At 42.3% G+C, this 72,089-nt stretch overlaps 1 protein-coding gene across 1 annotated transcript; it reads left to right on the forward strand.

Annotated features, from left to right (window-relative positions):
* Positions 1-4,431: 4,431 nt before the first annotated feature.
* Positions 4,432-20,409, forward strand: LOC141145297 (myelin P2 protein-like). The gene is made up of 4 exons (XM_073631868.1): positions 4,432-4,689; positions 12,496-12,668; positions 16,050-16,151; positions 20,249-20,409. The coding sequence occupies exons 1-4, from the start codon at positions 4,617-4,619 to the stop codon at positions 20,297-20,299; spliced, it is 399 nt and encodes a 132-aa protein (XP_073487969.1). The 5' UTR covers positions 4,432-4,616; the 3' UTR covers positions 20,300-20,409.
* The last annotated feature ends 51,680 nt before the right edge of the window (positions 20,410-72,089 follow it).

The raw sequence follows: 72,089 nt of genomic DNA on the forward strand, positions 1-72,089 counted from the left end.
TGTATAAATGTAGCACCCTGATGTTTAGGCAGGGTTGCTCCTAAATTTACCTGCCAGGTGTAGTTACCTTGGCTCATTGTTAGGGATCAATTGAGTTCACCCTAAGTCTGAAATTGCTGCACTTCTCTATTCTGCTAATGGGTGGCCGGGTACCTGGTGACATTAGATAAGAGAAAGGCAAAGCAAGGACAGATTGGGAGTATATGGGGTATCTCAGCCAATGGGCAGGGGTTTTCTTAAATCCCTCGGCCTGCTGAGAGAACCTATATTTGGGTGCAGTCAAGTGATTGGGCTTCTGTGCCACCTGGATGGCTGTCTGGGTGGATGTGTGTTGTACTGCTTGGGCTGCTAGGCCGGAGTTTGGGCCTATCCCGGGCACATCTGGCTGCTAGGCTGTCTGAGGGCCTATACAGAAGCAAGAGAGCAGCATAGGGTTGGGATTGTAGTCCAACCAGAAGTGACGGTTCTGCCGTCCGGAGAACCTGTCATGGTCGGAGGTAGAGGGGAAGCTGTCGCCACTAAGGGACCAAACACCTTATTACCAGGGACCACAGTGAGTAGCTGAAGCAAGCACCAGAGCGGTATTCTCACCAACCGGGGATGGTGAAGAATCAGGAAACTTCAGCAGATGTCAATCCAGGGACCCAGCCAGCGGAGGTGACACTTGCAGAGCAGCCTTGTGTGTCAAGCCAGGGACCGAGCAGGCCAGTGGGGTGAAGCTTGAGAAGTATCTGGAGTGCCAAGCTAGGGACCCAGCAGAGAGACTGGGAGCTCAGTGGGTTGAGAACCTACAAGAAGTGACTGTAGTAAAAGTAAAGGAGTTCATTACAATTTGTGTTAGGAACTGTTCTAAGACTGTTGCCATAGGAGACAGCATTCCTACACATGCAGATGTGGTGTCTTGCTGGATGCCTTTCCCTGCATGGCTGTCTACCTGTAGAAGTCTAGGAGTCTGCTAATTAACCTCCCTGGCGGTATTCCCGAGTGTGGCTCGGGGTTAAAATTCAGTACCATTAGCGGTAACCCCGAGCCACACTCGGGATCGCATTGCAGGATCCTGGGGCAGCGTTACTTACCTTGTCCCCGGGATCCTGCGATGTCCCCCGCAGTGTCCGAGGGCTTCGTCCTCCTCCGAAGCCTCTCTGTGCCAGGCTCCGTTCCCTGCGAGCGGCGCGACGCACGGGGGCGGAGCCTGGCGGCAAATTCAAAAAAAAGTAAAAAATCATAACACATACAGTACTGTAATCTTACAGATTACAGTACTGTATGAAATGATTTCACCTCCCTTTTGTCCCCAGTGCTCTGGCCCATGCCCTGCATGCAGTTTTACATGATATACACTGTTCTTTCTGCCTGGAAACTGGAGATTGTCCATAGCAACCAAAAAGTGTCCCTTTACGTCAAAAGTGGCTTTAGACCAGCTAGAAAACAGCGATAGTAAATTAGAACACTTGCAGAATTGAGCGATAGTGAATTGTGGGGAAATTTATTTTATTACTATTTTTTTTAATTTTTTTTAATTATTTATTTTTATTTATTATATTATAATTTATGTTTTTGTGTTTCAAACTTTATCATACCCGGGATATCTACTAGACTCTGGTTTGGACAGATTTAAGTGTGTTATTGTTAAGATTTACAGACCTACAATATAAAACGCCAAATTTCCATGCAAAATAATTGTACCGCTTTCAGCACCTAAAATCCGAAAGAATCATACCGCCAGGGAGGTTAACATTGCAACTACCTAAGGGTGTCCTGGCCCTAACCATCTTTTCCAAAGTTCTGTTCAAGAGAAATAAAATCTCTTTGCATTTAAGAAGTGTCTGGCGCCCATGAATCTATATTGCATTACAGCCACTATGCCTTTCAACCCACTCTATACTGAAGGAAGTCAGCAGCTCTTGGCTCTGGAGGTTCTCATTAGACTAAAAGAGGCCTGGGATCTTGCTATATATGTAAAACCTGCAACTCCCACTGTGCCACATCCTTGTCGATAGTTAAAAACATAGAACAACAGGAAAATACTTGTTCAAAAAAGGGTGGACTTTACTGGCACAACATGAGAAAATACAGCAATAATTTTAAAAAATCCATATAGTTTATTGCATCAATTAAAATCACATTAAAAAAGAAGACAAACACCAATTAGGGGAAATATAGACATTCTACCCAAGCTGGATTGGAAATCAATTTAAAAAAAATCTATTGTAAAGTGATGCCTAAAGCATAATACATTGCAGGTGTGCTTTTCCAAATCGCACCGTCAACACATTTTGCAGTAGACTCGGGTTAGTTGGATATGTCAATCTACTAAATACAGCAGAAAAGATTGTAAATATTAGTCAAACATTTGTAGCAGTCACATAAAATTACCCAATAGGGTGTGTTCATGCTCATATCAGTATGGCAGTGCGGCAAAAAGCTGTGCATATATGAGTCTTTTGGGTGGACATAGGGGCCCAGAGGAACCACTACCCCCAAGAGGATATGGAACTCTGCAAATAATGGGCTAGTACCTTAAAATAAATATGAGTCAAACACTCCATATTGCAAGTAAGAAGTACATATACACCTCTAATATAGTGCCTAACCTATACTTACAGATAAAGATTTTATTCCATAAACCACAGAATAAAGTATGCTAGAACAGGATATTAATAAAGTCACTTGGCAATAAATGTGGTTGATCATAGGTTATATCATTATGGGGAAAACTACCCATAAAATTCATGCCTGTCCAGATAAGGACATACAGGGAGAGATTTACTAAAACTGGAGCACTCTGTGAATCTGGTGCAACTGTGCAAGGTAGCCAATCAGCTTCTTACTTCAGCTTATTCAATTAAGCTTTGACAATAAAACCTGGAAGCTGATTGGTTTCTATGCAGAGCTACACCAGATTTTGCATGCTCCAGTTTCAGTAAATCCCCCCTATAGTTGGAGCTTAGGGTAAATTTTATAATCTACCCTACAACAAATTTTGCATGAATCAACATACAATATAATGATGTCTTAGTAGATTATGACCTACCAAATAAACAAAGAGGAAAATCATTCATATGTATACATCGCTGGATGAGTGGTGATCACCATGTGCTGGCAGATCTCCCCATAGTATCTCACCTAAAATAATTATAGGATACTAGGTTTAATGAAAGCCACTAGCCACTCCAAATATAATAGAGTCCTAGCATGTCCTCTCACCTGTCTTTTCCACTTGCCACACACTCACCACCAATACTGCAGGGAGCCGACTCTTTAAATACCCCAATTGCACCATGATGTCCCACCCAAAAGCATGAACATACCCTATTGGGGAATTTTATGTGACTGGTATAAATAATTTTTTGACTAATATTTACAATCTTTTCTGCTGTATTTAGTGCATTGATACACCTAACTGTTCTGTGGAAGCAGTCTACTATGAAACACGTTGACGGTAGGATATGGAAAAGCACACCTGCAATTTATTACGCTTTCTGCATCATTACTATACAATAGATTTTATGAGGTGTTGATTTCCAAACCAACTTGGGTATTTACCCTAAGCTCCGGTTCACACAGGGGCGGCACGACTTGCAGGTCGCCTCACCGAGGCGACCTGCACACGACTTCCACGGCGACTTGCAAAACGGCTTCTGTATAGAAGTCTATGCAAGTCGCCTCAAGTCGCCCCCAAAGTAGTCGCTCCTATTAGAACGGTTCCGTAGTACAGAACGGGAGGCGACTTGTCAGGCGGCTAGGTCGCCTGACAAGTCGCCCCTGTGTGAACCGGCAGTGATTGGGGTTTATCTTCTTTTTTAATGTGATTTTAATTGATGCAATAAACTATATGGATTTTTTATTCTTGCTGTAATGTCTCATGTTGTGCTGGTATTGTCTCATTGTACTTCCTCTCTTTGTTTTTTTTCCTAGTATGTGCAGCCCTAGTAAAGCTCAGTGTATAGTTCAAACCTATATACAGAAAGAAAGACCATTGATGTTGAATGTACTTTTACCTTCAAAAAAGCCAGAAAAACATTCTTTGTATATGCCAAGCTGGATTAAACGGCAATAGATTATCTTTCCATGTAACTTTTTTTTAGAAGAGTAAAGTCAGTGATTCAAAAGCCCCAAAACCACTGGATCAGGGTGAGAGCCTTGGAATGATTATATTTAGAAGGTGCGGTGGGTAATGGCAACCTCCATATTTCTTCAATACAAGTTTCATTTAAAATTATATTAGATCACTCATCTAATAAATAAAGGATGAGCCATTGATAGACCAGGGCTTTGTGGTTTGTAAATACTAGTAATAAAACTGGTTTCCTCAGTGAAAGTGAAACATTTAATTGATAAGTGTGGGTGTGGAGCCATGATGGGAAACAGGTGAAAACAAGTCATTTCTTGTTTTAATCTTTTAATTAAAATACATATATTGTTGTACATTGCAGCACAAGCGCTGGATAAGATCTGGAGAAAAGGGAGGTTTATTCCTTGTCACAAATAATTTGGGGTGACATCACTGGAGCCTTGCTGTATCTCTTAAAAGGGGAACTCCTTTAATCTTTCCCTCATTATCTGCTGTTCTCTGTACCTTCTGCATCACCAATACCCAGAAAAACACTGCCACCATGTGCGAGGAAATGCTGGGCTGCTGGAAACTGATTTCTTCTGAGGGCTTTGATGTCTATATGAAGGCTCTTGGTAAGCCATTTAACTAATATATTCTGTATTTTTTCTAGGCTACTTAGTCTTGCAAAACTGCAAACTAACATTTAATTTTTGATAAACTTTTTGGGGTTTTAATATACATTTGATCTTTAGATTAGCCTGGAAATTTCCAAGATCGTCCAGCTTAAAGTTTGTACACAAATTGTTTTCCTGCAGTAAGCTAAATTCAACATTTTGAAAAATTAGCTTACCGAAGAGTTATTGACAAATCTTTTTCAAAGAAACCTGTGCAAAAAAAAAAAAGAAAAGTTTCCACTGCCTTTCTTCATTTGAAAATATAGTTGATTGGTTGTTATGATCAATTGGGTTTAATATTTTATCAGTCTTAGTAAATGCATGCATGCCCTATGGCACTCTTATCAAAACATGTTGTTGCCAGAGATGAAAAGAACTATGGTAATGCCCTGATGCAAACTCTGAGACCCACTCATACTTATGCAAGCCTTTTTTCTCTCAGCATTCTTTGGGAAACCCAATAGATCAATCAGTATACTGCCTGTCAGTTGGACAGGGAAAAACAGAAGGCTCGGTATTTCCAAGAGGGTAAACCCCTCGACAGAGCCACAGTTTAGCTGTCATAAGGAGATAGGATGTCTCTTCAAAGCTTCTTTTGCTAGTACAAGTCTGATGTTTGAAGATTTATGTTTCTGAATAATCAAACATCAGATTCCCAGATCTTGGAGACTCATTATCACAGTCAACAGCAAGCTCGGTGCCATGCTTTTGTCACTAACCCTAAGGGATTCACTACAGCCTCTGCTACATTGTCATGGATAAGTAGCTTTCATACAGCTCAGTATAACACAGGGTGTCCAAGCCCTGGAGGTCCTTCAGCTTAGTTTTAAATTGTGGTACAGCCCTGAAGTTTCACTATTACATTGGCAACCAGTGGACTGAGCATCATGGTCCAGGTGTGTTTACAGTCTACCTTCTGGGAGTGGACAGTTGGGTGCTAGACTTCTTAAAGGCTAAGTTCACCTTTCAAAATAAATAAATAAATGAACATATATTTGCAGGTAAAAAAATATGTGCATTTATGATTCTTTTTTCTGGCTCCTCCAGAGCATTGCATCCAGATGTCAGGCTTTTGCACAGTCTTCCTCTAGCTATGTGCCCATATCCCCACACATTCTTTCTATTATAAAGTTAGAGGAAGAATAAATTAACCAGGAGCGTGCTGACTAGTGCTCTTGCAGCCTATTCAAACTTCAAGTAGGTCTGCCATGGTGGCAGAGGAGACTTCATTTTTTTCATGTACAGATCTCTGTGAATGAATGACGTGGCTGTGTGGGTGGAGCACCTTTACAGCCGCGCTGTTTTTAAAAAGTGACAGCTGGTGTGGGGAGAAGATCCCCTGGCCGCTGTCACAGAGAGGGGACCTCTGGAGGCGGAAGGTGGGTTACACGTTACACCCTAAATATGGATGTAACATGCTCCTATGGCCCCTTTCACACTGGTGGAGTAGGTGGATGACAGATCCATGTCCGCTTCGCTGGGCTGATGGGTGGAAACGGACCGCCTGTCCGTTTTCATTAGACTGTTATCCGATCCGCCAGACAGATAGGGAACAGATCCCCATCCATCTGTTTTTAGCGGATAGGATTGGATCGGATATCAGCAAGACAGATATGTCCACTGACGTCCACTGCTCCATAGAAAGCAATAGTTGGTCCGATCGAATCCGCCTGAAAAACTGACAGGCCGGACCCGATCGGTCCGTACATGTGAAAGGGGCTTAAAGGTGAACCTATCATTTAAAGTACATTATATCTAATGCCAAAGTTCAATTGCATTTGTGAAACGCCAGTATTTCTTCTAAATCCAGATACAAGTAAACAGTTTTTTGTATATATATTTTTGAAAGAATTTTGTCTTTTGCCTGGAGATTTTTCTTTAATGTAATCATCTTGTAAATGAGCAATTTCAGCTGTACATAAAATATGCAATGCATAAACAAAGGTTATTTTAGGTAAAGAGATATAGGCAGCTGAATTTATAAACTCATCTTCTATGTGAATTTAAGCTTGGCCTTCCCTTACCAGAAGCCTCTCAATGTGCCCATTTAATGTGATGGACTGCCTCACTTACCAATAGAGAGGCATATGAAGTGTAAGTAGGTGGGACGAGTCATGACTTTTCAAGGCAAAGTCATGTTTTGCTTATACCCTGTTTCCCCGAAAATAAGACCTAGCGTGATTGTTGGTGATGGCTGCAATATAAGCCCTACCCCCCAAATAAGCCCTAGTTAAAGTCCTTGTAGGTCTTATTTTCAGGGTGGCTTATTTTCGCTGAAACAGGGTAGGGCTTATTTGGGGGATAGGGCTTATATTGCAGCCATCACCGACAATCACGCTAGGTCTTATTTTCGGGGAAACAGGGTAGCTTTAGCTGCCTATATCTCTAGAGCTACTTGTTTTAATACAAAGCTTGTACTGAAATTACCCCCCCCCCCCCCATATCCCCATATGCTCATTTTGAATTGTTCAGGCATACAAAATAACGTGGCTCACCAGCGTTTTTTAAACGTTTTTGATCCATTAAAAAAAAAAACTTGAAAAAAACGTTAAAAGACTCACTGCAAAGCTACTGGCGTTTTTATAACGTTATTTTAACGTCCAGTGTGCATGGAGCCTAAGTCATGTTTTGTTTGGGGATCAAATACTTATTTTACTCACTGAACTGCAACTCAATTTATAACATTTATATCCTGTTTTTTCTGGATTTTTGGATGATATTATGTCTCTATCATTTAAAATACACCCATGATAAAATTATAGACCCTTCATTTCTTTGTAAGTGGGCAGACTTACAAAATCTGCAGGGGATCAAATAATTATTTTCCCCACTGTAAAGAGTTAGTTACATCTATTATATATACAAAGAGAGGAAATTTAAATAATACATTTAAATAATATATTCCTGAAACCCTGCTTCGGTGAGTCACTGGTCGAATAGGGGTGTAGAACTTATCACCATGTAAGTATGGTTACCAAGAATTACATTTATAGGTGCAAAAAAATTACATTTTTAAATGAGGCAATATCATTTATGCCTGCCAAGCTCAAAGGCATGTCACATTCAAAGGCAGTGGTGAAAAAATTCTAGATACTTTGACAGCATCAGTAAGAAAAGGAAGTAAGAGCAGACCTTTCTTCAGCCAAGGACCCCCTCCCACCAACCTGGCATGTATAATATATGATAACTAAATGATTGTATGTAAAGGAACCAAGGGTTCCAGACCTTCTAAAACATTTTATCTATCTTAAACAGAAGGAAACACAGCACGCTGGCCTTGTGAAGTGTATATAATTATTTATTAAAAATAAAATGTAATAATATTCACAAACATAAAAGATCACATATAATATAAAATTAGTCACCAGCACTCATGGGCAAGAGAGTGTGTTTACTACATGGACAGGAAGGAAAAACAACCAACAGTTACCTTCAGTGCAACCACGGTGAATATCAATAGGTCATGCTGAGAATGGTCGACATGTTTTTGATGCCCCATTCTCTTTCATCAGAGCCTGAAGGTTTTGGGATACTTTACCTGGACATCTTGGATCATACTTGTAAAACTATGGGGCTATTATGTCTGTGGGTTTTGGCAATATTCCCTTATGCTCGCCAGTTTTTCATGGAGCATTATCTATTAAATGTTGTTTTTAATTGTGGCAATGTTTATCATTGGTGATTTTGAGCTTTCACGTTCGCTGCCAAGAACATATAAAAGAAATGTTTGGGACTGCCTTGGGCAGTCTGCAATAGGTTCATTTAGCTAGGTAATTGGGGCTTGTGACTGGCTGGATGTTGGTGCCAAAGCCCCAAGGTCCTGCCCCGCTTCTTCATAGATAGGACCCACTGCTGGTAGTGTGTAAGCCTTCACCATATTGTGCCCAACTAATTGCCAGAGGCCTTCCCATGAAAATCCCTGGCCATTAGCCTATACTGTATATTCTTAACCATTTCAATACAGGGCATTTATACCCCCTTCCTACCCAGGCCAATTTTCAGCTGTCAGCGCAAACATTTTTTGTCATTTTTTTTCCCCACAAATAGAGCTTTTTTTTGGTGGTATTTTTTTCACCTCTGTTTTTTTTTTATAATTTGTGCTATAAACAAAAAAAGAGTGACAATTTTGAAAAAAAAAAAAAAACCACAATATTTTTTACTTTTTGCTATAATAAATATCCCAAATGTAAAAAAAATAAACAAAAATGTTTTCCTCAGTTTAGGCCGATAAGTACTCTTCTACATATTTTTGGTAAAAAAAAATCACAATAAGTGTATATTGATTGGTTTGCACAAAAGTTACAGTGCCTACAAAATAGGTTATTGATTTATGGTATTTTTATTTTTTTGTTTTTTTTTTACTAGTAATGGCGGTAATCTGCGATTTTTATCATGACTGTGACATTGTGGCGGACAGATCGGACACTTTTGACACTATTTTGGGACCAATGACATTTATACAGCGATCAGTACTATAAATATGCACTATAATTATTGATTACTGTATAAATGTCACTGGCAGGGAAGGAGTTAACACAGGCGATCAAGGGGTTAAATGTATTACCTAGCGAGTGATTCTAACTGTGGAGGGATGGGACTGGCTAGGGGAGGAGACCGATTGGTGTTCCTATATACTAGGAACACACAATCTGTCTCCTCTCCCCTGACAGACGTGGATCTGTGTGTTTCCTGCTCTGTCACGAGCGATCGCGGGTGCCCGGCGGACACTGCGGCCGGCGAGCACGCGCATCGGCTCCTTGGTGATGCGGCGGGTGAGCAAGCGCCCCCCCCCCCCTTTACCGCAGGGAAGCCAAGGACGTCATATGACGCCTGCCCAGGATGGGAGATGCAGGCGTCACATGACTATAGCCGGGCAATGAAGTGGTTAAGAAAGGAATGATTACACAAATGTTAAGGCTTCCACACTTTACAGATGTTCTGCAAGATGGCAGTGACAATTCACATCACTTCACACAGACATACTATCGGGAGTCGCTTGGCATTCTTTGCCAATCACATATAGTGAATGTACCATAGCAGTGGTTATGTGAAAGGAGCACATTGCACATCACTATCAAGACATCTTCCCTTTAGTTTAAAGAGGTTGTGTGTATACCGCTCAGGTGAGCATCTAATTGCAGACCAGCGTGGGTTCTTGCCCAGGCTCACCACCACAAACATATAGAATGAAGAAAAAATTGGCCACACACCACCACAGGACTGATGCAAATAAAATACTTTATTGTCCTTACAGACAGAGAAGCAAAGCAGGACAGGTTGTTGATGCCTTTCACACTCAGATCAAGTGCTTAATCGTAACCATTTTTCCATCTTCCCTTTACACGGTCCAAGCACACTGAAACAATGAACAGTCTAGGGGATGTCTTTTTGTGGTTTATTGCTGAGTACATTTGGAGAGGGTTATATGGCACACCCCAGAACCACTAGTAATAACAGGAGGACACTCTTCTCTAGTGTGAAATCTCCACCACAATTCTCCTGCTAAACTTTGAAGTACAATTCTCCCCACTAGAGACCAAGGGAGGTAGGGACCCCATGCTCTACGCCCTATGTTCCAGAGCTTATTAGAAGGCAGGCAAAAGCAATCAAACCTTCAGCCTGTGAAATCCAGAACAGCCAAAATAAATCAACAACTGCTCCAATGCTTACAGAGGAGCCAAAAATACTAAATTTACCTAACATCCTGGCAACCTAATTAGGAAGGTGCTACATGTGAAACATCCTGGCTGTTTGCAGTAGGTTGGCCAGGCAAGAGAAGAAAGTAATACTGCTCCATGTTGGTCCACACTGCTACTAGCTACAATCCCAGCTCATTGCTGGGAATGTAGTATAAAGGATGATAGATGACTGCACTCCTGTTAAAACAACTTCTTTATTATTTGTAAATCCACTAAAACAATGACAACAGACGAAGTGAGACTCCTGACTCATTTAATGCTATTCAGTGCTTAATCATAGAATATACATTGTAGCACAAAGCTTCTGTTTAAACACACGGCTATAGGAGAAGGCTACATGTTTATGGAGATGACACATTGACAAAACCAATATGCACAGATTGATGAAGAAGTTTAACCGCTTGCCAACCAGCTGCCGTCATTATACTGCGGCAGGTCGGCACGATCCCGTGAGCCATCGTAGCTATACATCGGCTCCTTTAAGCGGGATAGCAGGCGCGTGCATGCGCCTGCTGCTCTCGGGGGTGCCGATGCTTGTGGCCAATGATCGCAATGACTGCCGGCCACGAGTGATCGCGGGCACGAGAGGCAGAACAGGAAGGTGTGTGTAAACACACAAATCCCTGTTCTGTGAGGAGAGGAGAGAGAGATTGTGAGTTCCTAATAGCTAGGAACCCCTTCCCTGCCAGTGACATTTTTAGAGTAATCAGTGCATTTTTATAGCACTGATCGCTGTATAAATGCCAGTGGTCCCAAAAATGTGTCCGATATGTCTGCCATAATGTCACAGTCCCGATAAAAATCGCAGATCGCCATCATTACTAGTAAATAAAAATAATAAAAATGCTATAAATCTATCCCCTATTTTGTAGACGCTATAACTTTTGCACAAACCAATCAATATACGCTTATTGTGATTTTTTTTACCAAAAATATGTAGAAGAATACATATCGGCCTAAACTGAGGAAAAAATTTGCTTTTTTTAAAAAAAAATGGGTATATTTATTATAGCAAAAAGTACAAAATATTGTGTTTTTTTCAAAATTGTCGCTAAATTGTCAAAAAATAAAAACCGCAGAGATTATCAAATACCACCAAAAGAAAGCTCTATTTGTGGGAAAAAAAGGACGTCAATTTTGTTTGGGTGCAACGTCGCACGACCGCGCAATTGTCAGTTAAAACGACGCAGTGCCGAATCGCAAAAAATGGCCTTGTCATTCAGCAGCCAAATCTTCCAGGGCTGAAGTGGTTAAAGATGGAGAACCCAGCATTAAATACAAACTGCACAGTGGAAGACCATCAATGTTGGACAGCCTGCACCCCTCCTTTGTCAAAAGACGGGCACATTGCTTTTGCTTGGAATCCATTATTTACCTGCAATGAAAAATAATAAGTGGATTTACAATAGAGGAAGAGTGACTCTACCAATATCAGAAATTTGAACGACCTATGTGAGCTAATAAAATAATTAGGACCACTTTTGCATTACTGCGGTACAGGCCTCATACATACGCTTTAAACACAGTGTTTATATATCTATTTTCAAAATAATCATTGTCCTCTGTTTTTAAAAAAAATGAAATTATTGATGCATCTGAAAGGTTGTGGAGGGAGGCATTTTGAGTATTTGTGGGAGGTGGTCTGTGGTAAGTATTCACTTTTGTGGATAAAAAATTCCAGATTATCAAATTCACTACATGATCTATCTAATGTAATTCTGTAGAACTTTTGGGGTAGATCAGTTACTTTTTTTGGTGCTGTAAAAATCTCTCTACAATATACAAAACATCTGACAACCAACGTTCAGCAGAAATTGAAGCATATTTAAGATTATACCAACAGTTACTCCAAAGAAGGTTCAGGGCTCTCAGTAGAAGACCTGGGGACATGTCCTACGTACCGGGGGATAGAGATGCTGCTGACATAAAGAATAGGATGGATATTGTGTTTAGTTGTGTACAACCTACATACATAATGAGGTCATTATTTTTGCCTTTTGTCCTTTCATATAATGTAATGTCATTTTACGTTTAGTGAAGCTTTTTATGTTTTACTCTTTTGAAGGTGTGGATATGGGTACCAGAATACTTGTAAGTCCTTTGAAACCAGATGTGATTATCAGTAAAAATGGGGATGACTGGTGTATAAAAACAGTGAGCAGTTTGAAGACTACAGATCTCTGCTTTATACTAAATAAAGAATTTGATGAAGACACAGCAGACAAAAGGAAATGCAAGGTGAGAATATTAACAGTATTTCTTGACCAGAATGGGGAATCGACCGAATGATAAGACAGGGAGTAACTGTAAGTTGTATTGTTTCTAAACAGATACAAAGTTTGATGCAATAATGCAATAAAAGGTTCAGGATGGCAAAAACATGCATGTCTTTTATATCCACTTCAACTCCGGAAGTTTTTACCCCCTTCATGACCAGGCCATTTTTTTGCTATTTGTCACTGCGCTACTTTAACTGGCGCTTGTGTGGACATGCAACACTGTACCCAAACAAAATTTGTAGGGTTTTCTTTTCAAACAGATAGAGCTTGCTTTTGGTGTTATTTGATCACCACAGTTTTTTTTATTATTGTGATATAAATAAAAAGGACAGATTCAAAGTAAAAATATCCACTGTCACTGTATTAATGACACTGTCTGGGAAGGGGTTAACATCTAGGGCAATCAAGGGGTTAAATATGTGCCTATGTGTATAATGTGTGCCGCTTATTGCTAATGATCTCTGAGTTTCTCATCCCTGCTTTGCAGGGATGAGAAACTGACAGATCGCTCCCTTTGTACAGAGCTCTGTGTTGCATGTCAACATAGAGCTCTCGGCTGTGAATGTACACTGCCCATTAGCAGGTCCAGGCCGTGAATCATTGGTCAGGACCTGCTGACAGGCTCTGCGCATGCGCACCCCCTAAACCAGGAAGTAGGCAGCAACATACAAGTACCTCGCTTTGCCTATAGCTGCCACCCGTCTGCATTACAATGCACTCAAATGTTAAGTGGATATGTACATGTGTAATTGAAGACTGAAGAAATAAGACAGTATACAAATTAAACATAAGTACATTCATTTATTACAGGTACTCATATAGCACCATCAATTTACGCAGTGCTTTTACATATATATTGTACATTCACATCAGTTCCTGCCACCAAGGAGCTTACAATCTAAGTTCCCTAACTCACATTCTTAAATGTAAATGGTGGAAAGCTGTGAGAATGCTATCATCCTGATCATAACATCAAAAAATTCCCTCCAATGGAGTAAGGACTATTATGGGCAAATCAGACATATAAAATTCCAAAAATATGGCTTATAAAGCAATATAAATGTATCACATTCAGATTAAAAATTAGATTATAAAATAATATGGCTTGTGAACATATGTGTAATAGCAGTTCAACATTATGATTACCAATACATAAACCAAAACATATGGTAGGTATAAAGGTATTCTATAATGCAAAAACAACAGTAAATAACCAATACATACATACATACATTCCACCAGCTCATTCCCCACAGTTACAACCTTTTGTACCACCTGCCCCACCCTATTAGATTGTAAGCTCTTCTGAGCAGGGCCCTCTTAATCCTATTGTATTGTATTGTATTATAACTGTATTGTCTCCCTTTTATATTGTAAAGCGCTGCGTAAACTGTTGGCGCTATATAAATCCTGAATAATAATAATAATAATAACATTCAAAATGCATGTGATAAGCAACAGAAGTATATAAAAATATGTAGAAAAATAGTGCACACATTGTATAGGTACTGGAGAAGCCAAAAATCATAAAGACAAGAAATTATAAACTCACATTCATATATATACATAACAGAGCCAAAAATCATAAAGACAAGAAATTATAAACTCACATTCATACATATACATAACAGAGGCAATTTGGACAGCAGTCAATTAATCTACCAGCATGTTTTTGTCAAGTAGGAGGAGACCAGATTACCCTGGAGGAAACCCGCTCAGGCACAGGGAGAACATCAAATTACACTTTCAATACAATTTTTTCATAACTCCGAGGAGCACTAATAACTGTTTATATTTGCTTTTTTGATGTAAAAATAAGCTAGCCATCACATACTGTCACACTCTGTTGACTGTCTATGGCCTGCCTTAAGCTGCATTCACACCTGAGCAATTATGTGCTTGAAGCTCAAAAACGCTGGAGGAGAAAAAATCAATTATTCTCTATGGAGATGGTTCACATCCCCACTCCAAATCGCCTGAAGCTCAAACAAGTTCTGGAGCTTTTTTTGTTGCTCAAATTGGGCAGATTTGGGTGTTTTTGGCACATTTGTATTCCCATATAGAAATAAATAGAAACGCGACATTTTTTTTTGTGTGCAATTGCGTGTTTTGTGGTGCGTATTTGTGCAATTTTCTGCTTAAATGAAAAATTTTAAGAATTGAAATAGTAATAATGTATGAATAAATAAATTTAAAATAAATACAGAAGTAACAAAGATAATCATAAATAACAAATAAATAAAATCAATGAATAATATGTAATAATACATAAATAATAATTAACCCCTACTCTTAAAAAATATTAATAATTATTATTATTAATAATAATAATAATAATAATAATAATAATAATCATAAATAATAATACATAAACACCCAACCCCTAAAAAATAAATAAATTACTATAATAAAAATAATTAATAATAATGTATTTATTTATTCATTCTGTGTTAGGGTGTTTAGCTATTTATTATTATTTTATTTTTTTAAGGGTTAGAGGCTTGAATTAGGGAGTAATTATTTATGTATTTATTATTGCTTAGTATTCATTTATTGAATTTAATATAAATTATTTATGAATATTTTTATTTATTTGTGTATTTATTTTACATTTATTTATTCATTTATTATTATTGTTATTATTAATATTATTAGTAGTAGTAGTATTATTAACACCCATAAAAAAAAAAATATATATATATATATATATATATATATATATATATATATATATATATATATATATATATATATATATATATATATATATATATATATATATATATATATATATATATATATATATAACCCTAACCCCTAATCCTAACTCTAACCCCAACTTCTAATCCTAACCCCAGCCTAACCTTAATTCTAACCCCTTACCCTAGCAAAAAAAATAATAATAAATGAATAATAATAATTAGAAAAGGAAAAAAAAGCTTATGGAAAAGCTAAAAAATCTGAAATGCCTAGCAACAAATGATGCAACAGATGATTGTCCTTTCTATTGACTAATAAAAAAATGCAAAGCTCAAAAGCGCTGAATAAAAACGCGCAAGTCGCGCATAAAAACGCGGCAAAATCGCGCATAAAAACATGCAAAAAAAAAACGCCAGAAAAACTCTCAAAGATGCTACGCTCAGGTGTGAATGCAGCCTAAGAAGGAAAAAGTGGCATTAATCAAATACACAAAATGTACCAGTTTTTGTGTTATATAAATATTTGCATAATTTTGACTAACCTCATTTAAAGCTCATATCTTATTGTATTATTTGTAAAGCAATCCTTTGATAAAAGCCTTTGATCATAGCAGTAGAATGCTTTTTATTGTATGTTACAGACTATCTTTAAACTGAACGATGGGAAATTGATACAAACCCAAAAGTGGGATGGCAAGGAATCCATTATAACACGACAAGTTCAAAACGGTCAATTGATAACGGTAAGTAAGCACCATGGCTTTACCTTATGGACATTTTTTCAGTGCACTGAAACAGCCTATAAAAATATGTTTTTACTACATCCAATACTGTTAACAGAAGACCTCCAAACCCACAAAAACCAAATGCCCAGATCCTACAATTGGAATAACTAATAATATCAACAAAAAAGAAAAAAATATGTTCCACTGATATAAGGCTGCAAAAAACTAACCATTATCAACTTATATTTTTACACATTTAAACACATTTTTTTTACTGCCAACCAGGGGCGTACCTCGAGCATTTGGCACCCGAGGCGGATCCTATATCTGGCACCCCTCCCAGGCAGGCAGGTGGGGCACCGCACGTCGATGTTCTGACATCAACGTTGAGTGACGTCACATGTAGCGCCTCTGCGCACTGTGGCCCAAAACCGGGAGGAATCCTCCTTCTTCTGCTCCCCTGGGCGGCCAGGCCCCTCCTCTGCAAAAAGGCCCCGTCCTACCCAAGGATTGTCATCAGGTGCCAGACAGAAATACATGTAACTGGCAGTGGTACACTTACTATGTGCTACTGCCAGAGGCATCACTAGGCTTGGTGTCACCTGGTGCAGTAAAACATGGTGTCACCCCCCCAAAAAAATTATTTACCTGTTTTCTGAAAGTACGCCAAAGATGCAGCATGCAGGACTTTTGGTGCGCTTTCAGAAAATGCAGAAAAAAATGCGCAACCTAATAGGAATCTATAGGACTGAAGTTATAACTGCATGTAAAATGTGGGAAGACACCCTTTATATTACACAGCCCCATACCTATGGACCCCTTTACATTACACAGCCCCCATACCTCTGGACTCCTTTACATTACACAGCCCCCGCACCTCTGTCCCCCTTTACATTACACAGCCCTCGCACCTCTGGACCCGTTTACATTACACCGCCCCCCCAAACCTCTGGACCCCTTTACATTACACAGCTCCCTCACACACACACCTCTGGACTCCATTACATTACACAGCCCCCACACCTCTGGACCCGTTTACACTACACAGCCCCCCACACCTCTGGAGCCCTTTGCAGTACACAGTTCCCCCACAACTCTGGACCCCTTTACATTACACAGCCCCCCCCACACACACACCTCTGGACCCCTTTAAATTACACAGCCCCACCACCCACACCTCTGCACCCCTTTACATTACTCAGCCCCCCCACCTCTGGACCCGTGTGCATTACACAGCCCCTACTCCCCCCCCCCCCCCGCAGCGCTGTCCCTTCCTACCTTATTCGGGCATGCAGAGTGGGAGACACAGGAGAGCAGGGAGCAGGAGGCAGAACGGGGTGGTCCTAGCAACCAATTACCTGCTGGCTAACTTGGAAAGTTAACTCTGGCAGCTCTCGCTGTCTATTCAGCGCTGCTGTTTCTCTGTCCTATTCTGCCTCCTGCTCCCTGCTCCTCTCTCCTGTGTTAGTGAGCGGCGGAGGCAATCCAGCAGTCGCCCCTGGTTGTCACCCTGCTTGGCCTGACATCCCCCACCCCAATGTGTGGCACCTGGGGCTGACTGCCCCCTGTTGATATGCCACTGCTGCCAACTGCCATTCAAGTTTTTTTATTGCAGAAAAGCTGCAATACATGAGTGGATGTAAACCCGAAAAAAAAATTTTAATCAACCATTTAGGCCCCGGAAGATTTGGCTGCTCAATGACCAAGCCATTTTTTGCGATACAGCACTGTGTCTCACTTTTCATAATTACACCCAGTAATGCTGAATGAGCTCAAAGCTTACAGCCTACTTGTGTTACCTGACTGCTCCTACCAAATCCCTACCCATGTCACCTAACTGCTCCCACCAAGTCCCTATCCGTATCACCTGACTGCTCCTACCAATTCCCTACCCGTGTCGCCTGACTGCTCTACTCGTGTCGCCTGACTGCTCCTACCAAATCCCTACCCGTGTCACCTGACTGCTCCTACCAAATCCCTACCGTTTCACCTGACTGCTCCTAACAAGTCCCCACCCGTGTCACCTAAATGCTCCTAACAAGTCCCTACCCATGTCACCTGAATGCTCCCACCAAATTCCCTACTCGTGTCACCTGATTGCTTCCACCAAGTCCCTACACAAGTAACCTGACTACTCCTAACAAGTCCCTACCCGTGTCACCTGACTGCCCCCACCAGGTCCCTACCCGTTTCACCTGACTGCTCCCACCAAGTCCTTACACGAGTCACCTGACTGCTCCCACTAGGTCCCTTACCGTGTCATCTGACTGCTCCCACCAGGTCCCTACCTGTGTCACCTGGCTGCTCCCACCAAGTCCCTACTCGTGTCACCTAACTGCTCCTACCAAGTCCCTACTCGTGTCACCTAACTGCTCCTACCAAGTCCCTACTCGTGTCACCTAACTGCTCCTACCAAGTCCCTACTCGTGTCACCTAACTGCTCCTACCAAGTCCCTACTCGTGTCACCTGGCTGCTCCCACCAAGTCCCTACTCGTGTCACCTGACTGCTCCTACCAAGTCCCTACTCGTGTCACCTGACTGCTCCCACCAAGTCCCTACTTGTGTCACCTAACTACTCCTACCAAGTTCCTACTCATGTCACCTGACTGCTCCCACCAAGAGATGAAAGGGGGGTGTTGGAGGAGAACACGGGCACTGGAGGAGGAGGAAGACACGGGGGACAGTTGGGGATGATCGGTGCAGCGGGGGACAGCTGTGAGCACCGATCTCCCTGCATGGCTTTTCATCAGCCGCTTCTCCTTCTCTCCCTCCTGCGGCTATCAGCTGAAAAGCCATGCAGGAGATCGGTGCTCACAGCTGTCCCTCGCTGCACCGATCATTCTGACTGTCACTGGACATTCATGTGTATGTGTGCAGGACTGACAGGGGGCCCTGAGCGCGCTCTGCTTTTGCCCAGAACGCGCTCTGCCTCTCCTGTGTGTGCTCTGGCCAAGGGGAATGTAGAGGTAGGCATGGAGTTTGCTGATGTCATGATCCCACCCATCGAGCGCCGCACAACAGAACCGCCCACTGAATGCAGAGTTTTTTCGGGGCTCCAAATAGAGAGGGGGGAGATATTTGAAAGGTAAGGATACATGCAGAGGGCATGTTTCTCCTTATAGTTCAGCACTATGCCATTACTTTATAATTGATGAGAGTGGGTTTACAAATGCTCCTCTGTCCCTCTGGTGTTATTGTCCAAAGTCAATGTCTCTTGCCTATAGTAGACTTTAGCTGCATGTCTACAAGCATGCATTTGCTAGAACCTTGTTATGCCTGGATTTTTCTCCCTACAATTCTATTACATCCTGGTCTCTTTGTATTGCTTCCTTTATGTGAAATCCCCAGTGTTCCTGTAAGTCCCTCTGCTTTCTATTAAAACTTGACCACACTATGCAGAAGAGCACACCGTGGTCAGTTCTCCAATTACGCTGTAAACTCAGTGTAATCTCTTCCAATGATCAGACTTGTCTGACATGCCCCTCCCTCCCCTGCACAGCCATTCACTGGGAAGCTCACTATGCTGCTGCTTCTCCTCCCCCCAGCTCTTATGCAGCTGAGAACAGAGGGAATGTGATCACTTATAAAAAAGGAAAAAAAAGGTACAGTATTTAAATGTTTTTTTTATATCTATACAAAACTTTTTGCCTTTTATTTCTATTTTAAACTAAATGAGTTGTTTTACAAGGTGATTGTATACAATCACTTTAATGAATAATTTATGGTATTGCTTTTCTCAGACCACTCTCAGTGCAGATCCTGGTCTTTAAGACCCTTCTACTTCTTCTATAGAACCTTGTCCCCAGTACTAAAGCCACCCTGTTTTGCCTCTGGCCCCCCAGGAGTTCTTCCCACCCTTATGTGACAGCGCTATTTTGCTAAGTGGCCAATTAAAAAGCACCAGCACTGTCACTATAGAGGAAAGGAAGGCTCATCATACCTGGAAGTACTGGGTATTCCTTCTCACTCCCAGCATTTGAATAGAGCAATGGGGGAGGGAAGGAAAGGTAAGTTTATGGTGTTGGCATGAGCAAAGCATGGGTTCACTTTAATTCTTTTTTCTTTTACTTTAAATGTGACTAATATTTTTTATTTATTTTTTTTTTTTTTAAAGGATTGCATATGTGATGATGCGAAGTGTCATCGGGTCTATGAGAAAAAATGAAGCTTCAGACATCAATATGCTTTATACAGCATAAGTTCAGTGTCTTAAAGGAGAAGTGATTTTTAAAACACCTTTAATAAATCTGTGAAAATAAAAGAGGTTTTCAGAAATCTTTTACTTTTCTTTCTCACTTTCAACAACCAAGGAACTAATCAGAATGAATTACTAGGAATCACTTTCTGTTTACTTTAAACATTCTTTCAAACATGATAAGAATTTGGCTTCAGCTATGTGATACAGAGTTACAGCAATCTTCAGTAGGTATATTAGCATTTTAAACATTCATGGTTCCAAAATCTTGTTCACGGCTGACTGACTGGCTGAGGTTTCACTAAGGGCCTGTCAGCATTTGGTTCAATTTAAAATCCTTTTCAGTACTACAGCTAGTTTACATACACTTACCGGCCACTTTATTAGGTACACCTTGCTAGTACCGGGTTGGACCCCCTTTTGCCTTTAGAACTGCATTAATTCCTCATTCCATAGATTCAACAAGGTGTTGGAAACATTCCTCAGAGATTTTGGTCCATAGTGACATGATGGAATCACGCAGTTACTGCAGATTTATCGGCTGCACATCCATGATGCGAATTTCCCGTTCCGCCACATCCCCAAGGTGCTCTATTGGATTGGGATCTGGTGACTGTGGAGGCCATTGGAGTACAGAGACCTCATTGTCATGTCCAAGAAACCAGTGGTGAGATGATTTGAGTTTTGTGACATGGTGCATTATCCTGCTGGAAGGAGCCATCAGAAGATGGGTAGACTGTAGTCATAAAGGGATGGACATGGTCAGCAACAATACTCAGGTAGGTCATGGCATTTAAATGATGCTCAAATGGTACTAAGGGGCCCAAAGTGTGCCAAGAAAATATCTCCCACACCATTACACCACCACCAGCCTGAACCATTGGTAGGATGGATCCATGCTTTCATGTTGTTTACACCAAATTCTGACCCTACCATCTGAATGTTGCAGGTGAAATTGAGATTCATCAGACCAGGCAACATTATTCCAATCTTCTATTGTCCAATTCCTGTTCTTAGCTGACAGGAGTGGCACCCGGTGTGGTCTTCTGCTGCTGTAGCTCATCTGCTTCAAGGTTCAATGTGTTGTGCGTTCAGAGATGATATTCTGCATACCTTGGTTGTAAGGAGTGGTTATTTGAGTTACTGTTGCCTTTCTATCATCTTGAACCAGTCTGCCCATTCTCCTCTGACATCAACAAGGCATTTTCAACCACACATCTGCAGCTCACTGGATATTCTCTCTTTTTCTGACCATTCTTTGAAAAACCCTAGAGATGGTTGTACGTGAAAATCCCAGTAGATCAGCAGCCTATCTGGCACCAACAACATGCCACATTAAAAGTCACTTAAATCCTCTTTCTTCCCCATTTTGATGCTCGGTTTGAACTTCAGCAAGTCATCTCCACCATGTCCAGATGCCTAAATGCCAAGTTCCTACCATGTGATTGGCTGATTAGCAATTTGTGTTACCTAGCAATTGAACAGGTGTACCTAATAAAGTGGCGAGTGGTGAGTGTATATAGGCCACAGCTTAAAGTAAAAGTAAAGTCTACTTTTGCACTTGTACCTACAAGTAAGCCTATAATAAGGCTTACCTGTACGTACCGTGAATATCTCCTAAACCTGCACTGTTTAGGAGATATTCACACTGCATACCCGTGCTGTCCCTTCAGAGCCCCGTGCTGCTGTCCATGACTCCCGCGCGCATGCACGGGAGTGACATCATCGTGGAGAGGCTAATCACACGGCGGCTGCCGCGACCACGGAAGGAAGACCAGGTGAAGATGGAAGCCCTCTCAGCTGTGACAGCGCTGTGCTGGAAGGCTTCGTTCTAAGCCAAGTATTTCATAATGTGCTAGTATGCGACACAGTGGAAGATTTGTCCATCTGTGCTGTAGAGTGTAGAAAGAGGAATACGTTAATTTTTTTGTTCACCCTGCAGTGTAAAGCCAGCTTAGTTGTGTTTTTAAAGGGTAACTCCACTTTTATAGGGGGAAAAAAAGCAAATAAAGGAAAAAATAATATTAATATCATATACAATTGCTACACAAGTCATATTGTAATTGAATGTTATTAAAAATTACCTTTAAATTTTCAATCTGTAGCTGTAATTTTCTGTAAAATTTAAATGCAATATGGCAACCTGGAGTAATTCTTTTCAAAAAACGCCCACTAGAAATGTCATGTGTGATTGGCCCACTGATTTTCCCAGAAGTCTGCACTAAGATACAGGTCAGATTTTGGGCATCCCCTGCGACAAAAATGGGATTTTTGGTGAGATACTTCCAAACAGAAATCACGTCTAAAGGGATTCAGACCCTGCCACTTTCCTCATTAGAAACCTGTAAATGCAGCATCTGATTGATAATTATAAAGTCACTCCCATTCACATTCACTTCTGCACACGGACACAGATGAAACAAACAGCTATTTCTTCAGAATAACAAAAAGGTAGTAATGCAAACAAACACAGTTTGTTAAAATTCCCGCAATATACATAGATCTCCCAGAGATTTTTTTTTCCCAACAAAAGTAGAGATACTCTTCAAAGATTACCAAAAGCTGCATTTGTGTGCATTTGTATGTGTTAAAGGGACCTGTGATTGCAGGGTAACTTTTACAAAATAAGTCACAAAAGAAAGAAGTGCTTACCTTTCCAGTGGCAGCCACATCTTTGCTCCATAATCACTGCAATTACTCGACCATCGGATGAGTCAAATACTTGTTCCATGAAATCCAGCTTCCTTATTTTACCAATAGAGCATATGTCCATTAAAATCTACGTAAAACTGATCTTGTGTCAGTGGGGTAAAATATGCTTCAATAATAGCATAAAAAAATACCATTCGACTTCACCCATCATGCTAATGCCACATTTCTTAATGACAGTGGACTCCATTCACTAAAGCATATCTCATGAGGTATTTAGGGGATCTAAGACATTTTTACTAAATATACCATGAGATAATGAAAACGTCAATTTGCTGTCCCTTTATGAGGTATTTACTTCAAAAAGCAAAAACAAACGGTAAATTCACTAAAGGAAATAAATAAATAAATAAATAAATACATGAGTTAAATGTGGTCCAGGTATTCTGTATTTAAAGAATGTAAAAATATAATAGCCAATTTGAAGTAGTCTCTGCCTTTTTGGATCAGTTCTCTCAACAGCAATGCATAGAACTTACAGTGCCTTGAAAAAGTATTCATACCCCTTGACATTTTCCACATTTTGTCATGTTCAATCAAAAATGTACCGGTAAATGTATTTTATTGGGATTTTATGTGATAGACCAACACAAAGTGCCACAAAATTGTGAAGTGGAAGGAAAATGATAAATGGTTTTCAAATTTTTTTACAAATAAATATGTGAAAAGTGTGGCGTGCATTTGTATTCAGCCCCCATGAGTCAATACTTTGTAGAAGCTCCTTTCATTGCAATTACAGCTGCAAGTCTTTTTGGGGATGTCTCTACCAGCTTTGCACATCTAGAGAGTGACATCTTTGCCCATTCTTCTTTGCAAAATAGCTCAAGCTCTGTCAAATTGGATGGAGAGCGTCTGTGAACAGAAATTTTTAAATCTTGCAACAGATTCTTAATTGGATTTAGGTCTGGACTTTGACTAGGCCATTCTAATACACAAATATGTTTTCATCTAAACTATACTATTGTAGCTCTGGCTGTATGTTTAGGAACATAGAAACGCTGGGACTGATTTACTAAAGGCAAATAGACTGTGCACTTTGCAAGTTGCTGCAGAGCTTAGGAAATTAGGTAAAATTTCACTTTACAAAGAATACCTAATCACGTGCAAGGAAAATGAATAATCAATTAATAATCAATAAAAACTGACAGGGTTTTTTTTATCCCTCTCCACTGTATCCATCCCACTGGATCTCACATCATTAGATAAAACACTGAATAGTTTCATGAGATAAATACCTAACATTTCAATGAAATAACTCTGCCTTATGCCTTATTTTAGTATCGTTTTTTAGGGAGTTGCAACATTTTTTTGAAACAATGCTATGAGCTAATTTTATCTCAGATCTTAAAGAGGAAAATAACTCTTTGTGAATTGAGTCCAGTATTTAAATGAAAAAAAAAGTATTTATAATAATATTAGTTTGATGTAAATAATAATCAATGAGCATAAATGCCTCTGGCTTTGTAGTGCTAGCCAATGGTTGTGCTTCAGTTCATTTAATTAATTAGTCAGCCATAAAAAGCAATGTACTTTCTGTGGGGCTGAAATCTTATCTTAGCAGTTGTTAGGACAAAGTATGACACTATGTCACTGAGAACTCCAAATAGCGGCTAGTCTACAAATTTCCATATTTATTACAATAGCAAAAATTGGAAGAGCAGGTTTGTAAAATGTGAATGTTATATAAAAATGTATTTATTAATAAATCAAAATATATACTTACTAAAAATACAACACACCTTCCCTTTAAAACTAAGATAGCCTTGTACTAGCCAAAATAAGGTGCAATAATTATATGACCTCCATTGTTCTACAGTTCCCATTCCTGTTATAAATTACAGTGGAATGGTCCAAGTTCATCACATGGCTGCCTGATTTCCTCCAGGAAATATTTGTGATGAGTAAATGATAGATTCATTGCCAGAGCAGATACAAATCCAAGACTTTGTAGATCAGCAAAACTTTAGTCTCTGTGACCCATATACAAAAAACTTAGAGCACCGCTCAAAGCACTGCAAGACTTCCCCCGGAAGTCCAAAGCACAGATCGGGTGCCAACGTTCAAACAAGCTCATCCAGTCTAGCAAAAACAGATTGGAAAACAGAAGGTGGGAACACCATACACAGGAAGCCAGCCACCATTTAGAGAGGTAAAGATATGGCTTCAGTCTGAACTCCTCCTGGCCATGCTCCTCTGACATGTTTCACCCAGCGCTTAATCATAGAGATGAGAGGGTAACCAAGATGGCAAGCTTTTTTTTTCCATAAAGAGTTCTATTAAGGCTCCATTCACACTTGAACATCAAAGTTGCACGACAAGTTGTTCCCCATGTTTTCCAATGATAACCATTCATATACACTATACGAGGTGTCTATTAAATAACAAGACTGATTAAATAACTCACCTTTAATTCTATGTATTACAAATGTTTTTTCCCTTCAATATATTCCCCATTTGCACTTATACATTGCTGCAGTCTTGTTTTCCACTGGTCGAAGGCATGGAGAAAATCAATTTCTGTCAGCTGTTTCAACACATCCGCTGTTTTCTTCTTTACAGCATCAACTGACTCAAAACGTGTCCCTTTATGCACTGATTTAATTTTTGGGAATTCATGCTCATGTCCCTCGCTGAAGCTTTTGTGCCACTCAAACACACACGCACCAGACAGACCGTCATTCCCATAAGCTGTAGTAAGCATTTGAAAATTCTGTAGGAGTTTTGTGCAATTTTACTAAAAATTTCAAATTGACACGTTGTTCAACTTTTAAACTTAGCATTTTTTTGGTACACTACAGAAAACACAACCAAACTAAATGGAGACTCACAATCAACCGAACGTCATATGCCCCGTACACACGGTCGGACTTTGTTCGGACATTCCGACAACAAAATCCTAGGATTTTTTCCGACGGATGTTGGCTCAAACTTGACTTGCATACACACGGTCACACAAAGTTGTCGGAAAATCCGATCGTTCTAAACGCGGTGACGTAAAACATGTACGTCGGGACTATAAACGGGGCAGTGGCCAATAGCTTTCATCTCTTTATTTATTCTGAGCATGCCTGGCACTTTGTCCATCGGATTTGTGTACACACGATCGGAATTTCCGACAACGGATTTTGTTGTCGGAAAATTTTATATCCTGCTCTCAATCTTCGTGTGTCGGAAAATCCGATGGAAAATGTGTGATGGAGCCTACACACGGTCAGAATTTCCGACAACAAGGTCCTATCGCACATTTTCCATCGGAAAATCCGACCGTGTGTACGGGGCAATAGAGTGTTGCTGCTTGTCATGCAGGTTCAAACATGTTTAAGGTCACCACGCATACAGTTATAACCGGTTCTGACTGCTTTGTTTACTAGGTGGAATCACAGTCTCGTTATTTAATAGACACACCTCGTATTACCAAAAGTATTGAGACCCCTGCCTTTACACACACATGAACTTGAAGAGCATCCCAGTCTTAGTCCGCAGGGTGTAATGCTGAGTTGGCCCACCCTTTGCAGCTATAAAAGCTTCAACTCTTCTGGGAAGACTGTCCACCAGGTTTAGAAGTGTGTCTATAGGAATGTTTGACCATTCTTTCGGAAGCACTTTTGTGAGGTCAGGCACTGATGTTGGACTAGAAGGCCTGGCTCACAGTCTCTGCTCTAATTCATTCCAAAGGTGTTCTATCAGGTTGAGGTCTGGACTCTGTGCAGGCCAGTCAAGTTCCTCCACCCCAAACTCGCTCATTCATTTTTTTTATGGACCTTGCTTTGTGCACTGGTGTGCAGTCATGTTGGAACAGGAAGGGGCCATCCACAAACTGTTCCCACAAAGTTGGGAGCATGAAATTGTCCAAAATGTTTTGGTATGCTGATGCTTAAGAGTTCCCTTCACTGCGTCAAAGTTGCGTCAACGTTGCATCAAAGTTGCACTCCAAAGTCATCGCAACTTTGGAGTCGTACAAGTGTGAATGGAGCCTAAAGAATAATAAGATACGAGTACATGTAAAAGAACAGGTACATTATCCAACATGTCCAATGAAAATAACAGTAAAAGGCAATCGTGGAAAAAGTTGGGCAAGGCAGGCCCAAGCCAAAGGCGTAATAAAACATTCCAAAGTGAACAAAAACACAACCAAGTAATCACATGGAATAAACATTAGTCATGTAGAATCTCTGGGCAAGATGGCAGACATCTTCCCTCTCCTCTTCCTCTCCCCACACAACCACACGGCTGAGCAAAGGACTCTTGGGTAATGTACAGACAGGAATTTCCTGGTTTTGCTGATATTACCAATCACATAACTACAGCTTAAACACGATTGATGCTGTATACAGAGTTTAGGCACATTTAGCCGCGTCAGGCGTTTTTACAGCTGTAACACTGGTCTTCAGAACGTGCTGGCCCTGGGGTTATTTGCAGCTAGAAAACTCCTATGCCACTTACAGCTCCTAAAAGCCTATGTGTGTATGGACACATAGAATAACATAGAGAGGCATTTTTAACCTGCAAAAAAAAAAAAACACCCGACGCTGCTAAAAGCGGCTGTAAAAACGCCCTGTGTGCATGAGGCCTTATACATCAACATCCACATGAACAGATAATCACACACAGACATACAAATAGAAATAGCTGGGCTGGAGGCAAAACAAAGCATGGGATTAATGTTACAGGGAAAGCTTAGCCCTAAAACAAAAAACGAAGAAACTACAATTGAAAACAGAAATGAAAATAATTTGGATGATAAAGTGCTAAAATGCTGAGTATATGTAGTGATGGAACAAATACCACTAATGACTGATTAATTGCCAGCCCAGCTAAAAATAATACAAAAAGTCTAATAAAAGTTTTTTGAAAAACTATTAGTAGATCATGTAAACCCTGAAAGCCTGGACCCAAAAGAACAAACAAACTTCATTATCATGCAAAAACAGATAAAATCATTATTGAAAATGTTGTAAAATAAATTAATCTCTAAATGTATACATTAATTATAAGAAATAATCTGGGGTGTAAATAGAGAAACACATGAACAACATTCAATGATCAAAAGACATTAGTCCAAAGGTGGTCAGAAAACAAAAAAAAAGGGGGGGGGGTCATCACTCATAGTAATAAGTGATGTCCCAATCATAATCGAGACACTCAGGAATGCAGGCATCCAATTTGAATATCCAATACACCTCTCTTACATAAAAGAGAGAAGTGATCCTCTATTGGACCTCTATTGACCAGTTGAATAATGTGGACTCTAAAGACCTGTAATCTGGAGTTGTGTACTTGTACAAAGTGTTTGGCAACATTTGTATCTTTAGACATTTTAATATTGGAGATATGATCCTGTATTCTGTTTCAGAGACGTCTGGTGGTCCTACCCACATATTAAACTTTGAAGGGAAATGCATGTTATAACATACAGAACATACTTGGTTTGACAATTGACCAGTTGTTTTATGTTAAGGGAATTTTCAGTGGGATATGATGTAATGACATGGGAAACTCCTAGAAATCTACAGCTAGAACATCTAGAAGCCTCACACATCTAGAAAGACCTGTGGTGTGTAAATCAAAATAATATGTAGCGCTGGTAGATTTTCATCTACCGCTTATAGGTAAATTTAGTGGGTTATCTGTTCATACATAGCCACATTTAGCCTCTGTTCCAGTTTGGCTGTGTTGCATGTAGTTTCACACTGTGCCTGTGGGTGTCGTTGTCGCCATGGGTCGGTGTTGGAAAGGCAACGCGCTGAAGCGTATGAGAGCTCCTCTGTCCCGGAGATAACTCGGTGGAGGTGGTCCTCCGAGTTGCATTCTGGGAGAGGGTATTTATGGGACAGACGCCATGTTTCAGGGGTTTTTTCGTTCCACCTGCTGGCCCTCCTGGCCGACAGGTATGTGTTAGGAGTACTACCGCGTGGTCCTCCGACCGGGAGAACCACGTTGCTGCAGTGTGTGGGTGGGCCCAGAAGCCTGTCTGGGGCCTACCACAGCCGCGAGGGAATGGTCCTGTGCTGTCTGTCCTGCGGGAAGAAGCTGGACAACCGAGGAGATCCCAGGGGAGGACCCATCATGGAAGGATCATGCAGAGTGCTGGTCTGGAGAGGGGCCTGGTGACTCAGTTGGAGGACGTATCCTAAAGTAAACCTACCTCATAGTACTGCTGGGTCGGCTTAAAGGTTCTAGTGCTGTGTTTGCTGTCCATCGTAAACCATTACATCCTGTGGCAGAGGATCGTACGGGTTTCTATTCCATTCAAGTCTGTGGCAGAGACTTTTGTTCGTGCTGTGTGCCGGTTGCTAGGTTAGTGAGAGAAACCTATCCGGACGGGCAAAGATTCAACTCTAAAAGGAGAGTACATTCATCTACAAGATTCCAATTCATAAAACTACATCAAGAAAAGGTATTTGAACTTCCCTGCAACTCTTCTTCTACCTATTTCCTGCTACTTCCTTCAGTTACTCTTTAAAGCATTGGAAAAGATACTCAAGTGTCTGGTATCTACACTGCCTGGCATTAAACTCAACGGGACCCTAGACCCGGTTCTGGTGAAATTGAGGTAACAAAGGTGACGGCAACAGCCCGCTTTAAACCAGCAGCTCCACCATGAGTTAGTGCTACAAATATAATACAATATACAATATATACTTACTAAAAATAGAGCTCACTTTCCCTTTGAAACTAAAAGAGAAGTATGGGGTTTGGGTTTTTTGCAGATTCATACTTACCTAGGTGGATGCAGCATCGGTCCAATGTTGCATCTGTCCTCGGAGCCTCTAAGACTGAGAACCAAGCGATCAAACACTGCAGATCGCTCGGTTCTCAGAGCTCCCTGAACAGAGAGACGGTGAATGTCAGCCACCAGCTCTCTGTTCTGCCCCCTCCTCGCTCATTGGAGCACTGGGCTGTGGAGGGGGTGACAGCAGCTGGCTCAGTCCCTCAGTGGCTAACTGAGAGGTTGAGCCAGGTGCCGGTCCAGGTATGTGGGCAGATCCCAACTCCATTGTCGCGATCTTGTGTGAGCCTGGACTGGCTCGGTGAGGTCAGCAGACAGTGGACTTCAGCCTGCTGTCTGCTGAAAATGGGTTACAGGAGTGCAGAACAAATCCACAGGGGAAGTACAGCAAACAAGCTTTGGCTGTACTTCTCCTTTAAGATGGTCTTGTGCTAGCCATAATAAGGTGCAATAATTACATGACCTCCATTGTTCTGAAGTTCCCATTCTTGTTACAAATTACAGTCGAATGGTCAAAAATCAATATATGACTGTCTATTTTCATCTAGGAAACATTTATCACTTTTGTGACTGTTAAACGATAGATTAATTGCCAGAGCAGGTACAAAGCCAAGACTTTGTAGATCAACAAAAATTTGGTCTAGACACAATCATAAAAATATAGCACACACTATTATAGCATGAACTTAGCCCCTTCCGGCTGCCTCCCAGCTCTTTAACCACTTGACCTCCGGCAGATTTACCCCCACCCCCTTCATGACCAGGCCATTTTTTACAATGCGGCACTGCGCTACTTCAACTGACACTTGCGTGGTTTCTGCTATTAAACATATCAAATAAATAAAAAAAACAAAAATACGAATTTCTCCATAGATTTAGGCCAATGTTTATTCTGCTACTGTATATGATTTTCATTAAAAAAATCCCACGAAGCGTATGTTGCTTGGTTTGCACAAAAGTTATAGCGTCTAAAAACTATGGTATATATGCTGTAATTTTTATTTACTTTTTTATACTAGTAATGGCTGCGATCAGCGACTTATAGCGGGACTGCGATAGTGCGGTGGACAGGCGGACACTGACACTTTTGACACATTTTAGGGACCAGTGATACTAATACAGTGATCAGTGCTAAAAATATGCACTGTCACTTTACTAATGACACTGGCTGGGAAGGGGTTAACATCTAGGGAAATCAAAGGGTTAACTGTGTGCTTAACATGTGTTTATGTGTATACTGTGTGCTGCTTTTACAAAGGGAAGTGATGGACTGTATTCCCTGCTTTGCAGGGAATACAATCCATCTCTTCCCGTTGACAGGACAAAGCTCTGCCTTGTTTACATAGACAGTGCTCTGTCCTGTCTCTCTCCTCACTGATCAGCGGGTGCCGGTGGACATCCATTGGCTGGCACCTGCTAATCGGCTGGTGCTGTGTCTAATCACCGCAGAGCCGGTGCCCCCTACCCGAAAGTGCAAGATTATGTACTAGGTACGTGATCAGTCACAGAAGAGCCGCTCTGCTGCCATATATCTAAGTGATGTGGTCAGTAAGTGGTAAGAGCTTCTAAATTCTGGGAGGCGGAGGGGGCCATTTGGGTCATGTGACCACTGTGATTGGCCGTCACAGCAGTCACATGATCGGAAAGCTCAGGATCGTAAGTATGCATTGGGAGATTTCTGGTTCCCACCGGTGACTGTGCTGGGAGCACACAGGGTGCACGCTCATATATATATATATAAGGCCACATATATGCAGCCTCTTGTTGTTAGGGCTCACCCACCGAAAGGCCTCATATATGTGGCACGTTGGCGGGAAGTGGTTAAATAACGCATCCATTGTTCCATAAAGCACAAAGAAATAGCTCTTTATATGGAGTACAAGACTTTAGTCCTAGCCTACATAAAATAACTCTTATATTTGCCACAGCAAGCTGTCTGAATACAACATAGGGGGATTAATGTTGGTTGTACCTGTGTACAGGTGATGCTATGTGTAGCATATCCCTGAAAAGCCTCCACCCCAACCAAAATGAAATCATGAGTTATTAGTTTATACTTTTGAACTAAGCCACCAGTTGGACTGTTTGTTGATTCTATACTCCCATAAAAAAAGTTTTATGGCAAGCTATTTTGTTTTTTATTATATCTTTTCATGTGACAACACTGAAGAAATGACACTTTGCTACAATGTAAAGTAGTGAGTGTACAGCTTGTATAACAGTGTAAATTTGCTGTCCCCTCAAAATAACTCAACACGCAGCCATTAATGTCTAAACTGCTGGCAACAAAAGTGAGTACACCCCTAAGTTAAAATGTCCAAATTGGGCCCGATTAGCCATTTTCCCTCAGGTGTGAATGGGGAGCAGGTGTGTTAAATTTGGTGTTATTGCTCTCACTCTCTCATACTGGTCACTGGAAGTTCAACGTGGCACCTCATGGCAAAGAACTCTCTGAGGATCTGAAAAAAAGAATTGTTGCTCTACATAAAGATGGCCTAGGCTATAAGAAGATTGCCAAGACCCTGAAACTGAGCTGCAGCATGGTGGCCAAGACCATACGGCGATTTAACAGGACAGGTTCCACTCAGAACGGTCTTGCCATGGTCGACCAAAGAAGTTGAGTGCACCTGCTCAGCGTCATATCCAGAGGTGGTCTTCAGGAAATAGACATATGAGTGCTGCCAGCATTGCTGCAGAGGTTGAAGGGGTGGGGGGTCAAGCCTGTGGTGGAGGAGCGCAAGGTCTCTAACATCCACCAGCTCCATGATGTCCTCATGGAGGAGTGGAAGAGGACTCGAGTGGCAACCTGTGAAGCTCTGGTGAACTCCATGGCAAAGAGGGTTAAGGCAGTGCTGGAAAATAATGCTGGCCACACAAAATATTGACACTTTGGGCCCAATTTGGACATTTTCACTTAGGGGTGTACTCACTTTTGTTGCCAACGGTTTAGACATTAATGGCTGTGTGTTGAGTTATTTTGAGGGGACAGCAAATGTACACTGTTATACAAGCTGTACACTCATTATTTTGTAGCACAGTGTAATTTCTTCAGTGTTGTCACATGAAAAGATAAAATATTTGCAAAAATATTTACAAAGATGTGAGGGGTGTACTCACTTTTGTGATAAACTGTACTGTAGCATGTCAAAGGGTTAGAACCTCTTTTCGCTCTATATCACTGTCCATGCCCCTATTGGGGAAATTCTTCTCTAATTAAATTCTAACTTTATTCCAACTATAATTTAAAGTCTGTTTGGATGAGATATCCAAAATTTTACAGTTTCCTTTTAAACAAAAGTTGAGCGGAAACGTCCAATGGGTACACCTGTTCCAGTGATAACTGTTTAAGGGGGCATTTCCCCTCACTTTGGAGACATTACCTTGCTTTATGTTGTGCCCCAAGGACAGGAAGTGAGGAATAATCTCTCCAACTGAACTTAAATCTTCGAGATTTGGGAGCTGCAACAGTTCTGCAGACTAGTCTCCAATAAAGAAATGGACTATCTTGATACTGATGGGACAACATACAAGTTTCAATGAAAATAGTTGTTTTATTTATATACACAGATAAAAAACAAGTAATCCAACATCACATTCCAATGTTCAAGACAAAATAATAAAATATATATATATGGGTGTCTATACAGGTATACTGATACTTAGTCCACTCCAAGATGGAGACAAAGGTATAGTAGATGCTCATGGGACATATGGTCCTCTACATGGTTTGCGGCATGTTACCGCTTCATCAGGAGGATGATATCTAGAATGAAAATAGCAAATTGTACATAAAAGTCAAAATTACAAAAATGTAAACATACTTAGTACAAAATACATTTATTTATAAGGGAGAGACCGGTGCAATGCCACTTACCCATAACCACTGTGGGCAGCACAGTGGTGTAGTGGGTAGAACTCTCACCTAGCAGTAAAAAGGGTTGCTGGTTCGATTCCCAACCATGACACTACCTGCCTGGAGTTTGCATGTTCTCCCTGTGCCTGCGTGGGTTTCCTCCGGGTACTCCGGTTTCCTCCCACACTCCAAAGACATGCTGGTAGGTTAATTGGATTCTGTCTAAAAAAAACTGTCCCTAGTATGTATGAATGTGAGTTAGGGACCTTAGATTGTAAGCTCCTTGAGGGTAGGGACTGATGTGAATGTACAATGTATATGTAAAGCGCTGCGTAAATTGATGGCGCTATATAAGTACCTGAAATAAATAAAAAATAAATAAATAACCCCATTGTACAGAATCACAGCCAAGACACTATCAAACGTTCCCCTACGGCGGGTATGGGGAATGTTTAAAAGTGGATTAGATTAGTCTTCCGCACTAGTTAGGTAGATAAGGTATATACATATGTATATGTAAATATGCTGATATATACAAAAAGAACCATAAAGGGGAATATAAAAGTAATGGGAAGACAAGGATGGGTAGAGGAGAGGGGAAGGAAAAGGAACAGGACAGGAAGGAGAAGAAGGGTAGCAGGGGATGGAGAAAGAAGAGGAGAGAGGAAAGAAGGGGGGGAAGGAGGGGACAGGGAAGAGAAAGAGGGGGAAAAGGAGAAAAAAGGAATAAGGGGGGGCAAAAAAAGGAGGGGGGGGGAAGAAAGACAAGGAGGGGGGGTGAAGTGGAGAGAAGAGAGAAGAAAGGACGGAAGGAGGAGGAGAAAGAAAGGGAAAGAGAGAGATGGGGAAGGAGAGAAAAGGGGGGGGGTTTGTGGTGGTGGATGGGTAAAAGGGAGAAGGGGGGGGGGGAGAAAGGAAAAAGAAAGATAGTACTGGTTCAAGGTAAATCCAAATTCTGCTATATAGAGATGAAAACCAACCTGGTATGGCGGAGTAAACCAATATAAAGCCGGGGGGGGGGAGAGATTCCAAAAATATTTCAGGGAGTATGCTGGCCCCATCTATGGTATCAACCCTAATATGGACCTTTGAACTCAGGCATGGGGATCTCCCCACCAATGTCACTTAGAGACATTAGGAGGCCCCTATCAATGTTTTCATGTTCATGGCAAAGCATGTTAAATGATGCATAAATAAGAAATTGATATCAATTTGATATCACTCAAATCGATGACAATCCTCCCACACCTCCAAAATTTTGAACATGAGAAAGTGAGACATCAAGGTTTAGGGAAAACATATGGAAAATGGAAATGGCTAAATTGTATAATGCACATGGCTTAAAGCGATTGTAAACCCCGCTTGGTCATTTTTACCTACAAGTTATAATAAGCCTATAATAAGATTTACCTGTAGGTAAAATGAATATCTCCTAAACGTGCACTGTTTAGGAGATATTCACCCTGCATGCCACCAGTGACATCACTGGTCCGGCATACCTAGCCAGAACCTTAGAGCTTCATGCCAGAATCGAGGGGTCCCCTGTGCACGCATCGCAGCTCAGGCCAATCACATAGCTAGAGTGTGCAAACCTAGAAGAAAGATGGGAGAACATGCCAGCCTTCTCTGCGGTGACATGACAGCACTGGAGGGCTTAATTCTAAGGTGAGTATTTCATAATGTACTAGTATGAGATGCATACTAGTACGTGATGCCATTTTTATTTTTTGCAACATCCACGGTTTACAACCGCTTTAACCACTTCAGCCCCGGAAGATTTGGCTGCTCAATGAGCAGACCATTTTTTGCAATAGGGCACTGCGTCACTTTAACTGACAATTGCGCAGTCGTGCTACGCTGTTCCCAAACAAAATTGACGTCCTTTTTCTCCCCACAAATAGAGCTTTCTTTTGGTGGTATTTGATCACCTCTGCGTTTTTTATTTTTTGTGCTATAAACAAAAGAAGAGCATCAATTTTGAAAAAAACACAATGGGGTTGATTTACTAAAGGCAAATCCACTTTGCACTACAAGTGCAATGCAAGTACACTTGGAAGTGCAGTCACTGTACATCTGAGGGGAAGCTCTGAAATGAGGGGAAGCTCTGCTAATTTTATCATCCAATCATTTACAAGCAAAAATGCTGTTTTTTTATTTTCCTTGCATGTCCCCCTCAGATTTACAGCGACTGCACTTCCAAGTGCACTTCTTCTACAAATTCTTGGTAAAAAAAAATCGCAATAAGCATATATTGATTGGTTTGCGCAAAAGTTATAGCGTCTTCAAAATAGGGGATAGATTTATGGCATTTTTATTATTATTATTTTTTTTACTAGTAATGGCGGCGATCTGCGATTTTTATTGGGACTACAATATTGCGGCAGACAAATTGGACACTTTTGACACATTTTACAGCCCGTTGACAATTATACAGTGATCAGTGCTATAAAAATGCACTGATTACTGTATAATGTCACAGGTAGGGAAGGTGTTAACACTAGGGGGCGATCAAGGGGTTAACTGTGTTCCCTCACTGTGTTCTACCTGTAGGGGGGATGGGACTGTCTAGGAGGAGAGAGAGATCGGTGTTCATAATTAGTATGAACACAGGATCTGTCTCTACTCCCCTGAAAGAGCCGGGATTTGTGTGTTTACACACAGAGATCCTGGTTCTCGCTGTGTCACGAGCGATCGAGGGTGCCTGGCACTTGCATCAGCTCCGGGCACACGCTGCGGGTGGGCGCGTGCCCCTGGTGGCCAAAAGAAAAAGTGACGTAAGGTAACGTCGATTTATCCAACCGAGCCAACCTGCCGCAGTAAAACTGCGGTGGCTGGTCCAGAAGTGGTTAAAGAGTCCTGTTTAGTTTGAGCCTACTTGCAGTAAACACACTGCACATACAGTATATGCTGCAGTCCTTTTATTTAAAAATTACTCCTCAATTACAAGTGAGAGTCTCATAGATACAAACCTCAGGACAAAGGATTGGATTTCAAAAATTAAACTCCTCCATTATACATGCAATTCTGCACATAAAATATAAACATAGAGTTTACCTTAGAGAAGAACCTGATTATGATATTCATCTGTCTTGTTCTACATCACATTTCAAAATTCTTCCACATGCAAGTAACTGACGAAAGTAAGCCAATCGTTTTTATTGATGTACTATTCGTATTTGTATGTATTACTTTAAATGCGTTTTTAAAAACATTTTGGTAGATACTTAATAAAATGTCATTATTTTTGGTTTGCATGGCATACATCATGAAAGTCCCATGGGCAGTATTATGTATCAAGCTCTAACCCTATTTTTTCCAAAACTTGGAAATACAGTTTTAGCTATATTCTTTAGTTTCTATGCTGCAGGATTTACCAAAATCTCCCATATTTTGTATTGGATTATTCACGTATTTTACTATACAAAATTGCAGGAGGAATGAACTTGAGCTTAAAAAGGCAACATATAGGACCTTTGGTGGGGAGGATATGCTGACACTAGTGGGTGATTCACCAGACTTGTATGCATCCACGCTCCTCAATAAATAAAAAACATTTGCCTGTGTCAATTGTCTCCAAACTGTGGCCCGGGGAAATTGATGCGGCCCTTTGCTTACCTTTATCTGGCCTTTGGGGCATTTTTACTGACACCAACAATGGGGCACAATTCCAGCCACTGAAACAATTTGGCATTATTCCTCTTACTAACACCAAAAATGGGGCACTATTCCTCTCACTGACACCAAAGATGGGTCACTATTCCTCCCACTGAAACCAAAGATGGGGCACTATTCCTCCTGCTGACACCAAAGATGGGGCACTTTTCTTCCTGCTGACACCAAATATAGGGCACTATTCCTCCCCCTGACACCAAAGATGGGGCACTATTCCTCCCGCTGACACCAAAGATGGGGCACTATTCTTCCCACTGACACCAAAGATGGGGCACTATTCCTCCTGCTGACACCAAAGATGGGGCACTATTCCTCCCACTGACACTAACAGTCAGGCACTATTCCTCCCACTGTCACCAATGATGGGTCACTATTTCTCTCCCTTATATCAATAATAGGACACTATTCCTCCTTCTGATACCATTGATGGGGCACTATTCCTCTCACTGACACTAACAATCAGGCACTATTCCTCTCACTGTCACCATTGATGGGGCACTATTCCTCCCACTGACACTAACAGTCAGGCACTATTCCTCCCACTGTCACCAATGATGGGTCACTATTTCTCTCCCTTACATCAATAATAGGACACTATGGGGGCGTGGCCAAGATGGCGACCTGAGAGGAAGCAGGTTTTAGAGCTCTGCTGGAGATCCGTCTTAAATCCTTTCTCCTGGTGGGTTTTTCTCACTACAAAGTGGTCAGAGCAACTCCGGATGCCATACAAGACAAGACACAGGGGGAAGAAGCTTCGTTTTCCACCGGACGAGGAGAAAACAGCCCCACAAGGGACTCCCCACGTGCGAGCTTCTCCTGGCCGGGCAAAGAACATGGCGTCCCAAACGGACATGGAGGAGCAGTCAGACACGCAGAGACTTGGCTTTCAAGAGGTGATGGCTGCGATTGCCACATGTCAAACTGCCCTGACTAACAAAATTGAGGCCGTCCAACTTGATGTTAGCCTCATTCGGCAGGACTTTGATAAACTTCGTGCTCGAGTGTCAGAAGCGGAGCAACGTGTGGGGCTGACGGAGGATACGGTCACAGAGCACACAGCCTCGATCCGCACCTTACAAACGAAGGTCAGAGCGCTGGAATTTAAGGTCGACGACGCAGAGAACAGGAATAGGAGGAACAACCTCCGCCTCGTGGGTATGCCGGAGGGTGCAGAGGGAAAGAACCCCACGATTTTTGTAGAAGAGATCCTAAGAGAAATTCTGCCGACGGCCCAGTTTTCACCATACTTTACGGTGGAGCGCGCCCACAGGATCCCTCCAGTTCCGGGACCACCAGGATCTAACCCCCGCACTTTGATCTTTCGGGTTCTTAATTTCAGGGATCGGGACGAAATACTCCGTACAGCCCGCAGAGCCGGTGAGCTAAAATATCAGAATGCTACCCTGATGTTTTTTCCCGATTTCTCATTGGAAACTCAGAAGCTACGCAGGTCCTTTGACCAAATCAAAGTGGGGCTACGGGCGCAAAATATCAAGTATAGTATCCTGTTCCCTGCCAAGCTGAGGGTGCAGGATGGGGAAACAGTAAAATTCTTTACCGCGCCTCATGATGCTGCCGCATGGTTGGATTCTTTACCTCCACAACGCTAAGTGTAAGTTCAAACACACTGCTATATGCTCAAGCAACTTATGATATACCTGTGGTTTTTGTTTTATTTTTTCTCTTTTTGAGTTTTTGAAGCAGACTAATTATTCCGTCTTTTACTTGGAATGGGGATCGGAATTTGATATATAATAGTTGCGGTGCTGGGGCTCTACTGTGCAATGTGCTGTGTGGGGGGAAGCAGTGGGGTCACCCTCATACAAGCTGAGTGCCGAATCCCGAATACCAGCTGCAGCTCATTACCTCAGTCTGGAAGCTATAACTTGTACTATAGAATTTGAGAGGTGAAAAGTGACCGACGTACTTTGTGATGCCGTCGCATGTCTACGATCCTTACCCTTGCTCGGCAAAGCACAAATTCCAAGCCCGCCGGTCATGTGCGCACGTGGGCTACAGCACCTCTCAACAGGTTCTACAGGGGTATGAAATGGAGACAACCCCCCCCTATTTTTCAGGACAACGGCCTAATGTGTGTAGACGCAGTTAATCAATCATATCCTGATGCATGCATCAGATCATTACACATGGACTGATGGTCACTACAGATATGGATGTCTTATTTACCGAGACGAATGCCTGTGTATACTTTAATAAGAAAGTTGTGTGATACACCGGAGCGGATGTTGAGGTGTTGTGGACTTTACCACTCAAATAGTCTCGTCCATGTTGGAGGGAGTAAAACTATACAGAAGAACTGCTTGGCCATGCACCGCTGATGTCTTGGTATGGGGTATTCAGCCCTCTTGTACGGTAACATCGGTTATCAGGGGGGAAATATCCTCAATCACAACTACCTAGGCTAGGCTGAGACACTGTAACCAAGGAACTGAACTTCTTCGATTCCAGTTATAACGCATGTGACAATCCGTAGGGTGGTTGTGTTAGGAGGCATACTTTGGGGAGTTCTTAGCTGTGTTGATGCTATGGACAACAGGTATCCCTGTGTATCCAGGAATAGCTTGCCTTAATATGTCCGAATTACACTGTTAATGGTTATATACAAATCCCCCCCTTTTTTTCTTTTCTTCTTTTTTCTTTTCTCTTTTTATTCTTATTTTAAAAAGACCGTTTTGTAACTAAGATAAGTACCCCTGGGAGTTCCCAGGAGATAAGTTATGCATAATGAACCAGCAACTCTGTTGCCTTGCTAAGTAACACTTCACGCTACAAGTGCTCGCCCTCTTTTAAGTATAGATGTTGGGGGTTCAGGGTATGAAACATCCTCGGTTCAGGAGGGGGATGTGGGGAGGGGGGGGAAATATCTGCCGTTGCAGGTTTTTGAAGTTGCAGCAATTGCAAGTTTTATAAAGGAGTGGCTTGATTGTAGTTGGAATGTTATTGGCTCACACATACTTATGCATGTAACCAATTCACATAACGCCTTCTTAGACCTAAGGGGAACAATGACATGGATAGAATGTCTGTATCTGGGGGACTGGTATGGGGGGGGACGTGCGGATCTTGCTTATACAATTGGGTATGAGAAGTGATGGCTGAGATATCTATTGTTTCCTGGAATGTCCGGGGTTTAAACTCAGCCACAAAGAGGTCACTGGTGTTTAAATACCTACAAAGGTACAATCCACACATCTGTATACTTCAAGAGACCCACTTGATAGGCAGACGTGTCTTAGGACTCCGGAAGGCATGGGTGGGAGCTCATCATCATTCCACTTACTCAAATTATGCTAGGGGTGTGAGCATTTTGATCCGCAGGTCCCTACCTCTGCAGATTCTAGATGTTAAGATTGACCCGGGGGGCAGATATGTTATTATTAATGCCTCACTTTATGATAGAGGATTGGTGCTGGTAGGCCTATATCTGCCACCTCCGGCTGATGCACAATTGCTAAACGACATCATGCATTTGGTAATGGGATTTAATGTACCTGAAGTTTTTATTTTTGGCGACTTTAACATGGCTCCATCACAGGATCTGGACAGATTACACATGGTGACCCGTAATGCAGTGGCTTTGGGGGGATGGGCTGACACGTTTGCTCTTACAGACGTGTGGCGTCACTTTCACCCAAATAAAAGAGAATATACGTGCCACTCGGCCTCCTATCGAGCACTCTCACGTATAGACCTTGTTTATGCTTCACCCGGGGCCTTGCGTTGGGTGGGGGCAGTGGAGCATTTGCCTCGTGGTGTCTCAGATCATGCCCCTGTCCACCTTAAAATCTCACTGCTTAAATCTCCGGGGCTTAAACTGTGGCGTCTGTCCGGATTCTGGGCCAAGGATGATAGAGTCCAGGAGACAATGATAGAAAATATTTGTAACTATTGGAATGAAAACGGTGATTTTGCTAACGCTAATGTGTTATGGGATGCTTTTAAGTCAAAAGTGAGGGGGGACTATATTGCCCGTATCTCTTTCTTGCAAAAAGAGGCCTCCAAGACTCGGGAGACATTAGAGGAAAAGGCCGCTAGATGTGAGTCAGACTATATTCAATCCCCTAATGATAACAATTATTATTTATGGCAGAACTCCTTATGTGAATTATCTCTGCATAATGTCGAACAGACTAAAAAATCTATGCTATATACAAAGCAAAAAATATTTGAGCACGGAAATAAGAATGGGCGTCTGTTAGCTTGGCTAGCAAAGAACCAGGCAGCCTCCACCCACATAGCTAGTATCAGGTGTACCGATGGACAACTTCTTTCATCACCTGAGGAAATAAATGCTGAGTTCCTGAAGTTTTTCAGGGAGGTATATACCTCTAGAGCCCAGTTTACGCCAGTGGAACTACAGGAGTATTTAGATGCCATCCCCTTCCCGTCCCTCTCTGAGGAACATAAAAATTTATTAGAGGGGGATTTTTCCCTGGAGGAGGTCCAGACTGCAATTGGTAGTTTGCAGTGCGGGAAAACTCCGGGTGCAGACGGCCTTCCCACAGAGTTTTATTCACAAAACATAGAGGTGCTTGCCCCTAGATTGAAATCCCTCTTTTCTGGACTGGATCAGACAGGTGCTCTCCCAGAATCTATGGAAGAAGCTATTATAGTTCTAATTCCCAAACCTGGTAAAGACTCACAGGAATGTGCATCCTTCAGGCCAATATCTTTACTCAACGTCGATGCAAAAATTCTAGCAAAAATTCTAGCTATTCGGTTGTCGTCGGTTATATCCACCCTGGTCCATGTCGACCAAACAGGGTTTATGCCGGGCAAAGGTACCGACATAAATCTTAGACGCCTTTTCCTAAACCTTTCTTTCAGTCATGATACTGCAGGATCTCGGGTGATTGCCTCCCTAGACGCCGAAAAGGCGTTTGACTCTGTGGAGTGGTTGTACCTTTGGGGGGTGTTACAGCACTTTGGGTTTGGACCCAGATTCATACGCTGGTTGCAACTACTTTACAGAGCTCCCAAAGCTAGGGTACGCACTAATGACCGAGTGTCAGACGCTTTTTCTTTACACAGGGGCACCCCTCAAGGATGCCCCCTATCCCCTAGTTTGTTTGCCTTGGCCCTGGAACCACTAGCAATTTTAATTCGTGAGTCACAAGAAATTAAGGGAATCCGGGTTGGCAATCTGGAAGAGAAAATATCTCTGTATGCGGATGACGCGCTACTCTATCTAAATGACTCTGGACCCTCGTTGTCTACCGCCCTGGTGTTGTTTGATAGATTTGGTGCGTTATCAGGCATCCGAATCAATTGGGACAAATCGGTCCTTTTCTCACTGGATATGCAGTCCCAAGGCCTTCACAACCATACATCATTACAGTGGGTTAGCGAATTCAGGTATCTTGGGGTCAAGGTATCTAGGGATGTTGCCCAATATTATGCACTGAACCTGCTCCCATTGCTTAAACTTCTAAGGGAGAAATGCCAGTCTTGGTCCGGACTTCCATTGAACTTACTAGGCCGCATAAGTATCCTCAAAATGGTTATCCTACCTAAGTTTAATTATTTTTTCCGGAACAGTCCGATTTGGATACCGCAGAGCTTCTTTCAAGAAATTGATAAATGCATTACCGCTTTTATATGGAATGGTTCCATACCTAGACTGGCAAAAACCACACTCCGCGCACCGACACAACTAGGGGGATTGGCCCTCCCGGATTTCCGGGTGTATTACTGGGCAGCTATGCTGGTCACTGTATACTGGTGGTTTGCGGCGAGTAAATCTAATGCTGCGGTTTGTGTAGAGGCAGCCTGGCTAGGCTCCCTACAGGAACTACAAAATTTGGCGTATAGAGGAGTGGGAGCTTATAAAAACCTCCCCGCCCCAACTAAGGCAACGATAAAGGTTTGGATTGCAGCTAGACGTCGGTTCCTCATAGCGGGCCAATGGTCACCGGTCCAGCCTCTCTGGGGAAATCCCAACTTACCTCATTTTAGGTCAATACCAGACCCCCAGGTGTGGGCGAGATTCGGCATTAAGACACTAAGGGATATTATGCCTACGGGCACACTGCTGTCATTTTCGCAACTAACAAGGAAATATGAGCTACCTGGGTGGATGTTCTTCCGCTATGTTCAGCTGAGGCATGCAGCCAGGGCCCAATTCCAAACGCAGCCTACTCTGAAATTAGACCCCGTAGAGAATTTATTGTCCTGTGAAGACCTAATAAAGCCACTTTCGGCTTTATATGGTATTTTACTTCCAATTGACAACGTAAAAATGGATAGGCTATGGGAACAATGGAAGGCTGATATTCCAGTGTTAGAGAGAGAGGATTGGGAGGACAGTCTTGAACAGAGCCCCAAGCTGGTTATAGCTGCAGGAGATAAACTTATACAGACCAAATTCCTCCACAGGGTTTATTTTACCCCGGTTCGTATGTCTAGAATATATCCAGATAGAGATCCACAATGCCCCAGATGTTTGACGTATCCGGGATCATATTTACACATGTTCTGGGAATGTCCTAGGTTGTCAAACTTCTGGGAGGGAGTATTTGATCATTTAAACGTTCGCCTGGACTTGAATGTTCCCGTGACGCCTGAATTAGCCTTACTGGGTATACATGATGATGATCAGAGATCACATCATAGTAAATTATTAATTTCATATTTGCTCTTTTATGCTAAGAAAGAGATACTGTGTAGGTGGACCTCCTCTGTCCCCCCGGATGTAGCTACCTGGGAAAATAAAGTAAATGCTGCTCTGCCACTATATAAGTTGACGTACATTAACCGGGGATGCCCATGGAAATTTGACAAAGTCTGGTCATCATGGGCATCGATCTAGACAATGGGACACTGTCAGTGGAGTGGAGGATGTGCTGATTGACCCCTGCTTTCTTCTGGTTTTTCTGGTTTCCGCGGCCTCCCCCCCCCCTCCGAGGTTACGTTCCCTATTGGTTTTTCCCCTTCCCTGCCTCCTTTCCTGTTTTCTCCTCCCTCCATTACTCCAATATATGATCCCTGAGCAGGGAATAACGAATACACCGCATTTGAGAATGTTTATGGTCTTAGATTTCCTCTTTACTTGACATTGGTTTACGGTATATGCTTTGTGTGAAATGCTGACAAACCTGTACTTAATATACTTCTTGTATAACAAAATGTGATTATATAATACTGTAAATGTTAATTTTACAATAAAGCACTCCTGGTTGTAAAAAAAAAAAAATAATAGGACACTATTCCTCCTTCTGATACCATTGATGGGGCACTATTCCTCCCACTGACACTAACAATCAGGCACTATTCCTCCCACTGTCACCAATGATGGGGCACTATTTGTCTCCCTTGCACCAATGATTGAGAACTATTTCTCACCCTGCAACCAACGATGGGGCAATATTTTACCTCCTAACACCAAAGATGGAGCATTGTTTACTCCCACTGACCACAGTCCAACCCTCCTGTCTGAACGACAGTAAATTTGCTCTATGTTTTGAAAGTTTGGAGAACTCTGGTCTACGGATAGCAACATCTAAAAGTGAATTCCTAGAATTCCTAGGTATAAATGGACTAAAAAAAAAAAAAAAAAAAAAAAAAAAAGGGGGGGGGGGGGGGGGGGGGGGAGTGGAGGGAGGAAGGGAGAGGGAAAGGGGGGTGGAACCGGTGGTGGTGGAAAGAACTAATAAGTACCCAATAAGTTGGGTACTTATTAGTTCAAGTACCCAATAAGTTGGGTACTTATTAGTTCTTTCCACCACCGGTTGTCCTTCCACCCCCCTTTCCCTCTCCCTTCCTCCCTCCACTCCCCCCCCCCCCCTTTTTTTTTTTCTTTTTTTTTTTCTTTTCCCTCCCCCTGCCCCTGATCAACCTTATGCACGTTCACTAAGTGCCATTTGAAATATATGATTTACACAGCAACACTATGTATGGAGTCTGACACTTTTATATTTTTATTTTTTATACTCTGTTGAACGTTGTGAAATATCTTTTGAGGATATCACCATTTGATACCTGTACGTCTTGTTTAAACTTAGAAGTACATAACATACAGGTAGGGAACCATTAATCGGGTAAAGGAACAGCGCCATACCCTTCTATCATATTAATCAATTCAGCTGTCCCCATTTATGGTGACTGCATGTTGGGCGGCAGCAGTTCCAAAGTGTTCACTAACATATCTTCATTATTTCCACTGCGCGGGTCCACTACTCTTTCCATAAATGGACTAACCCTTTAACCCAGAATATGTGCATTCCTCCTGATAGAGAAAAAAAATCCTTTTGTCTAAAAATAGCAGTAACCCAGTAAATGATATCAGATGTATGATTAAAGCATTACTTGTACTTTTTTCTGATGACTTCAGATACAGCGTATAATAAATCTGACACTAATAATACTAGCATAGCACTGCTCTCTTCATGTTTTATTGTAGGGAATGCTTGGCTTTTATGTAGCATCTTGCTGCCTGTCAATTAGTTTTAAATGTGCTTCTAAACTTTTCATTTAATGGCTATGTAGCGTGATGACACATGCTGCCGCTGGAGCTTCCTTGTATATTGGTTTCCAAAAATCTTGTTTTATTCCTGATCAGACCTGTCTGACTATCATCTTTTGATTGTGTTGATGTTACATGTTTTCCTATATGAACTGCTTTTGTTATACATTTTGTATATGTATTTGCATATGAACTGTTGTACCTGTCAAAGGATTTTTAATTCTGCCGTGGCTTGCTCCTAGCACAGAGATCGGGGTCTCACAGAGAGCCCCAGGCCCTGTTCTAATGAGCGGGACCTGGACCGTCAGATTCCGGGTCACCTGATCGCTGTGATGGCCTCTGATTGGCTATCACAGTGATCGGTTGCTGTGAAGCCTGCCCCCATGTTTTCTGTCTCAGGGAATGGATGAGAGAAATACATTGTAAAGATGCAAAGATAGAAAAAAAAGTGTGTGTAGAAAAAAAACAAAACAAAACAAAAAAAAAATGTAGATCAAGGTTTGATTTAGGTCAGTGCCAGGGTTAGAGTTTGGGTCAAGGTCAGGGTCAGTATTTTTTGGACAGGATTTTTTTTAAAATTAGTATCAGTATTAGTTAGTGCCAGTGTGTTTTAGATAGGATTAAAAAAAAAAAAATCTAAGGCTTAGATTAAGGCTTATCTGTAGGTCCAAGAAATATCTCCTAAACCTACACGGTTTAGGAGATATCTGCAAAAAGACAGGCACCGCTGTCTATGGCGCATGCGCCGTAGACAGCGGCGCGCAGGCGCACTGAGCATGCCGCTGCTAACGGCGATATGCCGTTAGTGGCGGCTCCTGTGCTCATGCGCGGGAGTGACGTCATCGCGGCTCTGGCCAATCACAGCGCCGGAGCCACGATACCCGGAAAGAAGATGGACGCTCCTTAGCAGAGGGGACAGCGGTGACATTGCAGGCTCCTGTGTCAGGTAAGTGACACATAATGGGCTACTATGCGATGCATAGTAGCCCATTATGCTTTACCTTTGCAGGGAAACAAAGAGGAAGTAAAGCCATTAGGGTTTTCTTCCTCTTTAAGCCTTTAAGAAAATACTAGAAAAACACTGGTTTAAATTGAAATAGCACGTGTTTCTGAAACCTGCTGGCGTCTTCTAAATAACTGAAGTACTAATTAAATTTGTATCATTATCAGTGAGTTATGAATCATGAGTTATTACCTGTAATGCTATGAATAATTAAATTTGAGTCTAATCTGATGCATATAGTTCTGCATGTTGTAGGATTATCAATTCTGGTAAATTGTTTTATGGCAAAATTACAACGGTGTTGCTATTTGTGGAAAAAAAAAAAAAAAAGTTTATTTACCTTAACATACTGTATTGTTCAAAGACATCTTTTACAGCACACAGTTAAAAAAAAGAGTAATGTATAGTAATGTTCTGTCTTGGTGACAGCGGTCAAACTTGTCACGACTATTATTACACATTGGTCACAATGGTCATCTGGGGATTCTCCTCTTCTCCTCTGGCCACAAGATGGCAATAAAGCTTATACAAATATAAACGGTGATCTTTTATCCCACAGTCCTCTTCTTGAGTATGCCAAAAAGAAATAAACCAAAAATAGGTGTGCAATCCTTTGAAATTGCTAAATCAGTAATATTTTCATAAAAATAACATACACTTTTAGTGACCACAATTCCATAAATAAAGTTCTTATCCCCTGGCCCTGATGGCTTTACGGCCATGTATTATAAAAAGTTTTCCGGTCTATTAACTCCAAAATTAACTAGATTTTTTAACAAAATCCTGGCGGGGGATTCATTCCCGACAGATATGCTTATAGCTAACATGTCATTGATCCCAAAGCCAGGAAAAGATCATTCTCTCCCTCAAAATTTCAGACCTATTTCGGTCATCAATAATGATTTAAAAATATTTAGCCGCATATTGGCAGATCGCCTTGCATCTTCTATCCATACACTAATCTCTCCAGACCAAACGGGATTTATCCCCACCAGAGAAATAACAGATAACATACGTCTCGCGACTAATATTATACAGGACGCTGACTTGAACTCCCGTAAGGTCTTGCTGATGAGCCTTGACATCAATAAGGCCTTCGATAGTGTCCTCTGGCCTTATTTAGACACACTCCTTTCCAAATTTGGGATTCAGGGAGAGTTTGTAAATGGTTTCCGTGCACTATACCACCTACCTCAAACCAGAATTAAACTACCAGGATGCTCCTCTGAATATTTTCCCCTGGGGAGAGGTACCAGGCAGGGCTGCCCGCTCTCCCCTCTTCTTTTCGCCCTCGCGATAGAACCCCTCGCTAGACATATTAATAGCAACCCCAATATTAAAGGATATATTAGTAATAGTCAAGAAATCAAGCAGAGTCTCTACGCAGATGATGTCCTGATGTTTCTATCTGATCCCTTAATCTCATTGCCCAATATATTTTCAGCATTAGACAGCTTTGCCAGGGTATCAGGCCTGGGTGTCAACCCCTCCAAATGTGTGGCTATGCCCATTAACTTATCACTTTCCTTGATATCTTCCCTAAAAAGCAGCTTTGATATCTCCTGGAGTATGGAGTCTCTACAATACCTGGGCATATGTCTAGCACCTTCCCTTAAAAAAATATACACTCTAAACTACCCCCAGGCGTTCTCAAATATTACTAAATTACTGGCCCAATGGTCCCTATATCATATCTCATTTTTAGGCCGCATACAAGCGGTTAAAATGTCGGCCCTCCCAAAATTACTATTTTACTTCAGGGCCCTGCCTCTCTATGTTCCCAGATCTACTATCCAAACCATTCAGAAGGCCTTGTTGCATTTTATCTGACAGGGCAAACACCCACGCATGGGCAGGTCCTTGATGTTTAGGTCCCGTGATAGAGGGGGATTAGGATGCCCTGACATATGGAGGTATTACCTATCAGCTAGAATGGTACAACTGGCCCAATTACACATCACCCAGGCTCATATACCATGGTTACAATTCGAGAGAGCTTCAGTTCAGTTCCCTATTATCTCCCAGGCCTTCTATGGACAAAAGCAGTGAACTACAGATGTATCTCCCAGCTCAATGAAATAGTTGGGCAGTCCCTGTATCTCTGGACCATATATAAAGATAAATTTGAGCTTTTTAATAAGCCCCCTCGTCTGGCATCATTTTTGGGTGACCCTGAATTCCCTGCAGCATTCCATGCTGAAATAGATTTTGCATACTGGTCCTTGCAAGGTTTGGTGACGCTGCATTCTTTGCTACAAGGTAACACTTTCTGTTCTTTTGAACATCTAACCCAAAACTTTGCCATACCCAACTCGGATCTATTCAAATATTTACAGGTTCGCCATTTCTTCCAAACAGCTATCTCCCAGTTGGGAATTGAAGTAGGTACGCCCTTTGAGGGTTTGTGCCGTGAAGGGTCCAGGGATAGAGGGACGATCTCTACATTGTATAGGTACCTCAATGACCATCGCCCTGAAGCTAAATCTCAAGCAATGTTGGGCTGGGAGTCTGAGGTAGGCCAGGAGTTCTCGGTAGAAGACTGGAATGATATGGTTTCCAATATGCATAAATGCACCCATTCACTGGCCATTAAAGAAACAGTACTAAAACTGCATACTAGATGGTATTACACACCGTCTAGAATTCATAGAATGTTCCCAACAATCACAGACAGATGCTTCAGGGACTGTGGAGAGAGGGGTACTCTGCAGACTGCTTCAAAAATACTACAAATAACTGGGTCTGACATTACCTTGACATATCATATGTGCATTCTGTTTGCTGACCTCCCACTGGCATCTCCCTCAGAACAAAAACTGATCCACACACTATTTAGCGCTATACAGTGGGCAATAGCCTTGAATTGGCGTAAACCCACAGTCCCATGGTCCCAGGTTCTTACCCGCATGGAATCGATAAAATTGATGGAACGTATTCACCACATGCTGGGGGATACTATGGGAATATTTGATAGAAAATGGAACTCCTGGCCAGCTCCTTAGCTGGCTCGGGGCGATGGTTATTCTCATGGGTTCCAGTACACAGGTTAGACCCAAACTGAAGATCCAGTTCATTGATATTCTACCTTATAAGCTAGATACCCTCGCATCATGACCTTAGGAAACTAATTAGATGTGATACCAGTCGCACCAGAAGCAGTATGTAATTTCATTTCAAAAGTTGTTCTAGTTATTTCTTTTTGTGCCTTTTTTATGTTGTTTTCTTTCATTGTTCTATGATACACAATATATTTACAGCATCTCAGGAACTTGAAAACTACAGGTGCTCCCTATGTAATGTTTGAATTTCAGCATTCTATTTTGCAGATTTCTACTATTTACAGTATTTGTGATTAAGTAGGCTGCTACCAATGTGGATAAATGTTGCTGTAATATCTCTCAATGTAACTGATTGAAACCCTTTCAATAAAGCTTTTGTAAACAATAAAGTTCTTATCCCTTAAAGTATGTAATCACTTGTAAATGAACTAAAAAGTCCATCAAGTCCACTGAAAATAATACAGCCAGAATACACTATATTACCAAAAGTATTGGGACACCTGCCTTTACACGCATTTGTGAGGTCAGGCACTGATGTTGGACGAGAAGGCCTGGCTCCTGTCTCCGCTCTAATTCATCCTAAAGGTGTTCTATTGGGATGAGGTCAGGACTCTGTGCAGGACAGTCAAGTTCCTCCACCCCAAACTCCCTCATCCATGTCTTTTGTGCACTGGTCTAAATCATTTGGTGGAAGGGGGATTATGGTGTGGAGTTGTTTTTCAGTGGTTGGGTTTGGCCCCTTAGTTCCAGTGAAGGGAACTCTTAAGGTGTCTGCATGCCAAGACATTTTGGACAATTTCATGCTCCCAACTTTGTGGGAACAATTTGGGGATGGGGCCCCTTCCTGTTCCAACATCATTGCGCACCAGTGCACAAAGCAAGGTCCATAAAGACATAAATGAGTGAGTTTGGGTTGGCGAAACATGTTGGGGACATGGCCTTGATGAATCGAGCTGAGGCTGCTTTTACCTGCTAACCACTCGCGGCTGGGCTCTCTTCCTATTCCTGCAATGTGCTTTGGGTTTGGACAGACCTCTCATCAGCCTGCACCCTCACCAGTCTAACACCAACTCCATCCAACTCACCGTACCTTGACAGCGGTGACCCTTAACCACTTTCCACCCACGCTATAGCTGAAAGAAAGCCACAGCGGGGGCTTCCAGTGCTGGGAGGGTGTCGATAGACGTGCTCCCGTGATCACGCTGCTCATGCGCCCAGGGGGTGGCATGCTCTGTCATCGTTGAGTCCTTCAGACTCTACTGATCACAGATCGGGGTAAAGGGCCAATCATAGCCGCCCTTTACCACGTGATTAGCTGTCATCCAATGACAGCTGATCACGGAAGTAAACAGAAGACGGTTATCGGCTTCTTTTCTCCTCATGCTGATGGCATGAGGTGAAAAGAAGAAAGCTGGTAAATGACTACTGTTACAGGGACATCGGTCCCAACATCTGCCCACCATTGCTGCTAGTTAGTGCCCGCCAGTGCCACCTATCATTGCCCATCAGTACTGCTAATCAGTGCCCACCAGTGCCACCTCTCAGTGCCCTTCAGTTCCGCCTAGCAGTGCCCATCAGTGCCACCTATCAGTACTGCCTCATCAGTGCTTCCTCATCAGTGCCCACCAGTGCTGCCTCATCAGTGCCCATCAGTGAAGGAAAACATTTTTTTTTTTAATATTCGGTCTTTTTCTGTTTCTTTAGCAAAAAATAAAAAACCCAGTGGTGATTAACTACCACCAACAAAAAGCTCTATTTGTGTAAAAAAGAATGATAAACATTTTGTTTGGGTACAGTCTTGCATGACCGCGCAATTGTCATTCAAAGTGCGACAACGCTGAAAGCTGAAAATTGGCCTGGCCAGGAAGGGGGTATAAGTGCCCAGTAAGCAAGTGGTTAAGCATTTATCATGGATCACACCCTACACAGAATTACCGTACTGTATTTGTGGCATACGTCCCTGATTGCATACAGCTTTAAACATGAGTACCGCTTGGTAGTGTCCAGCTGCCGCATATTTCGGCCTGTTTTTTTGACAGGCTGCTGGTAGTGGGGCTGAATGCTGCACCTGTGCTTCCTGGAGCTCCTAAAAACAATGGGATTGAGGCTCACAGGCCAAAGCTCCTCTGTGCATGTAGCCTTATAGACCATTTGTAAATTGCATGTTGTATGCTCCTGTATTCACACATAAGAATATATTCTTGCCGTAAGCGGACAGCTTTCCTTCACTCTTCTATGGTGATGGAGCATGTGTGTAATTTTTAGCATCTCTGCCTATGTTCTGGGGATCTATGGGCTTGTCTATGGCCAGTCTATGACTGTGCTCTCTCCTTTCCTCCAGTTTGCTTTAAGAGTTCCAGTATTAGATCATTACTTGCAGTTTCATTACCAAGAAGCATTTTGTCAGCCTGGCCTTTCACACACATTCTGACAATGTCCCATCTGACATGTTCGAATACTAAGTATTATGCTGATGAATTTAGAAACTTTTTGTGTAAGCAGAAGTGAGGATTACCTTCAACCTTAATAAAGTCACAGCTATAAGGCATGAGGCATTTCGCAAACTGAAAGGACCTTTGTTTCAACATCCTGAAATTGTCTGCAGGACATTCAGCTTCAGGTTAAAGAGGAACTCTGGCCAGTAATCCATAGCAATCAATCAAAATTCACTCTGCTGAAGTCTGATCAGAAGATGATTTTTGATTGGTATTAAGGCCTTGTGCACCTACAATGCGAGTGTGTAGTGATATGTTGTTATTTTTAATCTTCATTCAATAAACAGTGTTACACTAGGAGCCTGTGCGCTCTCTCTTTTAGAGTGAGGAACCACGGGGCCCCATACAGAAAGGAAAGAGAGATGAGGGCGCTCTGGTGAGGCTGGGTATCCAGTCTTAGTAGCAGTGGAGAGATGGCACTGAAGGCAGCACTTTGTAGAGAAAAAGCAGCTCTGGAGGGAAAAGCGCCTCTAAGTGCAGTAGTTAAAAGATTTATTACAGGCACAATGGGATTAAAAACACTTACAAGATAGTAAGAGGTCATAGGCATATAATGATATGTCCTCATGCAAATCGCTGTAATCCTCGTCTTTCTGGGGGAGAGAGAGAGCCGTCCTGCAGCTGTCAGAGTCCCTGGTGACGTGGATTGGTGAAGTGGTGAAGATGCGATGAGGCGGAGCGGAACCAAGCTGGAACACACGCGACCGATGTGACATCAGGTGAAGGTGGTGGGCAGTAACGTGTTTCGGAGCATGCACAGCTCCTTTGTCAGACCTACGCCTATGCTTGCTCCACAAGCTTATGAGAGGTGAGGGGTGGGGGGGAGGAGAGAGGGGAGGGGTTGGTGTCTGCTGATAGGCTGGGGGAAAAGAGGGGCGGAGTGTAGACCTGTTGATGGATGTTGGTTTCATAAAGAGCCAGAGTCATGTGACTGGACGTGTGCAGTAGTATAGGCCAGTTGGTAACCCTTATGGTCTTCTTATTCTATGTACTCTTTCAATTTTTATTGGGTTAGTTTCTTGTTTTCCGAAAATTGGATTAAAGATCTTCCTTATTATTTCTGTTAAATTTTCTGTCTGAGTGAGTTCGGGGAGGCCTCGTAATCTTAGGTTTTTCTTTCAATCTCTGTCTTCTAATCTGTACACTTGTTCTTGTTGATCTTTTTTTAATATTTTTATTTCTCCTTGTAGCTCTTTTATCATACTTGTATGGGAGTCCATTTTTTTCAACTTCCTCTACTTTTGAAAGCGTGTGGCCCAGATCTTTATGTATTGTTGCCATTTCTGTTTTTAAGGAGTTTTCCAAGGCCGCAAACATTATTTCCATATCTATTTTTGTTGTGAGTTGAGCTGTCTTCTGTTGTTCTTCCTCTCTTCTTGCACTTGGGTCTAACTCGAGTTCCTGATCTACTCTGGCATCTGAGAGTGTACTAATTTCTAACAGTGTTTTATTCTGGCCCTTTTCCTCCTTTTTTTCTTTGGTTTCTATTTGACGTCCCTTAGTACTTTGTTGTTTTTCTGTTATTTGGCTTTCTCCTTCCAAATCCCCTCCTTGGGTTATATATTTGTACATAGGACCAGAGCTCCAGCTTAGACTAGCACGGGGTGATTTGACCACCACCCCACCAACTCTTGCCAACTTACCCCTCATTTTACCAACTTACTCCCAACAAAAAAAAAAAAAGGGGGGGGAGGGAATGGCGGAACAAATCTCCTGTCCCTGTCCCTTTCCTCTCAGTATTTAAGGCTTATGTATTTGTTATATAATTATTGCAAAGGAGAGTAGGGCCAGCTCAGAACAGTTCCAAGGATTCCTAATTTCAAGATAATAAAGTGCCTCAAGTAAGTGCAGTTTCTCCCATCTGACAATAGTGGACCCAAATTGCACAAGTCTCTTAGCGTGTATCCTAACATACACTCACATTGTACTTCTACTTCAAATATTCTATATGTGAGAACTATTTCTGTACCGGGTATCAAATATATTCCCCCACTTTCCTCTGAAAGTCCTCTCTTCCTACTCCATTCATTTACTTCATACAGTCATGTTGTAAGATATTCACATATAGTTCCACAATATTCTTTTACATATCTAGAGGAGGAAGGGGGACTCTTCCCTATGCCACAGAATCTCTTTGGTGGGCTCTCTCTGATCAGCCGAGCCTCCCTCGGCTCTGCTTGGCTCCACTCGGCTCTTCTCGGCAATCCTTGGCGGCCCTCGGCCCCTTGTTCTCTCTTCCTCGGCCACCCCCGACCTCCTCCGATTGACCAAACACCAACCCGCCGAGAGCCGATGATCGAGCATCTCCTCCTCCCTACCTGTCTCCGGATCCCGTCGGACACTGCTTGTTCTCCGCTCTGAACCAACCGGGAGGTAAGAGGAGAGGGGGGGAGGTATACCACTCCCGTATTCCCCGTCCATCTCCCGTCCTCCCACAGCAACAACCTGATAGGAAGCGGGGAGGTGCAGAGGCAAAGAGATGACCCCTCAACAGCAGCACAGCAGACGACGCAGCAGATGGAGCCCCAACCTCTCCTGTCTTCCAGCACGGTAATCCCTAAAGCGGCATGCCAAGACAGTTTTCCGCGGGGCGGGGGGGTTCGAGCCAGGTCTTATGAGTCAGGGGGTCAAGGGGGTAAGGGGGCTAGGGGGACTTAATAATATTCCATTAGAGGGAACTGGAGACAACACCGGGCACTCCTACGGCGTGCTCCTGGTCGTCGCCATTGCTAGACTCCTCCCTCCCCAAAAGTCCAAGAGACATAATTGTCAGATTTGAAAACTGGGAGGAAAAAAACTAATTTGGAGAAACCTGAGGGGAAAGCCACCCATTGAATATGAGGAAAAGACCATACAAATTTTTCAAGACCTTTCACAAGAAACCCTGAGAAGGAGGAGGACATTAAAACCTTTACTGAAAAATTTACAGGAACTAAAAATCCAATATAATTGGAGTTTCCCTGCATGTTTGATTGCTAGGAGAAATGGACATATTGCTAAACTTAGGTTTACAGAAGAAATTCCTGATTTCTGTAAAAAAAACTGGTAATTCCAACACCAGAAAATATCAGAGATTCAACTTCCAGATAAGAAAAAATGCCACAAGATGAAGTACAACGGCAGTTGATCCCAAGGAAACAGATTACTAGGGCAACTACAACAAAATGACCTATATTTAAAACCAAGTAAAAAAGTAGAGGTCTGGATGGGGGGGAGAGAAGAGGAGGGGGGGGGGAGGCAGGAGAGGGCGAATGGAAGAGAAGAGAAAGAGATAAATATGGGGGGTATGGAGACCCGGACATGTGGTACACTCTGAAGTCACCTCTTCAATACAGGAGGGGCGGACCTAGTGCACCAAATAGAATTCCACCTCAGCCAAAAAGAGCAGAGGGGCAAGAGAATCCCTAAAAATTAACTATCTGCTCTAAGACCATGAGGTCAAAACACCAACAACAAGGGGGGAGGGGTGGGAGGGGGGCGAGGGAAGAGGGAGGTGGGGTGGAGAGGGGAGGGAAGAGGGAGGGAGGGAAAAGCTTTGTAAATTTTGGGAAGGTCTGCTGCGGCCCTCGGGGCTGCGATGAGAAGGGCCCCCCCGTTTCTCCCTGTTTGGGGCATCACCCCCCTTTTCTGGTGGGGTGGGGGGCGCCAGGGGGGGACATGGGGGGACTGGAGAGAAATAGAGAAACATTAGTATAAAATTCTTGACATACAATGTTTGAGGATTAAACTCCCCAGAGAAAAGACATATAGTATTACGAGAAATAGAAAGAAATGCAGCATAAATAATATTTTTACAAGAGACACATATTGCACAGGATACAAACGTCAAGTTATACTTGAAGAACATCCCAATATGGTACTATGGAGATTCCCCAATTAGGAGGGCAAAAGGAGTAGCAATAGGCTTTGGAAAAAAAATGTATTTTATAGAAGAAAAGAGAAACGTTGACTCAGAGGGCTGCTTCCTTTTTCTGAGAGGGACCTTTCTGGGCATGAAATATACGCTTGCAAATGTATACTGCCCTAATAAGAACCCCAAAAAATACTTAGCAGGTATATTAAATGATCTGATGGAATTTAAACAAGGTAAACTAATACTAGCTGGAGACTTTAATTCCTCTATGAACCATAAACTAGATAGTACGTCAGTTGCACCGGATAGAGAATATAAACAACTAAGAAAGATAAAAAAAAAAATATATATATATCCTTTTTCTGAGAGGGACCTTTCCGGGCATGAAATATACGCTTGCAAATGTATACTGCCCTAATAAGAACCCCAAAAAATACTTAGCAGGTATATTAAATGATCTGATGGAATTTAAACAAGGTAAACTAATACTAGCTGGAGACTTTAATTCCTCTATGAACCATAAACTAGATAGTACGTCAGTTGCACCGGATAGAGAATATAAACAACTAAGAAAGATTAAAAAAAATATATATATATATATGAATGTAGCGTTAAACCCATGGGGGCTGTTGGTTTGTTCATTATCAATTTGCCAATCACTCCGCTTCCTATCCCCATCACACGCACATGACACCAAACAGTCAAAGTTCAAGTTTTGTCACTCTTTATTCATGGAGTCAATCTGGGATTATTCATAGAGAGATATGAGATACTCCACCAGACCCCATTAAATGAGGGTGTAATCCATAGCCGTAGCTTTGATGTTGGACTTCCCTAAGCGATCCTTTCCTGGTTCTATTGCTTCCTCTTCTGCAGCACTCCCAAGTTAAACAAAAGGGGCATTACTCTGAATAATTCCCTCTGCCTGACCGATAGATTTCTTTTGGGTGTTGAACTTAAAGCCACAGGCCATCACTGCCTATTTCCATGACTTCCACGCCACGCCCTTCTGCACTAGTTTCTCTGGCTTTCCACTGACCTGTTCTCTCCCAATCAACAGTCCATGTTTCACTCACAGAAAGTAGATCCCCAGTCCTCTTCTTTCGCTTTACGTCTACTTCCTCCTCACTCGCCCGGCTAGCGCTGACTCTGCTGCAATTCAGGCGCCCGAACTGGATCTCCTGGAATACTCTTCTGGGCCCCTGGCCCCTTCCTCCTGCACTCGAGCCCGAGGCCCCTCTCCTCCTGCACTCGGGTCCCAGGCCCCTCTCCTCCTGCGCTCAGGCCCCAGGCCCCTCTCCTCCTGAAGCATGTGACCTCCCTTTATATAAGAGACCTCCTTTCGACCAAACAAGTTAATGATTGGTCAGGACTCTCACATAAGTTCCCACTCAGGTCTCAGCCCATCCTCCCCTTCTGGAACAATCCACCATCAGGCAGAGGAGGCATCTTGGAACCCAAATGTAGGTGGCCACACCCCTCACTATTCTGACGCTTCCAACCCCAAACCAAAACTACCAGGCCTGGTAAAATACCGCAGGCCTGTCTAAATTTACCTGTAATAACACCTATGCTACAAATTCTACAATATCCCACCTATCCTTAAGTAGAGGGTACTACATGAACATCAATTAGTAGAAATCTGGGGAATCCAACATCCAAGTATAAAGACTATACATTCCACTTGGCCGTACACGGTATTCTAGGCTGGACTACATCCTGGTTGAGCATAGAGCACTGGAGGATGTGACAGAATCAACAATAGAAATAACAACAGTGTTGGACCACACCCCAATGGCAATGAAGATGAAATTACAAGGGGAAACCTATGGAAAAGTCCCATGGAGACTAAATGAGGATCTAATAGAGGACAAGGAAAAATAAAATATTGTAATTGAAGAGATCAATCAATATTTCCTGAAGAATGAGACGCCAGAAATAACAAAAGCAACAATATGGAAAGTACACAAAACGGTCATAAGGGGAAAACTGATTTCCATAGGGGCAAGAAAAAAGAAGGAAAGAGAAAATATCATGGAGAAAATTGTAAAAGAAATATACGACCTGGAACAAAGACATAAAAAGCAAGCGCAAGCAGAAACCCATAGGACCCTAATTATAAAAAGAGACCAACTAAAAGATCTGATGCAACAGGAAACTAGGAAGGAGTTCAACAGAGTGTCACAGGAGAGATACAAATGGGGTAATAAGCCGGGGAAGCACCTTGCAAAAATCTTAAGAAAAAAGAAAACTTTAAATTACCGTATTTATCGGCGTATAACACGCACTTTTTTCCCCTTAAAATCAGGGGAAAGTCGCAGGTGCGTGTTATACGCCGATATCCTGCGATCCCGAGCTGTCAAAATTTCAAAATCACCGACCGCGATTTGAAAATGGCGCCGCCGGCGCCGAAATACACAGAGCCGGTCCTCGGCTCTTTCCGGCGGCTCTCGTTTACTTTCGGCTCCACTCGTAGTCCCGAGCGGAGCTATCCGAACCTACTCGGATAGCTCCGCTCGGGACTACGAGTGGAGCCGAAAGTAAACGAGAGCCGCCGGAAAGAGCCGAGGACCGGCTCTGTGTATTTCGGCGCCGGCGGCGCCATTTTCAAATCGCGGTCGGCGATTTTGAAGCCCAGGAAGCAGGGACCGTTGATCGAAGGCTGCACTGGGGCAAGGCTGCACTGGGGAAGGCTGCACTGGGGAAGGCTGCACTGGGGAAGGCTGCACTGACAAGGCTGCACTGGGGAAGGCTGCACTGACATGGCTGCACTGACATGGCTGCACTGACAAGGCTGCACTGGGGAAGGCTGCACTGACAAGGCTGCACTGACAAGGCTGCACTGACATGGCTGCACTGACATGGCTGCACTGACGAAGGCTGCACTGGGGAAGGCTGCACTGACATGGCTGCACTGACATGGCTGCACTGGGGCAAGGCTGCACTGAGAAGGCTGCAATGATGGGCATTTAAATGTAAGTTTTTTTCCCTTCAACTTCCCTCCTAAAAGTTTTTTTTTCCTTAAAATTCCCTCCTAAATTGGGGTGCGTGTTATACGCCGGTGCGTGTTATACGCCGATAAATACGGTATATCGAAAAGATAAAAAATGAGAGAGGAGAAATGGTAACTAAGACAACAGATATCGCTTTGGCCTTCCAATCATATTATAGTGCACTCTATGCAATAAGAAAACAAGAGACACAAGAAGAAAAAGAAATAAGGAAAAGAAACATGCAAGACTATTTAATGAAGGCCAAATTGCCAAAAATACAAGTCGAACAATTGACAGAGTTGGAAAAACCAATTACGCAAAAGGAAATTAAACTGTCACTGAAAGAAACCCCTACAGGCAAAAGCCCAGTCCCAGATGGGTTTACAATTAAATACTATAAAAGAGTTCAAAACCAAATGATCCCAAAGCTATGCGACTATTTGAATAAGCTAGGGGAAGACGAAGAAACAAGGCGAGAGTCATTACTAGCTCATATTACAATAATACCCAATGAGGGGAAAGATAAAACCATCTGCTCCAACTATAGGCCCATAGCCTTACTGAATGCCAACACGAAGATCTATGCAAAAATCCTGGCAACGAGATTGAAAAAACATATACCAATGTGGTTGGACCTAGACCAAACAGGGTCGTTACCTGGTAGAGAGGGTAGAGACAATAGCAGAAAAACAGTGTTAATATTGCGAAAGGGGAAAAATAAGGGCTCCCCAGTGCTACTCCTGCCAATTGATGCAGAAAAAGAATTTGACAGGGTAGATTGGGATTCATGATGGATACTCTCCAACACCTGGGATTTGGACCTAAAATTATGTGATGGATTAAAAATCTGTACAATCGGCCGACGGCGATGGTCAAAGTCAATGGGAAGTTGTCCCATTCTTTTGAAATGTATAATGGAACGAGACAGGGGTGCCCGCTCACGCCACTCCTATATGTATTGTCGATGGAACCATTCCTAGTGACCTTGCGAAATAACCAGGATATAGGAGGGACGAGAGTGGATGAAGAGGAATATAAAATCGTGGCATACTTGGACAATGTCCTGATGTACGTAACAAATCCAAGGGTGACGTTTCCAAACATAATCAAAGAGATAAAAAAATATGGTGAACTCTCGAAACTTTAAAATAAACCCCATCAAAACAGAAATATTAAACACAGGAGCAGGGAAAAAAAGAAGAACTTGCATTACAAAGGGAATTTCCATTCACATGGGTGAAAAGAGAACTACCATATTTAGGAATTAAATTGACATCAACCGCCGAGAAGTTATATCTGGCAAATTATATCCCGTTTCTGAATGAGATCAAAGTGGAATTAAAGAGAGCTCACTGCAATCCATATCATGGATAAGAAGGATAAATATGTTTAAAATGGTGATCCTCCTCAAAATAATATATAAATTCCAAATGCTACCAATAGCTATACCACAGAGTTTCTTCAGAACAATAAAAACAATGATGATAAAATATATACATATGGCAAAACAAAAAACCGAGACTAAGGCTACATGCCCACGTACGTTTTAAAAAACGAGCTGCCAGGAAAAAAGTGGCGCTAAAAACACCTTATTTTTCACGTTTTGCATTGGCGTCAATGCCGGTTTAGCCACACTAGCTTTCAGCCGTGTTTCTCTGTCTCTATTCAAAATCAATGGTTCCCTATGGGAGCCTGTTGATTTGAATAGAAATCGCAGCAGAAGTCGGATCAAGATGATCCGACTTGCGGTGCGACTTGTGTGCTGAGAATCTTGAAGGAGAACCCGGACAAAATTTTGCGTGAGGTTCCCCCCAAGATCCATACCAGACCCTTATCCGAGCATGCAGCCCGGCAGGTCAGGAAAGGGGGGGGGGACGAGCGAGTGCCCCCCCTCCTGGACCATACTAGGCCACATGCCTTCAACATGGGGGGGTTGGTGCTTTGGGGCAGAGGGGGCCCCTGCTCCCCCCCACCCCAAAGCACCTTGTCCCCATTTTGATGAGGACAAGGGACTCTTCCCGACAACCCTTGCCCGGTGGTTGTCGGGGTCTGCGGGCGGGGACTTATTGTGATCTGGAAGCCCCCTTTAACAAAGGGCCGCCCAGCGGACCCAGCATTACAACGGGAGATCGCGTTGAGTCAACATCGGAAAAAAAGCAGCGGGAGAAGACAGCAAAAGAGCAGAAGATAGTGGAGAAGACCCGGCAAAAGAGCAGAACATAGCGGAGAAGACCCAGCAAACCTCACGCAAAATTTTGTCTGGGTTCCCCTTCAAGATTCTCAGCACACAAGTCACACTGCAAGTCGGATCATCTTGATCCGACTTCTGGTGCGACTTCTATTCAAATCAATGGGCTCCCATAGGGAACCATTGATTTTGAATAGAGACAGAGAAACGCTGGACGGGGCAAAATGCTGTGTATACAGCGTTAAGCCTTGTTAAATCACGTTTAAAACCTTTTACCAGCGTCTGGCATTTTAACAGCTCAAGCACTGGAGCCTCAGAATGCACTGGTCCTGGGTTTTTTTTTGGAGCTTAAAAACGCCTATGCCCCTTGCAGCTCAAAAATGCCATGGTGGGCATGAGGCCATAGGCTAACATGGAGAGGCGTTTTTAGGCTGCACAAAACGCTCAGAAAAGCGGCTGTAAAAATGTCCATGGGCATGAGGCCTAAAATTTGTACTAATCACTAGGAAAAAAAACACGGAGGCTTAACAACACCAGACATAAATAGATATTACAAGTCAGTAATCATTCCACCGATGGTAGAATGGGTTAATGAAAAAAGTGTAAAAAGTGGATTAAGATTGAAAATACGTTACGCAGAACAACACTGTATATAAATATTTGGGTACCACGAAAGCACAGAACATTAGATTCGGCGGCACATGATTTGACTACAAATGTATTCAAAATTTGGGACACATTATACAGACAAAAAAACTGGGCATATAACTCACCACTAATCGCACTCACCGGAACAATTTTTTTTTCGCCCAGGGAAGGGGACACTTTTAGGAGTTAAAATGGGGAACGCACAAATAAGAGATATCACCACACATGAGAAGATGAGAAAAATATTGGAATTAAAGGAAATAAATAAATGGAAGATAAATACACTACCTCAACCAATCAGAGATGGAAAGAATTTACACCCACTGGAAAAACTCTGTGGTGTACAAACCCCACTGAAACATGGTATATCCAAAGCATATGGAATATTGACAGAACTGGGGCGACAAGAGACACCTCCTATATAGGGAAATGGGAAAAAGAAATAGGTACGAAATTAGAGGACCAACAAATTGAGAGAATAATAGAATTACATAGTTACGCAATGGATATAAACACAATAGGAATGAACTATAAACTATTGGCAAGATGGTATCTGACCCTGCACAAAATTCATAAATATCAACCAGACAAATCCCCACAGTGCTGGAGGGAATGTGGACAGAGGGCCACGATGACACACATCTGGTGGGAATGCCCGAAAATCAAGCAATATTGGGAGGAAATCTTGGAATATATAAAAGAGATAACTGGAGAAAAGATAATCAACACCTTGAAGACGTGTCTATTTCATGAATCAAAAACTTCAAATAAACAATATGGAAAAACATTGACCCCAATATTGCTGAACGCTGCAAAAGGATTAATTCCAAAGAAGTGGTTAAGTACAGAAAAACCAGATGTAAGGGAATGGTTTGAGCGAATAGAATACTACAGCAGAATGGACTACCTATGCAACAGAGAAAAAGGGCAACCAGGAAGATACAGTAGTACCTTGGGAAAATGGAAAATTTTTAAAACTACGGAGAAATACTTAGAAAAAATGACAGAGTGTAGTAGGGTCTGAGTAGGAATAGAAATAAGAAAGAGGGCAGAGAGCAGACCAAATGGGAGGGGGGAGGGGGGATGGTAGGTGGACGGGATAGAAATAGGCAGGAGGATGGGGTATATGAGTAGTGAAAGAAGAACATTTTTTGGAAGACAGATAAAAAGTAATGTCGTCAGTGAATAAGATTTTTAATATTTACATTTTTTAAAACCTGATAATAGAAGAAATTAAAAATAAATAAACTCCTGTAAAAATACCACAATGATGTGAAACCGAGAAGGAGACAGTTAATGAACGTAAAGTTGAATAAGTCTCTCCACAGTATTAGCTGAAGTGGTTAAAAAAAAAAAAGTTGGACAAGGACCGAAAGGTAGTATGCTTTCCCTTTTACAATGAATTATTTTTGACCATGGTGGACAAAACTGCTTGTAAGGCATAGAGATTTTTGGCACTGGTACACCCCCATGATGGAAAGGAATTTGAGTGATGGGGATATATATGTTTAGTGGTTTTGAGTTTACTCATGCTATTTTCCCTTTTATGTTGGGGGCTTTTCTGTAGGAGATTTTTGGTTTTATTGGTATGCCATCTTTCAGGTGAGGTTATTGCAGTAGTATAGGCCAGTTCTTGTTTACTATGTGTTCCATGTTTCTTTGTTTGTTGTGGAATTGGGTGGTGAAGCGGATTACTTTTGATGCATTTTCATTTCTGGCAGCTGGGGTGTCTGGATTTATATATGTGGTATATGCTTTTTGCTGAGTGGGGGTGGGTACCCTTTTTCAGGAAATTTTTGTTTGAGGGTTTCGCTCTGACTCTGGTAGTCGGATTGTTTTGTGCAGTTGTGTCTGAGACGACAAAATTGGCTCTTAGGAATATTATTGAGCCAGCGAGGATGGTGGCAGTTGTTATAATTTTAGAAGGAATTTCCCGCGGTTGGTTTGCTGTAATTCTTGGCATAGATGTGGCCATTTTCGTGGTATAGGTCTAGGTCCAGGAATGCTAGGTGTGTGTGTTGTTTTGTATACTGAGGTGAAGGCTAAGCTCATATTGTTGTTATTGCAGTGGGAGACAAACTTCACATCATGGCCCAATGAAGCACCATTGGTTATAATCTATCCCCCTATATATATGTATGGATAGGTACTTATATGTACCTGCTTTTTTCCCACTGAACATAGAATGTACCAAACTCTTCCCATTCAACATCGATTGAATGTGACATTCAACATCAAATGTACTTTACATTTGCCATTCAACATCGAATGTACGCAATATTTTTTTTTTAACATCAAATGTACTCGACTTCCTTTATCACCCAACGTAGTAACTTTGGTTTTAATCTATCCCCCCCCATATGTATGTACGGACAGGCATATATATATATATATATATATATATATATATATATATATATATATATACACAGTGGGGCAAAAAAGTAGTCAGCCACCAGTTGTGCAAGTTCTCCCACTTAAAAAGATGAGAGAGGCCTGTAATTGTCATCATAGGTATACTATGAGAGACAAAATGTGGAAACAAATCCAGACAATCACATTGTCTGATTTTTTAAAGAATTTATTTGCAAATTGTGGTGGAAAATAAGTATTTGGTCAATATCAAAAGTTCATCTCAATAGTTTGTTATATATCCTTTGTTGGCAATGACAGAGGTCAAACGTTTTCTGTAAGTCTTCACAAGGTTGTCACACACTGTTGCTGGTATGTTGGCCCATTCCTCCATGCAGATCCCCTCTAGAGCAATGATGTTTTGAGGCTGTGACTGGGCAACACAGATTTTCAACTCCCTCCAAAGGTTTTCTAGGGGGTTGAGATCTGGAGACTGGCTAGGCCACTGCAGGACCTTGAAATGCTTCTTACGAAGCCACTCCTTCATTGCCCGGGTGGTGTATTTGGGATCATTGTCATGCTGAAAGACCCAGCCAGGTTTCATCTTCAATGCCCTTGCTGATGGGAGGAGGTTTGCACTCAAAATCTCACGATACATGGCCTCATTCATTCTTTCATGTACACGGATCAGTCAGATTCCTTTTGCAGAAAAACAGCCCCAAAGCATGATGTTGCCACCCCCATGCTTCACAGTGGGTATGGTGTTCTTTGGTTGCAACTCAGCATTCTCTCTCCTCCAAACACGACGAGTTGTGTTTCTACCAAACAGTTCTACTTTGGTTTCATCTGACCATATGACATTCTCCCAATCCTCTTCTGGATCACCCAAATGCTCTCTAGCAAACCTCAGAGGGGCCCGGACATGTACTGGCTTAAGCAGGGGGACATGTCTGGCACTGCAGGATCTGAGTCCCTGGTGGTGTAGTGTGTTACTGATGGTAGCCTTTGTTACGTTGGTCCCAGCTCTCTGCAGGTCATTCACTAGGACCCCCCGAAGTGGTTCTGGGATTTTTGCTCACCGTTCTTGTGATCATTTTGACCCCACAGGGTGAGATCTTGCGTGGAGCCCCAGATCGAGGGAGATTATCAGTGGTCTTGTATGTCTTCCATTTTCTAATCATTGTTCCCACAGTTGATTTCTTCACACCAAGCTGCTTGCCTATTGGAGATTCAGTCTTCCCAGCCTGGCGCAAGTCTAAAATTTTGTTTCCGGTGTCCTTCGACAGCTCTTTGGTCTTCACCATAGTGGAGTTTGGAGTGTGACTGTTTGAGGTTGTGGACAGGTGTCTTTTATACTGATATCAAGTTCAAACAGGTTCCATTAATACAGGTAATGAGTGGAGGACAGAGAAGCCTCTTAAAGAAGAAGATACAGGTCTGTGAGAGCCAGAAATCTTGCTTGTTTGTAGGTGGCCAAATACTTATTTTCCACCATAATTTGCAAAAAAATTCTTTCTAAAATCAGTGTAATTGTCTGGATTTGTTTCCACATTTTGTCTCTCGTAGTTGAGGTATACCTATGATGACAATTACAGGCCTCTCTCATCTTTTTAAGTGGGAGAACTTGCACAACTGGTGGCCGACTAAATACTTTTTTGCCCCACTGTATATATATATATACACACACACACACACACGCCTCCATCTCATTATGCTGTTACACTGTGCTAATCCTGCTCTAACCCTGTCTGTTCCTTCCGGGACCACTAGGACCAGGCGCACACTAAATCTAATGTGCTTAATATGTCACATGCCCAGTCAAATGACTCTGGCCCTTTCTGAAACCAACATGCATCAACAGGTCTACACTCTGCCCATCATTTCCCCCAGTCTATCAGCAGACACCAAAACCTCCCCTCTCTCCCCCCCCCTCCCCCTTACCTTTCATAAGCTCGTCGAGCAAGCATGGGCGTAGGTCTAACAAAGGCGCTGTGCATGCACTGAAACGCCCACCACCTTCACCTAAAGTCACATCAGCCACGTGCGTTCCAGCTTGGTTCCACAACCCGGTTCCATCGCATCCTCACCCCATCGCCAAACAACGTCACCAGGGACTCTGACAGCTGCAGGAGGCCTCTCTCCTCCAGACAGACAAGGGCCGGTTCTCACTGGTCTGACATGTGCTCCAATGTCCAGAGCACAAGTCGCATGACATGTCAAAATCAATGGCTCCCTATGAATGCCGTTATAACTGGTCCAGCTGGTGTCAGTCCAACTTTGAAAATGCTTCTGCACTTCTTTGGTCCGACTTGGGCATGATTTCAGCCCATTGATTTAAATTGAAGTTGGGATCATCTTAACTGATCAAACTTATGGTATACGACTAGATTTTAAGGGGAACCCCACACCAATTATTTTTAAAAAATGGTGTACAGCCCCCCCTAAAATCCATACTAAACCCTTATCCGAGCATGTAGGTCAGGAAAAGGGGGGGGGGGGCGAGCAAGCTGCTCCCCCCTTCCTGGACCATACCAGGCCATAAGCATTCAACATGGGGGGGTGGGTGCTTTGTTGATTGGGATAAAGGGCCTCTTCCCGACAACCCTGGCCAGTGGTTATGGGGGTCTGCAGGTGAGGAGGGGGGGCTTTCAGAACCTGGAAGCCCCCATTCACCCAAAAAAAGTGTAGTGTTACAAACAACAAGAGACGATTTTTGAAAAGTCCTTTATTAAAAATGAAGAATGTACCCCACCATAGCTCCCTGTCTTCTCCCGGGGGCCCCCTTGTTTAAAGGCGGCTTACAGATTCCGAAAAGCCCCCTGCCCACAGACCCCCACAACCACCGGCCAGGGTTGACAGGTAGAGGCCTTTGTCCCCATCAACATGGGGACAAGGTGCTTTGGGATGGAAGGCGCAGAGCCCCCCTGACCCAAAGCACCCACCCTCCATGTTGGAGGCATGTGGCCTAGTATGGTCCAATGGGGGGGTGCCCGCTCATCCCCCCCCCTTTCATGACCCCCTGGACTGCATGCTCGGATAAGGGTCTGGTATGGATTTCGGCGGGGACCCCACGCTGTTTGTTTTTTATTTTGGCATAGGGTTCCCCCACTAGGGGCATACCAGACTCCAATTCGGATCCCATTCATTGAAGTCACATGGAAGTTGGACATGAAGTGTCAGGGCAAAGTCGGATCATGTAACTTCCGTGTCGGAACAGTGTGAACATAGCCTAAATGGTGATGCTGGCCATCAGACTCAGAACATCTAATGGCAGAAAAAAATGCTGTAAGGGAAATCTTGGGATTGAAGCAGAACTTTGCAACAAGATTTTTTTTTTTTAATGGGCTATTCTTTTTTATCTTATTTTAAGCTGGAGTTCTCCTTTAAACTCCAGCCAACGTTCTTTTTTAAGTTTTGATTAGAGGGAGGAAGAATTAAAACTTCTGTTGAGGTTTTATTTCTGTCTGTGACGCAACGTGGAAACTTTTCTCTAGATACCTGTCCCTGTAATGCCTACATAAAAAATAAATTGAGCAGTTGTCACCAAGACAGGAAAGGCACAGACAACAATCATACAATTGTGAGATGTTCTAACCATTCTCCACAGTACTGATTGTGTAGTCTCTGCTAGAAGAGATTTTACATCACTCCTTGTCCTGACATAAAATAAGGGAAAATCTCCCAAACAGGAACCCATATAGGTATAAAAACCCATGACAGGCTATATACCTTCTCTGCTCTATCCAAAATGAAATAGAACATTTGGGCTACAGTTGGACTTTAATGTGTTCATAGTATAGATGATAGTCCCCCAATCCAACTGTTTTCAACTTGACTAGGGGAAACCTTTAATATCATTGCGGTACCAGTCTGCCACAAATGATCTTGGGGAATAAAACCATAAAAGCAGTCAGGCTAAACAAAAACCTTACCTAAGCCCAGTAAGAACAGTCTAAAATGTGTAATATTTGTAAAGTAATGAGCCCCCTACCTTCCTCTTAGAAGCCTGAGCATTCCTGTTCATGGCAGAAGCTATGTGAGACAATCAGATCACACATGGGTATAAACAGCAGGCGGAATCCAGAAAATGTGGAATGGACGGTAATCATTCATTTTGGGCTTCCTACAATTTAAAGAGGAGCTCCAGTCTCCTGTGAAAAAATTAAAATTCAGCAGCTACAAAAACTGTAGCTGCTGAATTTTAATAAACACACTCACCTGTCCCACAATCCAGCACCCTCCTCACCCAGGCTAGTTCCTCACTTGTCTTCGGGTTCCCAGCACTGGCATTTTAACAGTGGGCACCCAGCTGTGACAGCTTGCAGCTTCACAGCCGGGTGCCCACTGTGCATGCGCGAGCCGCACTGTGCATTGTGAATGGTCCCGTAGTCTTCTAAGAAATGTGACGTGTCCCAGGAGAATGCAGGGGGGGGGAATTTACACTCCGAACACCTAGGCTGTTGGAGCGGAAGTGGGAATGGGTACCTGTCAAAATCAGGTACCTGTTTGACTTGTATACTGGGGTATGGCGCTCCCTTAAGGGTAATGGGGTGAAGTGGTAGGGTTTTTTTTTTATATAGTGCCTTGTACCTAAAACCACTTGTAACTTCAATAGTACCCCTGTTGGTAGTACAGGATACCATCAACCCTATAAAGTGCAGAAAATTAAATTAAATAAAAATTAGATTAAAAACATCCAGTGTATATAAAAAGCTGAGTGGAGCGTTCCTATAAGCAGGCTACTCTGGATACCGCAGCATAAGCGAGGTGTTTGCGTCATTGACGTCCTCAGCGACGAAACGCGTACGACGGCGCCACGCACGCTACGTCACTTCCGGGTGTGGATCTTGTGTGGAGCGCAGGTGGAACGCAAACACCTCGCTTATGCTGCGGTATCCACAGTAGCCTGCTTATAGGAATGCTCCACTCAGCTTTTTATATACACGCACCCGGGGTGGAACATTCAAATCACTGGATGTTTTTAATCTAATTTTTATTTAATTTTGATTAGTTCTGTTTTTATTTAGCTTTCAGTTTTTAGTTGTTGGCTGCTGTGTCAGCCATTTATTACCATTATGGTGTAATCATTAGGAAACTTATGGAATAAAACTTTTTACTCTACTACACTATGGGAGCATCTTATTCCTTTTTTCCATGAGGGAGCCATTGAGAATATACCCCAAATAGAACTCGGTGAGCGGAGACCAATCCGGATACCCCAGATGATTGTGGTGGAGAGGAGCCTGTGACCGTGATACCCTATGCTGTTTGCCCCTTTCGGGGTGGCGGGAGTCGGTGAGTGGGGACCCGTGAAGGGGAGCACAACAAGTCACATTATCATCTGAGAGCACCTCAGTCACAGCTTGGAGTTAATTTTGAACATTTTATTTTTGAACATTGGAGCTGAACATTTTGATTGATCACTATATGGACTATAATTTTCATTATCACTTATTACGTATTACTATTGTCCTGCTTACACCTGTGATATAGAGGTTTGCAGGAAACCAATGGTTTAGCACATTTATAATTAATTTAATTTTATTTGGTTTAAGGTGTGTGTATGGGTTTTGCGGATAGGGCAGTATTTATGCTGACCTGTTGGTGAAAACCTAATATTTAATTAGGGGTTCAGCACATTATCCCCAAATATTTGTTTGTTATACTTTGTAAATATGATCACATGTATTAGGTATGAATTGGTTCACTGAAGACTGCACTATTGCACACTAATTTTCTGCACTTTATAGGGTTGATGGTATCCTGTACTACCAACAGGGGTACTATTGAAGTTACAAGTGGTTTTAGGTACAAGGCACTATATAAAACCCCCCCCCTACCATGTCACCCCATTACCCTTAAGGGAGCGCCTTACCCCAGTATACAAGTCAAACATTTTGTGGAGTCTCCTTAGGGAAGCTTCTTCAGGGGGGCTGCACACCTTACATCTAGTCCTAAGCGCAGCGATTTTATATATATATATCTAAAATCAGGTATCTGCCCCCCCCCCCCAAAAGTGCCACGCTTGAAAGAGGAGGAGAAGGACCTCACAGTTGATAATCCCCTTTTGGTTGGTGTTCCGCTTTAAGCAACTGCCTCTTCATTCGTGGGGGGGGGGGGGGGGGGACATCAGTTGGTGGTTTGGATTTTCTCATCTGATCACTATTGTCCCTAGCCCTGGTTAACACCTGAATGATTTAAGGCACTTTTCTAGAAGTGGTTCAAGGATTTCAATTCTATCCAATGGTGCCCATGCCCATTATTTCATTTGAACTTCTTTGGGGCACAATCACACTTTTTGTTCCCTATAACCTTCAATGGAAGCCCCTTAAAATGCCTGAAATTGTTTTCCAGTGATTTTTAGCCTCTCCTTCCCCTAGTGACTAGCTTTCAAATGGCTGTTACAAAGATATGCAAGCCTGAAAATGCATATACAAATGTGAATAAAAAAACTCTCCAAAAATGCTTGAAAAAGCCTAAATGTAAATCCAGCTTATTATATAGTGTCATAAAAAAACTTAGTCCACTTTTGAAGCATGTTACACCCATATAACATGCTCCATCACCTCCCCCCTCAGCCCCCGATCCCCTCCCCCGTGACAGTGGGCAAGGGGTCCCTCTCCCCTGCAGCCGCCGTCACATTCTAGATCAGCGTGGCCATGCAGGGCTCCACCAGCACAGCTGCATCATTCATTAACAGCAATCTGTGAATGAAGAAACTACAAGTCTCATCTGTCACTTGGCGAATGGCTTTTGTACTCAATGGACTGTGAGGGCTTTCCAACGGAAAGCCCCATACAGAGGTACAGGCATGAAAGCTGGAGGACATGTCTGCAGGAACCTGACATTGCACCCATGATTCACTGATTGTGTGTGCAATGCTTTACAGGCAGGGGGAAAAAAATATGTGTTTTTAAATTTAGCCTAGGTTCAGACTTGTGGGGTGCAGGGAACTGCATAAGATTTGGACAGGAATTTCACAGCATTCCTGTTCAAATCACATGGGATTCTTTGCAGTGAAATTTGAGCCCATTCATTTGGTATGGCTCAAATCGCACCGCACCTGCATGAAAAAGGTGCATGCACCTTTTTGCTGCACTGGAATCGAATCGTATGGGTGCACTGTGTTTTGCAAACCGTTTTGGGGGTGTTGTTACATTAACATTGACACCCGCAGAGGTTCGCCTGAACGTAGTGCGGTTGCGATGCGGAAAAAGAACAGAAATCACTGCGAATCCCGCACCACTTCAATGTGAACCAGGGCTAAAGGTAAACTCACTATTTTTAAATAAATAACATGTGCAATACCAGGGTACAACTAACTCTCTATGAATCTTTACAAAAAATAAACACATTAAAAATCTTTTTTTGCAAATAAAGAAACATAATAAAACTGGAATAAAAAGCAAAACATTACATTATAAACATGATAAAAGTAAATAACCAAAATTCTAAAATAAAGACTTATAATTAAAAAAATCTTTATGTTTTTAGTTATAAAGGAACATAAACCTAAATGTAAAAAAAAAAAAAAGATACATAAAATAATTTAATCTTATTAGTTATACATAATATAGCTTAAAAATCCCAAATAAGCATAAGAAAACTGGAAAAAAATAAATATTAGTTATCAAAAAATATTAAAAGCTAAATAAAAAAAGAAATCTAAAATAAGGAAACATAATAAAAACAACTGTCCGATTAGTTATAAATAAACTTCACT

The sequence above is a fragment of the Aquarana catesbeiana genome, linkage group LG05 (assembly GCF_042186555.1).
Source record: "Aquarana catesbeiana isolate 2022-GZ linkage group LG05, ASM4218655v1, whole genome shotgun sequence".
Classification (NCBI taxonomy): Eukaryota; Metazoa; Chordata; class Amphibia; order Anura; family Ranidae; genus Aquarana; species Aquarana catesbeiana.

Coding starts and splice junctions, on each gene's coding strand:
- LOC141145297 (XM_073631868.1), top strand. CDS start 4,617: ATGTGCGAGGAAATGCTGGGCTGCTGGAAACTGATTTCTTCTGAGGGC. Junction 12,669..16,049: donor CAGACAAAAGGAAATGCAAG/GTGAGAATATTA, acceptor TGTATGTTACAG/ACTATCTTTAAACTGAACGA. Junction 16,152..20,248: donor AAAACGGTCAATTGATAACG/GTAAGTAAGCAC, acceptor TTTTTTTTAAAG/GATTGCATATGTGATGATGC.